General features: G+C 43.7%; 5 pseudogenes; all 5 read right to left on the minus strand.

Moving 5' to 3' along the window:
* Positions 1-16,011: 16,011 nt before the first annotated feature.
* Positions 16,012-18,312, minus strand: LOC139705487 (RNA exonuclease 5 pseudogene; annotated as a pseudogene).
* Positions 18,313-26,496: 8,184 nt separating this feature from the next.
* LOC139705488 (RNA exonuclease 5 pseudogene) lies at positions 26,497-28,797 on the minus strand (annotated as a pseudogene).
* Positions 28,798-36,984: 8,187 nt separating this feature from the next.
* On the minus strand, positions 36,985-39,285 carry LOC139705489 (RNA exonuclease 5 pseudogene; annotated as a pseudogene).
* An 8,170-nt stretch (positions 39,286-47,455) lies between these two features.
* Positions 47,456-49,756, minus strand: LOC139705490 (RNA exonuclease 5 pseudogene; annotated as a pseudogene).
* An 8,142-nt stretch (positions 49,757-57,898) lies between these two features.
* Positions 57,899-60,199, minus strand: LOC139705491 (RNA exonuclease 5 pseudogene; annotated as a pseudogene).
* Between the last annotated feature and the right edge of the window lie 7,830 nt (positions 60,200-68,029).

Genomic DNA, 68,029 nt, shown 5'->3' on the forward strand with positions numbered 1-68,029 from the left:
TGAGGATCAGCAGCAACAAATTGCATATGATCCTGGTGTATATGCACAAATTGCTGTAGATGCAATTAAGGCATGGAAGAATTTACAAGGACATGGAGGTTTACAAGGTCAATTATCTAAGGTAATACAAGGAGCTAATGAACCTTATGCTGAATTTGTAGATAGGCTTATTCAAACAGCTACCAGAGTTTTTGGGAATACAGAACAAGCAATGCCATTACTAAAACAACTGGCTAATGAGCAAGCGAATCGTTGGTGCAGAGATATCATTAGACCATGGAAACATGAAGATTTAAACACATATTTTAAATTATGTAGAGACATTAATGAACAAGAGCAAGTCATGGCAGCTGCAATAAAACAGGCTTTAGATGCCAGAGACATTAATGAACAAGGGCAAATTGTGGCAGCTGCAGTAAAACAGGCTTTAGATGCCAGGCCAAGAACATGCTACAATTGTGAACAAACAGGACATTGTAAAAGGAATTGCCCCATAGGAGGAGGGTTTCACAAAACTAGGTATCAAAGGAGTAGAATACCGGGTATTTGCCCACGATGCTGTAGAGGGAGACATTGGGCTAATGAATGCCGTTCTCAAACCACCATAGAGGGTACTCCATTATCAAAAAACGAACAAGTACCAGGTGTTTATCCACGATATCGTGGAGAAAGGCATCAGGCTCCGTTGCCAAAAAATGGACAGGGGGGCCCAATGCTCCGGGGCCCAAAACCACAAATATACGGAGCACTGGAGGAACCCAGCAACCCCATCAGTGTAGTGCCCAGGACACATTGTCCATCAGATCCCTCATCAGACAAACCAGAGGGAGGGCAGGGTTGGACATCTGCGCCTCCGCCAGAGCAGTACTAACTCCAGAGATGGGAGTTCAAATCATTCCCACAGGGGTGAAAGGACCTCTTCCCAAAGGAACAGTAGGCTTATTACTGGGACACAGCTCTTCTACTCTAAAGTGACTTATGATAAGTCCTGGGGTAATTGATCCCGATTATGAAGGTGAAATAAAAATTATAGCCAGTTCTCCAAAGGGTATATCAGTAATTTCACCAGGAGATAGAATAGCACAGTTACTAATAATACCCAGCCTACATAATAAATTTCCTAGTCATAGTGTAGAAAGAGGTTCCAGGGGATTAGGCTCCACAGGTGTAGATTGGGCTATGTTGTCTTTAAATTTAGATTCTCGCCCAATGCTAAAACTAAATATTCAAGGTCATGAGTTTAATGGGCTACTGGACACAGGAGCTGACCTTAGCATCATCTCGTCAAGAATGGCCAAAACATTGGCCATTACAACAAGCCACTCAAATGCTTCGAGGCCTAGGAGTGGCGACTAATCCCCATAGAAGTTCTATGATATTAGATTGGAAGGATCCTGAAGGATGTGAAGGAACTATACAGCCATATGTATTGGATCATCTTCCTATAAATTTATGGGGACGAGATGTCCTAGATCAATTAGGTTTGACATTAACAAATAACATCAACCAAAATTCACCCACTATTATGACTAGACAAGGTTTTAGGAAAGGAAAAAGATTAGAAAAACAAGAACAAGGTATAGCAGCACCAATACAAATAGATCAAGGAACAGACAGACATGGGTTGGATTTTCAGAAAGGGCCACTGAGACAATCAAAATTACTTGGAAATCAGAAAGACCAGTATGGGTTCCTCAGTGGCCCCTGACTAAAGAAAAGATACAAGTAGCCCATGACCTGTTCAAACAACAATTAGCAGAAGGACATATACAACATTCTGTATCTCCCCATAATACTCCCATTTTTGTCATTAAAAAGAAATCTGGTAAATGGAGATTATTGCAAGATTTAAGAGCCATTAATAATGAGATGGTTATTATGGGACCTGCTCAATCAGGGATTCCTCAGTTGTCTGCTTTTCCAAAAACCTGGTATGTTTTAGTTATAGATATTAAAGATTGTTTTTTTTTTCAATTCCAATTCATCCTGAGGATAGTCCACGTTTTGCATTTACTATCCCTGCACTGAATCATGAAGGTCCTGATCAGAGATATGAATGGAAAGTACTCCCTCAAGGGATGGCTAACAGCCCAACTATGTGTCAAATTTATGTTAACAAAGTAATCCAGCCACTTAGAAATCAAAATCCTGAACTACAAATATTTCACTATATGGATGATGTATTATTAGCACACAAAGATAAAAACACATTGCTAGAATGTTATGCCACACTTACAAACTTATTAAAAAATTATAATCTAGAGATAGCAATAGATAAAGTACAATTAAATTTTCCAATTAATTATTTAGGAGTTCTATTATCCTCAACCATGGTCCGTCCACCAAAAATTCAAATACGAGTAGATCAACTCAAATCACTTAACAACTTTCAAAAGTTATTAGGAGACATAAATTGGATAAGGCCTTATTTAGGTATACCAACAGGAGAGTTGGGACCTTTATTTGATATCCTAAAAGGTCCATCAGACCAAATTCACCCCGAATGTTAACGCCTGAAGCAAGAAAGGCATTAAAAATCATTGAAACATATACGGAAAATATGCATTTGGATAGAATTGATATAAGTTTGCCTTTATTATTTATTGTACTACCAACAAAAAATATTCCTACAGGAGTATTTTGGCAAGAAGGTCCATTATTATGGATACATTTATCTTATTCTCCTAACACTATTCTTACTAGGTATCCTGAGGCTGTAGGACAATTAATACTCAAAGGAATAAAAGCAGCAAAGGGAGTGTTTGGAATTTCTCCCAATAAAATTATTACTCCATATACTATGAATCAAATTGATGAGTTAGCTAATGAGTTAAATACTTGGGCAATAATCATGTGCAAATCTAATGTTTCATTTGATAACCACTTACCATCTAATCCTTTATTGTCTTTTTGGTCATCACATCCTGTAATTTTTCCAAAAATTACAAGAAAAACACCTATCATGAATGCTCCAAATATATTCACTGATGGATCAAATAATGGTACAGCAGCAATAGTTACACCTGATCAAACTTTTACATTTTTAGTACCCAAACAATCAGCTCAAAAGGTAGAGCTTAATGCAGTATTACAAGCTTTTGTGATGTTTAAAGATTCTGTATTTAATTTATTTTCCGATAGTCAGTATATAGTTAACGCTATAGTATCCCTTGAAGATGCTGGTAGGATTTCCCCTTCCTCTACTGTTTTCTCTTTGCTTTCCACTATACAAAGTCTAACCTGGGACAGAAAAGATCCATTCTTTATAGGACATATCAGGGCACTTACAGGATTGCCTGGAGCCCTTAGTTTGGGCAATGATTTAGTAGATAAAACTACACATGACATACATATTTTCTCTACACTAGAAGAAGCTATAAATTTTCATAAAAGGTTCCATGTCAATGCTGATACTTTACAAAAGTGTTTTAAAATAACTAAGGAACAAGCTAGACAAATAATAAAACAATGTCAAAATTGTGTGACCTTTTTACCACAAGTTAATCTTGGAGTCAATCCTAGAGGATTTATACCTAACCATATTTGGCAGATGGATGTCACACACTTGCCAGAATTTGGAAAATTAAAATATTTGCATGTTACAGTTGATACTTCTTCTGGATTTTTGATGGGCTCCCTTCATGCCGGAGAAAAAACTAAAGATGTTATAGCTCATTGCTTACAAAATTTTGCCACTGTGGGCATTCCAAAACAGTTAAAAACAGATAATGCCCCTGGTTATACTTCTACCTCTTTTAAATAATTTTGCTCATCATTTGGCATTACTCATATAACAGGAATCCCATACAATCCACAGGGACAAGGCATAGTTGAAAGAGTTCATCAAACTATTAAAACATACTTATTAAAGCAAAAAGAAGGAATTGGGAAGGGGTATATATTCCCCAAAGATAAACTTAAAATAACCCTTTTTACTCTAAACTTTTTAAATTTGGATTCATCAGGACTTAGTGCTGTGGAAAGGCATATGTGTCCAAAAAATGTGCATAAGCCCAAGGTACTTTGGAAGGATATTCTAACAGGACAATGGAAAGGTCCTGACCCAGTGATTGTCTGGAGTCGGGGTTCTGTTTGTGTGTTTCCACAGGGAGAACAGCAGCCGATTTGGATTCCAGAGAGATTAACTAAAGCGATTTCTACAGACCAAAAAGAAGATGATTTGACTCAAGTCCATAACAGCTGATATCCAAAACTCCAGTTTGGCTATCCTTACATCTGCCATAGAACCAGGCTGCTTTTTTCAATATCAATTTTATTATTGCCCTTTCCCACATTCTATTTTGTTTTCTGAGCTCATACAGACCTAGGTTAATGTTTTGCTGATCAGTTCTATTTTTTGACTATAGAGTTTTTAAACATTGCAATGGAGATTTTACCTGTAAAAAGTTATAAGGCCTTTACTATTAGGTTATGTGTTGTATGTATTATATTATGTGTGCACACTTGTGTTTTGTGATATATGTTTGAATGTACATATGTCCATATATCATATATGATGAACGTTCATTAAAAAATGGATCCAAATATATATATTTTTTATTCACGTGATTTAAATGGTTTAATTTAAATTGGGTAAACAACTGTTGAGGATTGTTTTAATATGTAAATAAAAAAGGAGGTTAAGAGATCTGTTTGTTTACTTTCACCTTTCCTTTTCATTATATTTAATAATTCTCTTAAAGATAATGTAAATTGTTAAGAAAATTGTTTTCTTTTAGTGCCTTCTGGAATGTTACATAATTTTTTCTTTAGCCATTATTGCCAGAATTCCTATCTTCATCCCAGTGCCGGTGAAGACAATGTAAATTGTTAAGAAAATTGTTTTCTTTTAGTGCCTTCTGTAATGTTACATAATTTTTTCTTTAGCCATTATTGCCAGAATTCCTATCTTCATCCCAGTGCTGGTGAAGACAATGTAAATTGTTAAGAAAATTGTTTTCTTTTAGTGCCTTCTATAATGTTACATAATTTTTTCTTTAGCCATTATTGCCAGAATTCCTATCTTCATCCCAGTGCTGGTGAAGTCAAAGATAAAACCAATCTACAGCTTCTGCAATAGCCATCACTGAACTGCTTGCAGAACTTGCCTGGACACATTGTGAACTCACCTGTATGCATTGTGAACTATCTGTTGGTGCAGCGACTTGTGGTAGTGTTGGGGTATTTTTGCTGATGATGTCATCGGTGGTACAATTTTTCCAAAAGGAGCCGTCAATTGGCTTGGTGTATCTTCCTCCCTTCTGCTTGTCATGATCGTCCAGCTAAAATTTGGGGGCCAACAGAGGTGAGGCAAAGAACCTCACCCCCCCGCTGGTACAAAGACCTCTCCACAGGTGTGGCTGTATACTGGACCGGTAGTCAGTGACGGGTAAGATCAAATTGCAATGGTACCAACCTAACAGGTAAGGACCATATGTACTATTGGACAACCTAAGGCAGGCACGGTCCCTAAGCCACATACTTGTTGTTTAAACAGAGAGGGGGAGATGTTGAGAGCCACAGCAGAAGGGGCCCCAGCAAACTTCCAGCTGCCAGCAAACTTCCAGCTGCCGGCTGATGATTGGCTCACAGCGGCCCCAGCAACATCTAGCTGATTGGCTCCTCTGTGGTGATGCTCATTGGGCTGTTTCCCTGCCCTTTCAGACCACAGAGTTGCTCATTGGGGGACTTTTTTGGCTCTGCCCACGTGACCCAGCCAATCGGCCTCAAGAGCAGGAGGATTGTGGGAGGTGGAGAGAGGCTTGTGTGGGAGAGAGAGGCTTGTGGAAAGCCAGTGGTGGCAGTTGGGGCTCTGAGGGTTTTTCCTGAGAGGCTGTTTTGTTTGGCGTGTGTGGTTCTAAAAATAAAGTTAGTTTCTTTTGACAAGTGGCTCCTGATTGTGCCCAGCCAGACTGCGGCAAAGAGCTGCTTAATAAAACTCAATTTGATGAGCTGGAACAGAGTTGGACCTAGGAAAGAGAAGGCTGGGTGGGAGGGCTCACTGTGCATGGTTTATTCCTGGGCTAGGTATATAGCAGTTACAGGATAAAAGTGGCTGCATGAGGAAAGTTTTTTTTTTTTTTTACAGTGTGGAAAGCTGGTTTCCAGGAGTAGACAAAGATGTTTTACTTCCCCATTTCCTACCAATGGAGAGATGGTGGTTGTGCTTGTCTCTCCCTTTTCTTCTTTTTCCATAGTTTTCTGATCTTTATGTAGTGTTCATCAATCTCTTCCTTATATTTTGTTCCACTAAAATAAGCACAGAAAGAAACACAGCTTGGGACAATGTCTTGATGTACAGCCAAGTTCATTCTGGCTTTAGTAAAAAAAACAGTATCAGGAATTGTTGGCCTCTGTTTCCTTGTTTCTCATCACCACCTGGGTGATCATAGGTATCCTTTCACCATTAACTTCCCTCCAGTGGTTAAAAAAAAAAGAAAGAAAGAAAAGAAAAACACTGTGGTTCTTTCATTCCAGGATGGTGGCACTACCAGTTCTTTGTGATATATGAGCTTCTAGAGAGCTAGTGTACTTGGTAGGCTTAAAATTCTCTGTGAGCAGGAAGCTCAGAGCAAGTTTCCTATGGATCACCAGAGAATCAGAAGTGCTAATCTACATAATTGTGAGGTATGGGTTAGAAGGCTATGAATGAATGAATGAATGAATGAATGAATATGAGACTTGTAAAAGTCTTTAGTCCGACCCTTTCATAAGAAGTGACCTGAGCAGAGCTGGCAAAGATTCAGTTTGGAGGAATGGGGTAAGCAACCCTAAAACTTGGATTCCAGTCTTAGAACTGGCTGGGTTCTAGGTTTCAAATGGGAGGTTGGCACTGGATCACACTGGGATGATGTAGCTGGTACTTATGTCCAGTACTTGTTAGGAAGTTGCAATGACTCTCAGAATTGGATTCTCAAGGTTGACGTCTTACTCATTTAAATTCTTTTTTTTTTCATTCTAGAAACACTGATTGATATGATATTTGCTGAGAATGCAATTATAAACATAAGTCATAAAACCTGCTCTTTGGAAACTTCCATTCCAATAAACAAAACTGACAAAAAATAAAAGAAAATGACCAATGTAAGTGTGATAAAGTTTTATAGAGGAAACAAAGATGGTGCTGAAGTAGACACTCAAAGTGTTCAATATGAAAATCTTCATTAATGTGTGTAGAAAAGACACTCTTTGTAGGTTGCTCATTTAAATTTTAACTCTCCTACTTACTGATGAAATCTTGATGAAATAACTCAATTTTTTGATGCTTCATTCTTTCTTTCTAAAATGGAGTATTTGAGAATTAATTAGTATAATTATATGAAGTGATTAGCCCAATAAAATAAATACTCAATAGGTCTTAACTATAGATTATTGAAGTAAAACATGACTTTCAATATTATTAGTTCATTATCCAGAAAAAAATTGAAAAATGTGGGGCAAAGGGAAGAGTTGTTGTATATCATTAAATTATTATTTTGCATGGGCTCACAGTCCACTCAGTGTGTGTCAAAACACAATTAAAACATGTGATTGGTGCTAAGGGTAGCACTTTTATGCCTGAATACTGGGGTGAGAGAATTGGAGAGAAAGGCAGCTCATGATTTAAACTCATCCCAGGTTGTGTTTGCTTTGGCCATCCAAAATATTTCTGGACTTTGTTGCTGGAAATATTTTGGCCTGTCCACATAGATTACTTCTGACCCATTAACTTCACACAATGCAAGCAATATTGAAAATGGAACAACCAAACTTTACAACCTCACCCAATTCTGTCCACTCAGTTGGAAAATGAACTCCGTGTTAATGGCAGCAATTGTGGATCGGTTTGTTGCAAAAGGACATTCAACCCAAACACCAGTTAAAGGCACACTTAATTCAGCAAGGCCTACTTTGCTGAGTTCCTCTGAGTCTGGACATCTGACTGCTGACTTTGTGTTGGAGTAGTTGTTTTTTATTTTACTTCTTTAAAAATTTTAGCAGGGAAATAAATTGATATTCTCACTGTTCTGTGAACTTTCTACATTCCTGTGTAACTGTGGCCAGGATGAAACTTTAAAAATGATTTTATCATATTAGGGTGTGCTCTCTGTATCAGACAAAGTCAGTAATTATTCTAGGTTGTATAGAAAAGCAGAGAGTCAGAAAGATTTCAGCTCAAGTCTAACCTCTGGCAGATCTGGGCATATAATTTCTGAACCTTGGTTTTCTCATCTGTAAATGGGGAATTTTCATGCTAGTCTTCAGGAGTGCTATGAGATGGATATTTCCTATAAAGGCCTGCTGCACCACTGAGTACACCAGTATTTCCTACATGTGGTTTTCCTTCATAGGGTAAGAGTGGTATCTAGAAGCAAACTCACAATTAGGGATCTTTTCCTGCTTCCAAGCAATGGCCCTTGGCCAGTCTACTTCAACCTCTGTACCTCTAGTGCAGAGCAAGTTTCCCTCACTGGAAATGCTTAGAAATAAGGATACTAATAATATCTGCCTCATTCTTATTTTCTTTCTTTTTTTAACTTATTCCAGTCATTACCTATTTCATTTCATCTGTTGATTTTACTAGTTGTCTTGTTTTTCTGAAGACAACATAAACTCCATGGTGGTAGCAACTTTGTTTGACTCAGGCCTTTGTATATTTCAAGTACAGTGCACAGCAAAAATATAAGCAAAAAGGAGGTAATTAGAGGAAAATTAATTAAATTAATCTGATAAGTGAAATTTGACAAAGTAGACACAAAGGCACAGAATCAAGGACACAAACTGAAAGGAGATGGAAGGAAAAAGGACATAGTGCAGCTCCAACTTGATTGTGCATATGATTCTCCTAGGGATGTTGTTCAATATGCATATTCTAATCCAGTAGGGCTGAGGAGAGACTGAGTTTGACATTTTCCCAGGTGATGCCAAAGCTATGTTACAGGAATCATTTTTTAGTTGCACGATCTGGAGAAATCACTGTAAGAATGGGACTTGGGAACTATTTTTAACAGATGTACCAGGTGATGCATTTCAGAGTACTTATTAGGAGTTCTGGGATCCCCTACATAAGCTCTTAACAGGATTTTATTTACCTCAAGGAAAAATGATGCCTAATTTATTACTGATGACAACACTGCTAAACTTTGTATTGTTTAAATGAAAAATTATGTATCTCATTTAATTTAACACCTATGCATTCTGGCCACCTTAACCTGAGTTCTTCTGAATTAACTGGCAAACACTGCACACAAGTTGAAGATTTTTCTAGTACCTCATACTGCTTTTGGAAGGATCCAACTATGTCTGATAAGTGAAATTTGACAAAGTAATAGATCTCTTATTAAAGATAATGAGAAAGCCATAGCCAGCATGTATTTAGGCTTCAATAAAATGTTAAATCTTTTTAATATTTGTGAATTCAGTTTCTTTGCAAGGTTATATAGAAATTGTAATATCAGTGGCTTAATAGTAACTGGTGAAGAATGGGAAGAGAGTAAATAGGTAGAATTTGTAGGACTTTGACCTTAGGCTACTGCAGTATACTATTTTTACATGATTTAATGAACAATCATTAAACCTGCAAAGTTGTCAGTGATGGTATCTCATGGGTAGAATCCAAATTCAAATTGTACTTAAGGGGATGTAGAAGTGGTTTATTTATATATGCAATAACTGATTTTGATTATATATTCATCATATCAAAAATAAATTCAACAAATATTTGAATGTCTGCTATATGAAAGCTGCTTTGCTTGGCACTGGGTAGAATATGGAACAGAAGCCTCACATGCTGTTTTCAAGGTGTTTATAACTCTGGGAGGAAGGCAGGACAGGCACCTGAATAACTAATATTAAAAACATAAAGGTATGTATTCTGCCAGGAGTATCAATCGAAGGCCATGAAATTCCAAGGAGCTAGGGTTTCCATTAACCTGGATTACAGACTTGATTTTGAAATTCAGTGCAAGTGAGGGACTCTTTTATGTTTGAGATTCATTAGCTTTATTGTAAAATCATCTCTGATTAGAGCTAAAATGTATTTTAGCATCACTTTAGTAGCAAAAAAGATTGCACTAATCAAATTGTTAGTAGTACACTGGTTAAATTATGATACATTTTAATACAGAGAAAACCCCACATAATTACAGTTATTTTATATTAGACATAGGTGCCAAAAACATATATTGTAGAAAAGATAGCCTCCTTAAAAATTGATGCTGGCAAACCTGGAAATCCATATGCAACAAAATGAAATTAAGCCCCTATCTCTCACTATGCAAAAACCTCAACTCCAGGGAGTGGAGACAGCCATGGGGTGAGGCAGAGAGGATGGACGAGTGGAGGGGCCCGGAGGAACGGGGTGGGGGCAGAAAAGATTCCCCAGATGGCCAGCACGGCCTAAGACAAAAAACACCCCACACTCATATCTTTGGTCTGGCCCCTGGAAGTTAACCGAGGGAACGGAGAAGGCAAACTTGCAGTCCTGGGGATCAAGGGGAATAGAAAAGAAGCAATCATTGATATCAATCACAATGAGAGTCAAATCCCAAGGGATGGAGGGTATCATCTGCTCATTAATCTTTCTTAGGTCCAGTAACATTCTCCTTTTCCCAGTGGCTTTTTTTTTTTTTTTTTTTTTTTAATTTTTTATTGTGGGTTGTTCAAAACATTACAAATTTCTTGACATATCATATTCCACACTTTGATTCAAGTGGGTTATGAACTCCCACCTTAGAACCCAGTGGCTTTTTGTATGACAAATATAGGACTATTCCAAGGGCTCAGGGAGCGCCTAATAGGGGAAGCAGCCACTGTTCAACCCACAAGGAATCTCAGGTGGAGTTTGACCTTTAGTCTGGCCTGAGGGATGTCCCTGTGGGACATCCGATCTTTGGAGGCACTTTTCCACCCTCTCCATGAAGATGGCAAGATCCTCAGTAGCCCTCTGAGTAATTCCTGCTACCAGGGACTCTGAGGGGCCTTCCTCCAACTTTTTCCATGCTGCCAGCCCCAAAGCCCTTACCTGCTCCAGGTAGGGGGAAGGGATAGCAGCCTGCATAAAGCCTGTGGAAAATTGATCACTGACCACAGACAGCATCCCATAAATTACAGGAACCGGGGGATTAAAAGCCTGATTCTTCTAAGCCTGAGTGTGGCACTCCTCATTAAAAAAGGCACACCAATTTAGGTACAGGGGACCAGGAAGGACAGCCTTGGTTAAGTTTTTCCAGTCTTGGGTGGTACACTGTTGGTGGGCTAGACCCCAGAGGATGGTTTTGGCCTAGGCCAAATTAGGTCCATCCTTGGAAATGGCCTTTTTGAGTTCTTTCAAATCTTGGGCCTCCCAGGAATACCCTAAGGCCAGTCTTTAGTACCCAGGGTTAGCAATACAGGAAAGCCATACACAATGGGGATGAGTCATCCCTGGTCTTACAAGAAGGTAGCTTAACCAGCTTTTCCAGGTTTGCACAAGAGGGTGGAGAATTTCTTCCAGGGAAGGGGTAACAGTAAGGCTGAGGATGCTCCCCATCCCAACTATCTAAGACGGTTCCAGGAAATGAAAACTTGGTGCAAAACCCAGAGGACCAGGCCAGGCATCAAAAGGGTCTAGGAGGCCACTGTCAGAGTGAGGCTTTAAGATTTCGCCTCCTGAGCAGTGAGAGAACTGACTCCCTGTGACCCAGGTCGCTCCTCAACAATGGCCTCCCAATACTGGTCCTCATACTTTTTGTGAGATTGCCCCATCTTTTCGGGGAGACCCCTACCTTGAAATTCTCTTGGCTTGGATTAGCAATAAGAGTATCACTTTTTTTCTTGATATGCAGAGGGACATGGAGGTAGGAAAGATGGTGGAAAGAGACAGACATCCTTACCCTAAGTACATGTATGAAAACACAAATGGTGTGACTCTACTTTGCATACAACCAGAGACATGAAAAATGGTGCTCTATTTGTGTAATATGAATTGAATTGCATCCTGCTGTCATATATAACAAATCAGAATAAATAAAAATTTAAAAATGCATCATAAAGTAAGTGAAATATTGAAAAAATTATGACACATTTTATAACGGAATATTGTGTGACTGCTAAGAAGAATGAGAAAAACTATATGTCCACTGAGGTAAGACAATCTCTAAGATATCAGGTGACAAGAACCAAGGGCAGAAGGGTGTACACAGTGCTATTAATTGAAAATGAGGGGATGTATGTATGCAGAGATGTACTTATAGATGCAATGAACATTTCTGGAACTGGTACCATCGTTATGGCTTCTGTGAAACTGAGGAAGTGATGGAAGGAGACCTTTTTTTTTTTTTTTTTTTTTGTTAACCTTATATGCATCCCGTTTAAATATTTATCATGTACACTTATAACATTAAAACGTAAGGATGAAAAGCAGTAAAACCAAAACAGAGAAGCGCATTTGAATCAGGCTTTACAAGAAAAATAGCATAGATCTCTTTTTGGCTCATGCTTCCAGTCCAGCTAGGTCCAGAGATGCAGGAAGCTCCTTGATGGAGTAAGCCACTGAGCAGATGACTCGCCTGAAAGTGGCTGTGTTTTGCAAATACTTATCTGCCAGCACTGCTTTCTTGCAAGGGAGTCCTTGGGCTGGTTCTGAGCCTCTAACTGGACCTTCAGGACAGACACGGGCAGGATCTGGGCAGTGTCATGGAAGCAAGGGGCATAGGAGGAGTCATGAATGTGGATACTGCCCAGAGCCAGGGACCTCGCTAGATATGGAGGCAAGCTAGGCAGAAAGCGGGTGGCAGGAAGCTCTGAAAAAATTAGTTGAGGTAGGCGCAGTGTTCTAAGTGATTTTTCCTCTGGTGTTTGGAGACATGTTAAAGTGCCTTAGAAAAGTCTACTCATTTGAAAGAGGACATCCTTGTTCCAGTTTTTAGAGGGAATGCTTTCAATTTTTCTCTGTTTAGGATGATGCTGACCTTGGGGTTTGCATAGATAGCTTCCATGAGGTTGAGGTGTGTTCCTTCTATTCCTAGTTTTTCTAGTGTTTTGAACATGAAGGGTGCTGTATTTGTCAAATGCTTTTTCTGCCTCTATTGAGATGATCATATTATACTTGTTATTAAGTATATTGATGTGATGAATTATGTTTATTGATTCCTGTATGTGAACCCCACTTGATTGTGGCACACTATCTTTTTAATATGTTTTTGTATGCCATTTGCCGGAATTGTATTGAGAATTTTCGTATCGATGTTCATCGTGGATATTGGTATGAAGTTTTCTTTCCTTGATGTGTGCTTGTGTGGTTTCGGCGTCAGGGTGATATCAGCTTCACAGAATGAGATTGGAAGGGTTCTCTCCTTTTCGTATTCCACGAAACGTTTTGAGCAGTATTGGTGTTAATTCTCCTTGGAAGGTCTTATAGAACTCGGCTGAGAATCCATCTGGTCCTGGACTTTCCTTGATTGGTAGACCTTAGGTATTCCCACCACAAAAATCTAACAAAGAAAAGAAAATGTTAACTATTCTGAAGTGATAGATATGTTAGATGATTTGAGCTATCATTTCACAGCATTTACATATAGCAAAATATCATGTTATGCAACTTAAGTGTAACTGACCACATGTATTTTGTCAATAAATTTTGTCCAAAAAAAAAAAAAAGGGCAGTGACTATGGATTTCTTTCTTGAATGAGTAGAATTGTCTTTTTTAAAAAAAAAATCGTTAAAATCTGTTTTAATTAGTTATACATGACAGTAGGATGCATTTTGATATATCATAAATAAATAGGGTATAATTTCTCATTTTTCTTCTTGTACACGTTGTCAGATCACATCGGTCATGCAGTCATATGTGTACGTGAGGTAATAATGTCTGTTTCATTCTACTATTCTTCCTATCTCCATATCCCTCCCCTCCCTTCACTCTCTTCTACCTAATCTAAAGTAACTTTATTCTTCCCTAGCACCTTGGCCCTGATTGTGAATTAACATCCATATCAGAGAAGGCATTCGGCCTTTGGTTCTAAGGGATTTGACTTATTTCACTTAGCATGATATTCTCCAACTCCGTCCATTTACCCGGAAATACCATAATTCCCTTCTTCTTTAAAACTGAGTGATATTCCATCAAATATTATATACCACATTTTCTTTATCCAACCTAGGTTGGTTCCATAGTTTAGCTATGGTGAATTGAGCTTCTATAAATAAATCTTGGGCCTCCCAGGAATATCATAAGGCTGGTCAATTGCCCCCAGGCTTAGCATTTACCAAGAACTGGATACACAATGGGGATGAGTCATCTCATCGCTGGTCTTAACAAGACAGGGCCATACACAATGGGGGCGAGTCATCACTGGTGTTGCAAGAAGGCAGCTTAACCAGCTTTTCCAGGTTCGCACAAGAGGGTGGAGAATTTCCTTGGGGGGAGGGGTGACAACATGGCATAGGCCGCTCCCCTTCCCGACTTTTTCTACCGCGTGTTCCAGGACAGGAGCACTTGGTGTGGGACCCAGAGGACCAGGCCAGGCATCAAAAGGGTCTAGGAGGCCATTGTCAGAGTGAGGCTTTAAGCCTTTCTCCTCCTGGGCAGTGAGAGGACTGACTCACTGTGACCCAAGTCGCTCCTCAACAATGGCTTCCCAATACTGGTCCTCATACATAGTGTGAGATTGCCCCATCTTTTCGGGGAGACCCCTACCTCGAAACTCTCTTGGCTTGGCTTGGCGATACTCTCACTTTTGGTGAACCGACTTCTTAATGCCCCACGTTGGGTGCCAGATGTGTGTGTGTGGGGGTTAGCCCCACCCCACCCCACCACACCACACCCGCTTCCCTCCTGACCTGCGGGAGAGATTGGGAGAGCAGGCCCGGACCATGAGGAACCAAGAAACGAAGGGCCGACTGACGCCCCCCCCCCCAGCACCCAGCCCTCCCCCACGGGAGGACAATCAGACAAGCCAGGGAGACCAGTCAAAGCAGGATCTCAGTTTATTGAGAAAACACACACACAGCTAATACAAGGCACAGGAGCCAATCAGGATAATGGTCAGCAGGGTGGGGAGAGTTCACGTGTTCACCCATTTCACGGTCCCTAATGGGAGACCCGAGCTGTCCAGAGGGTGGAAGGGTTCTGAGCCTGTCCTAGAGGTCATCTGGTTTTTCCTCACAACCCAGGCAATGCCTTCTGGCCCGTCCCCAGGCGCTTTCTTAGCCACAGGTGGCCCCAGAACCCGGAAGCGGGCAGCAAGTTCGGTTTCCTCCTTTCTGATGCAACATGCCCCACATGTTACATAGTGCCCTAAGTCTGTGTTTCCTTTTCCTTGCCATCATTGTCAGAAATTCAGGGAGGTCGATTTTACCATTACCACCAGCAGCTAGTCCCTTAATCGCGTCCTGAAACTCGACTTCTGTGGGATTCCACCCAAGAGACCATCTCATTACACTTCCCGATCCCTTTGTTAGTATAGTATAGTTCCATCCCCTTTCCTGTCAAATAGTGGGAAAGCTCCTTTGAATTCTGCAATCTGCCCTTCAGTCAGTTGGTCAGCCACGCTGCAAGCCTTACCAGTTTCTGAGACTCAACCACATAACCACTGGGCTCATTCGCTCCACTCAGATCCCATCACATTTCTAAAGTGTCACATAGCATGAATGGAATTTTAAACGTCTGAAGATATCAAACACGTGTACATTTATTTTGGTTTAATAATAAGTTGTATTTATTTTGTTTCCATTTTACTTTATTTTTAATCATATATATATATATATTTTACTCAATTGGCACATAGTAATTGTACAGACTCATGGGGCACAGTGTGGCGTCTTTTTTTGTTTTAGTTTCCCGCTCCCCCACCCACCCTGTCTTAAGATGAGGAAGGCTTGCATTTTAGGCATTCATTGAAAACTTGTGCATGCCATGTCAATGGATTAGACCCGTTAGCCGGCACACCAACTTCCCACACAAAGCCGTCCACTGAACCAAGAGGCCCAGCAGTCTCTGGAGAAGCTGCAGCCTGACCGTCTTCTCCACCATCGCCCAGGAAGGATGAGACTCACAAACCCGTGCTTGGGCCGGTGCTTTCCTCTTCTTCATCTTTTATTCCCATGAGTCCCAGGCCAGAGAGAGATCCATGAGGGCTAGCGGTTCCTGGCAGGAGGATGACGCAAAGGGTACCCGGGCTCAGGCTTCGGTAGAGCCTTCCAATCTTGCGGCTCCAACGCCGGGCTGCACTCTTTGCGTTTTCCGCCTTTAAGTTCTGCAGGGTCTCCCGCTCTGAGGGAGGAGGTCTAACTGTCAGACCTGCGGGCCTTCTTGATTCAGGTGGTGAGCTCCTAAGCCACGCGTGGAGGTGCCTGGGCGTTAGGGCCTGCCTGCCTTTCAGCTTCCAGTCCTTGCCTGTGAGGACATGGAGGGCCCTCTGGGCATTGCCAAAAGTTTTGAATTGCAGGAAACAGTATTTTTCCTGTCTTCCGCTTTTAGCATCTGGAGGCACGATCACAGCTTCCAGGCCACCAAAGAGGTTCGGTAGTTCCTGAGTATGTCCTAAGAAATCTTTACTAACTCCAGACAGATAAATAGTGGCTCGGTTCTCAGAATCTCGTTCCAGCTCCTTAACAAGTGTGTCACAATCCAGAGTGAGTTCTGTCACAGGTCTCTGTACCTTTATGTACACACCTTCCACCAGAACGCCATTCAAGGACTCGATGGCCAGCTGGGCAGCTTCCAGGACTTCATACTCTATAGAGAGATGAGGCTGATGCGTTTCCAGAACAGCGGTCATTGCACGAACTGGGCCAAAGCTCCTAAACAGCCTCTTCAGAGCACTTAGTTTACAATCTTTGCTCAAGGGCCCAGCATAGATAGTTGACATCTCTGTCCACTTGATCCGCATCCTTTTGTTCACTTCCTCAGTGAGGAGAGGTGAAAAGGGCTCAAAAGAGAACCGAATAATGCTGAAGGGGTACAGGCGGACTTGCCTTCGGGCCTGCTCAAAGACCTCTCTGTTGGAAAGGCACTTAATAGTTTCACAATCTTCAGGAGAAGGCAGTTCAATATCATCTGTCTCTCGGGTTACAAAAAGGAGCTTCTGATGCGCCGAATCGAAACAAGTTAAAGCACCTCTGTAGGGGTACTGGAACTTTTCTCTGACATTTCTTGGGTCTTGGGCTCTCCATAGCGCCTCCAGATTGAGTTCTGCAATCTTCCTTGGGCCATACTTGAGGAAATATTGAGCCAATTCAAGGGTCGCGGTAGCGTCCTCTGTGGGATCATGACCGTCCCTTTCCGAACGTTGAATGTCCCTGCCCAAAATAGCTTTGGCTAAGAACTTTAGCTTGAATCTTCTGCCCCGCTCCCTGGCGTAAAGCAATGAGGTGTCGATAACATACGGATGGATCATGTTCAGTGCTCGGAGATCGACGTCTAAGGAATGACCTACCAACACCGCATCAGGAGGAAGCAGTGCTTTCAACCGCCTCTGAACGTCTTTCAGTTTCGTCGTCACCGGCTTAAGCATCTCCTCCGTGATCCCTGAATAGCAGGTGGCGTAGTCTACAATCTCCTCATCGGGTTTCACCAACTCATCCATAAGACAGGAGCCCCCTTCGGCAACCAGTGAGATGCGTGTTAGTTCTCTCCCCTTGGACGTGATGCACATTTCTCCGTCCAGCCCAAAGAGAGGGCTCTTCTCTGTGACAGACGCATTACATCCGGTAGTTACAAAGTCCTCACAGTCGGGAGAACCTTGTAACGGAAAGTCAAATGTTCTCATCTCCTCCTCTGTCAGAAGGCATCGCAGCACGCCCACCTTCTGAGAGCCATACTTCTGAATGACGGGGTCATTCTGCAGGTCGACCTCGGGCTTTGTACTGGCGGACGGTAAAGATCCTCCCATGGTCTTAGGCAGATATCCAGCCCTTTGATTTGGTAGCCCGATAACATCAGCTAGAAAAGTAGATGATGGAGGAGGCAAGCGGAATTTGTGTCTGAAGGCTTTTCGGAGAAATCCAAACTCCAAATAGAACCTGTAGAAGTGGAGTTGACTCATCCCTTGAAGGGTGACAACCACTGTTCTGCTCAGGTGCTTTCCGTACAGAAGCTGGCACCACCTGGGTCTCTCAATAACCGGTTGAGCCAGAACTGCATACTTGAGCAGCTCACATAGCTGCTCGTGGGTTATTTCACAGTTTTCAACCATTACGATGCCAGACAACCGGGCTCTCTTGGGCTCGGGCTGCCTGTCCACGAGATCCGAACCGGGGGGTATCCTTACCTCGGGCGTCCCCATCAGCCAGTCGGGGACCCGTCTCCTCTGGCTGTTGAGCCTCCCGGTCTTCTCCTTCTCTGGCTCCATGATCCTGTACTAGAGTCCTTGTTGCGGAACGCTGTCCTTGGTGTAGAAAGCTGTCCCTGGCGTAGAAAGCTGTCCTTGCCTTGATGCCAATCCAGCAAGAGAAAACGGTCTCGAGAAGGAAAAGGGGTGGTTTCTTGCTTGGCTAGCAAAGGAGAAACAATGATTCTCACGTCAGCAGGAGTAGGGGGTTTTTATACAGGGGGTTTTCATAAGCGATTCAGAGAAAGTGAGATTAGGGAGGAGAGAGCAGGTAGGAAAAGATTAGGGAAAAGAAGAGCCCAGAGGAGGAGATCAGGGAGGGGGGAAAAGAACAGGGAGGAGAAGTTTAGGGAAAAGAAAATCAGAAGATCAGGGAGGAGAAGGGTAGGGGAAAGAAAATCAGGAGGAGAAGGTTAGGGCAAAGAAGATCAGGGAGGAGAAGTTTGGGGAAAAGAGAAACAAACATGTAAGTTTCAAAGCGACAAGGGATGTAGTCAAAGCATCCAGTGAACCCCTGTTGCAACTTCAGTAAAATCTTCCCTTTGTATTCCAGCGTATTGCCTCTGGGGGACCTTTACAGTGGATTACCTTCCAGTAGTTTCATTACCCAGATTCGTTAAGTTCCAGGGGACAGGACCGTGCCCTGTGTTTCATATTTTCTCAGAATTGTGCTGTATACGTAGCAAAGACTTGAAAAGGGGGGGGGGGGAAGTGTAAAGACAAAAATAGCTAAAGGTCTTCAGTGTTTCTGTACCCCTACAATCATGAGTTCCCCAACATTACTGTAAAATACAGGGAGCAGATAAAATTAAGCTAAGTTTGCTAATATGTGCTTGAGGCCTATGTAGGTAAAATGACTACTAAAATAAAAAAGAGGATGACAGCCCAGCGGCTCTGGAGGCTGAGACAGGAGGATCGTGAGTTCAAAGCCTGCCTCAGCAACTTAGAGAGGCACTAAGCAACTCTGTGAGACCCTGTCTCAAAATAAAATATATATATATATATATATATATATATATATATATATATATATATATATATACATAAAATACAAAATATGGCTGGGGATGTGACTTAGTGGTTGAGTGCCCCTGTGTTCAATTCCGTGTACAAAAAACAAAACAAACAAACAAACAAAAGCATCACCGTACAAGAACCCAGGTCTTTCCTCCCAAAGTCTAGTTTAGTTTCTCTTTCATCAGAACACATTAAGGGGTACTTGGCCATTTGCCCCGTAGTGTGAATGGGTTCATTGATCTTATTGGGTTGTTTTCAGTGTGGCATCTTAATACTTGTGTTCCAAGCGTAATGATCAGATCAGGGTAATTGGCATATATGTCACTCACACATGTATCACTCCTTTGTATTGGGAACGTTCAAAACCCTATCAGGTTTCCCCCTTCCAGTACTGAGGATTGCATCCAGGGCCTTGTACATACTCAGCAATTATTCTACCACTGAGATACACCCCCAATCAGGTATTTTGAAATATTTAATATTGTTGTCAATCACAGCTATCCTACCATGCTGTGGAATACTAATAGTAAGTCATTTCTCTTATCCAAGGGCAACCCCCATACCGATTAACCATCCTCTTGCCGTGTTCCCTCCCCTACGCCCATTCCGGGCTCTGGTAACCACTATTCTCTGTATTCTATCAATTTTATTTTATTTCAATTATTAAATTTTTTTAATATATGACAGCAGAAGGCATTAGGATTCATATTATACGTACGGAGCACAGTTTCACATCTCTGGTGGTAGATAAAGTATATTCACACCAACTCATGTTTTCATACGTGTACTTTGGATAACGATGGCCATCACATTCCACCATCATTTCTAACCCCCTGCCCCCTCCCTTCCCTTCTCACTCCTCTCTCCCCTATCTAGAGTTCATCTCTTCCTCCCATGCTCCCCATCCCAGAGAAAACTCTTGGCATTCGTTTGTTTGGGATGGGCTGACTTCACTTAGCACCATCTCCTCCATCTCGGTCCATTTACCTGCAAAAGCCATGACGGTATTCTCTTTTATTGCTGAGTAACATTCCCTTGTGTATATAAACAGACTGGTAGACCAATGGTACAGAATAGAGGTCACGGAGACTAACCCACTAAATTACCATTATCTTCTATCAGACAAAGGTGCCCAAAACATACTTTGGAGAAAAGATAGCCTCTTCAACAAACGGTGCTGGGAAAACTGGAAATCCATAGGCAACAAAATGAAATTAAAACCCCAGTCTCTCACCATGCACAAAACTCAATCCAGAGTGGAACTAGGACCTAGGAATTAAACCAGAGACCTTGGGTCTAACAGAAGAAAAAGTAGGCCCTAATCTTCATCATGTGAGATTAGGCCCCAACTTCCTTAAAAGACTGCTATAGTGCAAGAAATAAAATCAAGAATCAATAAATCAGATGGATTCCAACTAAAAAGCTTCTTTGCAGCAAAAGAAACAATAAGTGAGGTGAACAGAGAGCCTACAGAATAGGAGGAAATTTTTACCACACACAAATCAGATAGAGCACTCATCTATATAAATATATGTGTATACATACATATATAAAGGACTCAAAACTCTTAATACCGAAGAAACAAATAACCCAGTGGATAAAGGGGCCAAAGAACTGAACAGACGTTTCTCAGAAAACGATACACAATCAATCCACAAATATATGAAAAAATGTTCAGCATCTCTGGCAATTAGAGAAATGCAAATAAAAAATCACTCTAAGATTTCATCTCACTCCAGTAAAAATGGCAGCTGTTAAGGATACAAACCACAATAAGTTTTCACAAGGAAGTGGGGGGGAAAGGCACCTTCACGCATTGCTGGTGGGACTGAAAATTGGTGCAGCCAATATGGAAAGCAGTATGGAGATTCCTTGGAAAACTCATAATGGAACCACCGTTGGATCCAGGTATCCCACTCCTCGGTTTATACCCAAAGGACTCAGAAGTAGCATACTACAACGATGCAGCCACATCAATGTTTACAGCAGCACAATTCACAATAGCTAAATTGTGGAACCAACCAAGATATACCCTTCATTAGATGAATGGATGAAGAAAATGTGGCATATATACACAATGGAATATCACTCAGCATTAAAGGAGAAGAAAAAATCATGGCATTTGCAAGTAAATGGATGAAGTTGGAGAATAAAATGCTGGGTGAAGTAAGCCGACCCTAAAAATCCAAATGCCGAATGTATTGTCTGATACAGGGATGATGATTTATAATGGGGACGGGGTGGGGGGAGCATGGGAAAAATACATGACCTTTCGCTAGGGAAAAGGGGAGAGAGGAGAAGGGAGGTTTTATGCTCGAATTCTGGACCCCCAAAAGGCCACCAGAGACCAAGATCCATGTAAGCAGCAAAGAGGTGTCTATTGCGAGCTAGCTGGGTCCTCTGCGCGCACACAGCAACTGGTGACGCTGAGAGGCCCCGAGCCCAGGGTTTGCAGCAGTTTTATACATTCTTTGGAGAAGGCAGGGACCCCCACAAACATCATAGCATCTCTTGGCAAATCATCACACATTGCGGGAAAATCAAAGAACAACTCTAAAACATGATTAGCACATTCACTGGCGGGAACAAGTTGGGTAGTGATGATTGGTTACTACAAGAGGGGGATTCATTTGAACTGGTTGGTTTACGCCAAGAGGGGTGTTCTTGATGAACTACATGGTTTCCCAACACCATAAACTACTGGGAGGGTCATCTGGCATCCCAGGTATTTCCCTGTCTCATGCTGATTGGTGGCTGCTAGCGGGTTGCTATGGGTCCCCACCTAGCCTGACTGAGTCAGGGACACCTGGCCCAGCAGATCTCTCCTGTTATTTGTAGATAAACCACTTAGCAGGGTGGGAATGTGCCCAGGAGTGCTCTGTGGGTCTTTCCAAGGACAAAGGTCATGTCCCTTCCTTGGGCGGGCTTTGCTCTGAGGTAGAAGCTGGTTTTTCAGAGGGGCATGGAGGTAGGAAAGATGGTGGAAAGAGACAGACATCCTTACCCTAAGTACATGTATGAAAACACAAATGGTGTGACTCTACTTTGCATACAACCAGAGACATGAAAAATGGTGCTCTATTTGTGTAATATGAATTGAATTGCATCCTGCTGTCATATATAACAAATCAGAATAAATAAAAATTTAAAAATGCATCATAAAGTAAGTGAAATATTGAAAAAATTATGACACATTTTATAACGGAATATTGTGTGACTGCTAAGAAGAATGAGAAAAACTATATGTCCACTGAGGTAAGACAATCTCTAAGATATCAGGTGACAAGAACCAAGGGCAGAAGGGTGTACACAGTGCTATTAATTGAAAATGAGGGGATGTATGTATGCAGAGATGTACTTATAGATGCAATGAACATTTCTGGAACTGGTACCATCGTTATGGCTTCTGTGAAACTGAGGAAGTGATGGAAGGAGACCTTTTTTTTTTTTGTTAACCTTATATGCATCCCGTTTAAATATTTATCATGTACACTTATAACATTAAAACGTAAGGATGAAAAGCAGTAAAACCAAAACAGAGAAGCGCATTTGAATCAGGCTTTACAAGAAAAATAGCATAGATCTCTTTTTGGCTCATGCTTCCAGTCCAGCTAGGTCCAGAGATGCAGGAAGCTCCTTGATGGAGTAAGCCACTGAGCAGATGACTCGCCTGAAAGTGGCTGTGTTTTGCAAATACTTATCTGCCAGCACTGCTTTCTTGCAAGGGAGTCCTTGGGCTGGTTCTGAGCCTCTAACTGGACCTTCAGGACAGACACGGGCAGGATCTGGGCAGTGTCATGGAAGCAAGGGGCATAGGAGGAGTCATGAATGTGGATACCGCCCAGAGCCAGGGACCTCGCTAGATATGGAGGCAAGCTAGGCAGAAAGCGGGTGGCAGGAAGCTCTGAAAAAATTAGTTGAGGTAGGCGCAGTGTTCTAAGTGATTTTTCCTCTGGTGTTTGGAGACATGTTAAAGTGCCTTAGAAAAGTCTACTCATTTGAAAGAGGACATCCTTGTTCCAGTTTTTAGAGGGAATGCTTTCAATTTTTCTCTGTTTAGGATGATGCTGACCTTGGGGTTTGCATAGATAGCTTCCATGAGGTTGAGGTGTGTTCCTTCTATTCCTAGTTTTTCTAGTGTTTTGAACATGAAGGGTGCTGTATTTGTCAAATGCTTTTTCTGCCTCTATTGAGATGATCATATTATACTTGTTATTAAGTATATTGATGTGATGAATTATGTTTATTGATTCCTGTATGTGAACCCCACTTGATTGTGGCACACTATCTTTTTAATATGTTTTTGTATGCCATTTGCCGGAATTGTATTGAGAATTTTCGTATCGATGTTCATCGTGGATATTGGTATGAAGTTTTCTTTCCTTGATGTGTGCTTGTGTGGTTTCGGCGTCAGGGTGATATCAGCTTCACAGAATGAGATTGGAAGGGTTCTCTCCTTTTCGTATTCCACGAAACGTTTTGAGCAGTATTGGTGTTAATTCTCCTTGGAAGGTCTTATAGAACTCGGCTGAGAATCCATCTGGTCCTGGACTTTCCTTGATTGGTAGACCTTAGGTATTCCCACCACAAAAATCTAACAAAGAAAAGAAAATGTTAACTATTCTGAAGTGATAGATATGTTAGATGATTTGAGCTATCATTTCACAGCATTTACATATAGCAAAATATCATGTTATGCAACTTAAGTGTAACTGACCACATGTATTTTGTCAATAAATTTTGTCCAAAAAAAAAGGGCAGTGACTATGGATTTCTATCTTGAATGAGTAGAATTGTCTTTTTTAAAAAAAATCGTTAAAATCTGTTTTAATTAGTTATACATGACAGTAGGATGCATTTTGATATATCATAAATAAATAGGGTATAATTTCTCATTTTTCTTCTTGTACACGTTGTCAGATCACATCGGTCATGCAGTCATATGTGTACGTGAGGTAATAATGTCTGTTTCATTCTACTATTCTTCCTATCTCCATATCCCTCCCCTCCCTTCACTCTCTTCTACCTAATCTAAAGTAACTTTATTCTTCCCTAGCACCTTGGCCCTGATTGTGAATTAACATCCACATATCAGAGAAGGCATTCGGCCTTTGGTTCTATGGGATTGGTTTATTTCGCTTAGCATGAAAGTCTCCAACTCCGTCCATTTGCCCGGAAATACCATAATTCCCTTCTTCTTTAAAACTAAGTGATATTCCATCAAATATTATATACCACATTTTCTTTATCCAACCTAGGTTGGTTCCATAAGTTTAGCTATGGTGAATTGAGCTTCTATAAATAAATCTTGGGCCTCCCAGGAATACCATAAGGCCGGTCTATTGCCCCCAGGGTTAGCATTTACCAAGAACTGGATACACAATGGGGATGAGTTATCTCATCTCTGGTCTTAACAAGAGAGGGCCATACACAATGGGGGTTAGTCATCACTGGTGTTGCAAGAAGGCAGCTTGACCAGCTTTTCCAGGTTCGCACAAGAGGGTGGAGAATTTCCTTGGGGGGAGGGGTGACAGTATGGCATAGACCGCTCCCCTTCCCGACTTTTTCTACCGCGTGTTCCAGGACAGGAGCACTTGGTGTGGGACCCAGAGGACCAGGCCAGGCATCAAAAGGGTCTAGGAGGCCATTGTCAGAGTGAGGCTTTAAGCCTTTCTCCTCCTGGGCAGTGAGAGGACTGACTCACTGTGACCCAAGTCGCTCCTCAACAATGGCTTCCCAATACTGGTCCTCATACATAGTGTGAGATTGCCCCATCTTTTCGGGGAGACCCCTACCTCGAAACTCTCTTGGCTTGGCTTGGCGATACTCTCACTTTTGGTGAACCGACTTCTTAATGCCCCACGTTGGGTGCCAGATGTGTGTGTGGGGGGGTTAGCCCCACCCCACCCCACCACACCACACCCGCTTCCCTCCTGACCTGCGGGAGAGATTGGGAGAGCAGGCCCGGACCATGAGGAACCAAGAAACGAAGGGCCGACTGACGCCCCCCCCCCAGCACCCAGCCCTCCCCCACGGGAGGACAATCAGACAAGCCAGGGAGACCAGTCAAAGCAGGATCTCAGTTTATTGAGAAAACACACACACAGCTAATACAAGGCACAGGAGCCAATCAGGATAATGGTCAGCAGGGTGGGGAGAGTTCACGTGTTCACCCATTTCACGGTCCCTAATGGGAGACCCGAGCTGTCCAGAGGGTGGAAGGGTTCTGAGCCTGTCCTAGAGGTCATCTGGTTTTTCCTCACAACCCAGGCAATGCCTTCTGGCCCGTCCCCAGGCGCTTTCTTAGCCACAGGTGGCCCCAGAACCCGGAAGCGGGCAGCAAGTTCGGTTTCCTCCTTTCTGATGCAACATGCCCCACATGTTACATAGTGCCCTAAGTCTGTGTTTCCTTTTCCTTGCCATCATTGTCAGAAATTCAGGGAGGTCGATTTTACCATTACCACCAGCAGCTAGTCCCTTAATCGCGTCCTGAAACTCGACTTCTGTGGGATTCCACCCAAGAGACCATCTCATTACACTTCCCGATCCCTTTGTTAGTATAGTATAGTTCCATCCCCTTTCCTGTCAAATAGTGGGAAAGCTCCTTTGAATTCTGCAATCTGCCCTTCAGTCAGTTGGTCAGCCACGCTGCAAGCCTTACCAGTTTCTGAGACTCAACCACATAACCACTGGGCTCATTCGCTCCACTCAGATCCCATCACATTTCTAAAGTGTCACATAGCATGAATGGAATTTTAAACGTCTGAAGATATCAAACACGTGTACATTTATTTTGGTTTAATAATAAGTTGTATTTATTTTGTTTCCATTTTACTTTATTTTTAATCATATATATATATATATATATATATATATATATATATATATATATATATATATATATTTTACTCAATTGGCACATAGTAATTGTACAGACTCATGGGGCACAGTGTGGCGTCTTTTTTTGTTTTAGTTTCCCGCTCCCCCACCCACCCTGTCTTAAGATGAGGAAGGCTTGCATTTTAGGCATTCATTGAAAACTTGTGCATGCCATGTCAATGGATTAGACCCGTTAGCCGGCACACCAACTTCCCACACAAAGCCGTCCACTGAACCAAGAGGCCCAGCAGTCTCTGGAGAAGCTGCAGCCTGACCGTCTTCTCCACCATCGCCCAGGAAGGATGAGACTCACAAACCCGTGCTTGGGCCGGTGCTTTCCTCTTCTTCATCTTTTATTCCCATGAGTCCCAGGCCAGAGAGAGATCCATGAGGGCTAGCGGTTCCTGGCAGGAGGATGACGCAAAGGGTACCCGGGCTCAGGCTTCGGTAGAGCCTTCCAATCTTGCGGCTCCAACGCCGGGCTGCACTCTTTGCGTTTTCCGCCTTTAAGTTCTGCAGGGTCTCCCGCTCTGAGGGAGGAGGTCTAACTGTCAGACCTGCGGGCCTTCTTGATTCAGGTGGTGAGCTCCTAAGCCACGCGTGGAGGTGCCTGGGCGTTAGGGCCTGCCTGCCTTTCAGCTTCCAGTCCTTGCCTGTGAGGACATGGAGGGCCCTCTGGGCATTGCCAAAAGTTTTGAATTGCAGGAAACAGTATTTTTCCTGTCTTCCGCTTTTAGCATCTGGAGGCACGATCACAGCTTCCAGGCCACCAAAGAGGTTCGGTAGTTCCTGAGTATGTCCTAAGAAATCTTTACTAACTCCAGACAGATAAATAGTGGCTCGGTTCTCAGAATCTCGTTCCAGCTCCTTAACAAGTGTGTCACAATCCAGAGTGAGTTCTGTCACAGGTCTCTGTACCTTTATGTACACACCTTCCACCAGAACGCCATTCAAGGACTCGATGGCCAGCTGGGCAGCTTCCAGGACTTCATACTCTATAGAGAGATGAGGCTGATGCGTTTCCAGAACAGCGGTCATTGCACGAACTGGGCCAAAGCTCCTAAACAGCCTCTTCAGAGCACTTAGTTTACAATCTTTGCTCAAGGGCCCAGCATAGATAGTTGACATCTCTGTCCACTTGATCCGCATCCTTTTGTTCACTTCCTCAGTGAGGAGAGGTGAAAAGGGCTCAAAAGAGAACCGAATAATGCTGAAGGGGTACAGGCGGACTTGCCTTCGGGCCTGCTCAAAGACCTCTCTGTTGGAAAGGCACTTAATAGTTTCACAATCTTCAGGAGAAGGCAGTTCAATATCATCTGTCTCTCGGGTTACAAAAAGGAGCTTCTGATGCGCCGAATCGAAACAAGTTAAAGCACCTCTGTAGGGGTACTGGAACTTTTCTCTGACATTTCTTGGGTCTTGGGCTCTCCATAGCGCCTCCAGATTGAGTTCTGCAATCTTCCTTGGGCCATACTTGAGGAAATATTGAGCCAATTCAAGGGTCGCGGTAGCGTCCTCTGTGGGATCATGACCGTCCCTTTCCGAACGTTGAATGTCCCTGCCCAAAATAGCTTTGGCTAAGAACTTTAGCTTGAATCTTCTGCCCCGCTCCCTGGCGTAAAGCAATGAGGTGTCGATAACATACGGATGGATCATGTTCAGTGCTCGGAGATCGACGTCTAAGGAATGACCTACCAACACCGCATCAGGAGGAAGCAGTGCTTTCAACCGCCTCTGAACGTCTTTCAGTTTCGTCGTCACCGGCTTAAGCATCTCCTCCGTGATCCCTGAATAGCAGGTGGCGTAGTCTACAATCTCCTCATCGGGTTTCACCAACTCATCCATAAGACAGGAGCCCCCTTCGGCAACCAGTGAGATGCGTGTTAGTTCTCTCCCCTTGGACGTGATGCACATTTCTCCGTCCAGCCCAAAGAGAGGGCTCTTCTCTGTGACAGACGCATTACATCCGGTAGTTACAAAGTCCTCACAGTCGGGAGAACCTTGTAACGGAAAGTCAAATGTTCTCATCTCCTCCTCTGTCAGAAGGCATCGCAGCACGCCCACCTTCTGAGAGCCATACTTCTGAATGACGGGGTCATTCTGCAGGTCGACCTCGGGCTTTGTACTGGCGGACGGTAAAGATCCTCCCATGGTCTTAGGCAGATATCCAGCCCTTTGATTTGGTAGCCCGATAACATCAGCTAGAAAAGTAGATGATGGAGGAGGCAAGCGGAATTTGTGTCTGAAGGCTTTTCGGAGAAATCCAAACTCCAAATAGAACCTGTAGAAGTGGAGTTGACTCATCCCTTGAAGGGTGACAACCACTGTTCTGCTCAGGTGCTTTCCGTACAGAAGCTGGCACCACCTGGGTCTCTCAATAACCGGTTGAGCCAGAACTGCATACTTGAGCAGCTCACATAGCTGCTCGTGGGTTATTTCACAGTTTTCAACCATTACGATGCCAGACAACCGGGCTCTCTTGGGCTCGGGCTGCCTGTCCACGAGATCCGAACCGGGGGGTATCCTTACCTCGGGCGTCCCCATCAGCCAGTCGGGGACCCGTCTCCTCTGGCTGTTGAGCCTCCCGGTCTTCTCCTTCTCTGGCTCCATGATCCTGTACTAGAGTCCTTGTTGCGGAACGCTGTCCTTGGTGTAGAAAGCTGTCCCTGGCGTAGAAAGCTGTCCTTGCCTTGATGCCAATCCAGCAAGAGAAAACGGTCTCGAGAAGGAAAAGGGGTGGTTTCTTGCTTGGCTAGCAAAGGAGAAACAATGATTCTCACGTCAGCAGGAGTAGGGGGTTTTTATACAGGGGGTTTTCATAAGCGATTCAGAGAAAGTGAGATTAGGGAGGAGAGAGCAGGTAGGAAAAGATTAGGGAAAAGAAGAGCCCAGAGGAGGAGATCAGGGAGGGGGGAAAAGAACAGGGAGGAGAAGTTTAGGGAAAAGAAAATCAGAAGATCAGGGAGGAGAAGGGTAGGGGAAAGAAAATCAGGAGGAGAAGGTTAGGGCAAAGAAGATCAGGGAGGAGAAGTTTGGGGAAAAGAGAAACAAACATGTAAGTTTCAAAGCGACAAGGGATGTAGTCAAAGCATCCAGTGAACCCCTGTTGCAACTTCAGTAAAATCTTCCCTTTGTATTCCAGCGTATTGCCTCTGGGGGACCTTTACAGTGGATTACCTTCCAGTAGTTTCATTACCCAGATTCGTTAAGTTCCAGGGGACAGGACCGTGCCCTGTGTTTCATATTTTCTCAGAATTGTGCTGTATACGTAGCAAAGACTTGAAAAGGGGGGGGGGGAGTGTAAAGACAAAAATAGCTAAAGGTCTTCAGTGTTTCTGTACCCCTACAATCATGAGTTCCCCAACATTACTGTAAAATACAGGGAGCAGATAAAATTAAGCTAAGTTTGCTAATATGTGCTTGAGGCCTATGTAGGTAAAATGACTACTAAAATAAAAAAGAGGATGACAGCCCAGCGGCTCTGGAGGCTGAGACAGGAGGATCGTGAGTTCAAAGCCTGCCTCAGCAACTTAGAGAGGCACTAAGCAACTCTGTGAGACCCTGTCTCAAAATAAAAAAAAAAAAAAAAAAAATATATATATATATATATATATATATATATATATATATATATATATATATATACATAAAATACAAAATATGGCTGGGGATGTGACTTAGTGGTTGAGTGCCCCTGTGTTCAATTCCGTGTACAAAAAACAAAACAAACAAACAAACAAAAGCATCACCGTACAAGAACCCAGGTCTTTCCTCCCAAAGTCTAGTTTAGTTTCTCTTTCATCAGAACACATTAAGGGGTACTTGGCCATTTGCCCCGTAGTGTGAATGGGTTCATTGATCTTATTGGGTTGTTTTCAGTGTGGCATCTTAATACTTGTGTTCCAAGCGTAATGATCAGATCAGGGTAATTGGCATATATGTCACTCACACATGTATCACTCCTTTGTATTGGGAACGTTCAAAACCCTATCAGGTTTCCCCCTTCCAGTACTGAGGATTGCATCCAGGGCCTTGTACATACTCAGCAATTATTCTACCACTGAGATACACCCCCAATCAGGTATTTTGAAATATTTAATATTGTTGTCAATCACAGCTATCCTACCATGCTGTGGAATACTAATAGTAAGTCATTTCTCTTATCCAAGGGCAACCCCCATACCGATTAACCATCCTCTTGCCGTGTTCCCTCCCCTACGCCCATTCCGGGCTCTGGTAACCACTATTCTCTGTATTCTATCAATTTTATTTTATTTCAATTATTAAATTTTTTTAATATATGACAGCAGAAGGCATTAGGATTCATATTATACGTACGGAGCACAGTTTCACATCTCTGGTGGTAGATAAAGTATATTCACACCAACTCATGTTTTCATACGTGTACTTTGGATAACGATGGCCATCACATTCCACCATCATTTCTAACCCCCTGCCCCCTCCCTTCCCTTCTCACTCCTCTCTCCCCTATCTAGAGTTCATCTCTTCCTCCCATGCTCCCCATCCCAGAGAAAACTCTTGGCATTCGTTTGTTTGGGATGGGCTGACTTCACTTAGCACCATCTCCTCCATCTCGGTCCATTTACCTGCAAAAGCCATGACGGTATTCTCTTTTATTGCTGAGTAACATTCCCTTGTGTGTATAAACAGACTGGTAGACCAATGGTACAGAATAGAGGTCACGGAGACTAACCCACTAAATTACCATTATCTTCTATCAGACAAAGGTGCCCAAAACATACTTTGGAGAAAAGATAGCCTCTTCAACAAACGGTGCTGGGAAAACTGGAAATCCATAGGCAACAAAATGAAATTAAAACCCCAGTCTCTCACCATGCACAAAACTCAATCCAGAGTGGAACTAGGACCTAGGAATTAAACCAGAGACCTTGGGTCTAACAGAAGAAAAAGTAGGCCCTAATCTTCATCATGTGAGATTAGGCCCCAACTTCCTTAAAAGACTGCTATAGTGCAAGAAATAAAATCAAGAATCAATAAATCAGATGGATTCCAACTAAAAAGCTTCTTTGCAGCAAAAGAAACAATAAGTGAGGTGAACAGAGAGCCTACAGAATAGGAGGAAATTTTTACCACACACAAATCAGATAGAGCACTCATCTATATAAATATATGTGTATACATACATATATAAAGGACTCAAAACTCTTAATACCGAAGAAACAAATAACCCAGTGGATAAAGGGGCCAAAGAACTGAACAGACGTTTCTCAGAAAACGATACACAATCAATCCACAAATATATGAAAAAATGTTCAGCATCTCTGGCAATTAGAGAAATGCAAATAAAAAATCACTCTAAGATTTCATCTCACTCCAGTAAAAATGGCAGCTGTTAAGGATACAAACCACAATAAGTTTTCACAAGGAAGTGGGGGGGAAAGGCACCTTCACGCATTGCTGGTGGGACTGAAAATTGGTGCAGCCAATATGGAAAGCAGTATGGAGATTCCTTGGAAAACTCATAATGGAACCACCGTTGGATCCAGGTATCCCACTCCTCGGTTTATACCCAAAGGACTCAGAAGTAGCATACTACAACGATGCAGCCACATCAATGTTTACAGCAGCACAATTCACAATAGCTAAATTGTGGAACCAACCAAGATATACCCTTCATTAGATGAATGGATGAAGAAAATGTGGCATATATACACAATGGAATATCACTCAGCATTAAAGGAGAAGAAAAAATCATGGCATTTGCAAGTAAATGGATGAAGTTGGAGAATAAAATGCTGGGTGAAGTAAGCCGACCCTAAAAATCCAAATGCCGAATGTATTGTCTGATACAGGGATGATGATTTATAATGGGGACGGGGTGGGGGGAGCATGGGAAAAATACATGACCTTTCGCTAGGGAAAAGGGGAGAGAGGAGAAGGGAGGTTTTATGCTCGAATTCTGGACCCCCAAAAGGCCACCAGAGACCAAGATCCATGTAAGCAGCAAAGAGGTGTCTATTGCGAGCTAGCTGGGTCCTCTGCGCGCACACAGCAACTGGTGACGCTGAGAGGCCCCGAGCCCAGGGTTTGCAGCAGTTTTATACATTCTTTGGAGAAGGCAGGGACCCCCACAAACATCATAGCATCTCTTGGCAAATCATCACACATTGCGGGAAAATCAAAGAACAACTCTAAAACATGATTAGCACATTCACTGGCGGGAACAAGTTGGGTAGTGATGATTGGTTACTACAAGAGGGGGATTCATTTGAACTGATTGGTTTACGCCAAGAGGGGTGTTCTTGATGAACTACATGGTTTCCCAACACCATAAACTACTGGGAGGGTCATCTGGCATCCCAGGTATTTCCCTGTCTCATGCTGATTGGTGGCTGCTAGCGGGTTGCTATGGGTCCCCACCTAGCCTGACTGAGTCAGGGACACCTGGCCCAGCAGATCTCTCCTGTTATTTGTAGATAAACCACTTAGCAGGGTGGGAATGTGCCCAGGAGTGCTCTGTGGGTCTTTCCAAGGACAAAGGTCATGTCCCTTCCTTGGGCGGGCTTTGCTCTGAGGTAGAAGCTGGTTTTTCAGAGGGGCATGGAGGTAGGAAAGATGGTGGAAAGAGACAGACATCCTTACCCTAAGTACATGTATGAAAACACAAATGGTGTGACTCTACTTTGCATACAACCAGAGACATGAAAAATGGTGCTCTATTTGTGTAATATGAATTGAATTGCATCCTGCTGTCATATATAACAAATCAGAATAAATAAAAATTTAAAAATGCATCATAAAGTAAGTGAAATATTGAAAAAATTATGACACATTTTATAACGGAATATTGTGTGACTGCTAAGAAGAATGAGAAAAACTATATGTCCACTGAGGTAAGACAATCTCTAAGATATCAGGTGACAAGAACCAAGGGCAGAAGGGTGTACACAGTGCTATTAATTGAAAATGAGGGGATGTATGTATGCAGAGATGTACTTATAGATGCAATGAACATTTCTGGAACTGGTACCATCGTTATGGCTTCTGTGAAACTGAGGAAGTGATGGAAGGAGACCTTTTTTTTTTTTTTTGTTAACCTTATATGCATCCCGTTTAAATATTTATCATGTACACTTATAACATTAAAACGTAAGGATGAAAAGCAGTAAAACCAAAACAGAGAAGCGCATTTGAATCAGGCTTTACAAGAAAAATAGCATAGATCTCTTTTTGGCTCATGCTTCCAGTCCAGCTAGGTCCAGAGATGCAGGAAGCTCCTTGATGGAGTAAGCCACTGAGCAGATGACTCGCCTGAAAGTGGCTGTGTTTTGCAAATACTTATCTGCCAGCACTGCTTTCTTGCAAGGGAGTCCTTGGGCTGGTTCTGAGCCTCTAACTGGACCTTCAGGACAGACACGGGCAGGATCTGGGCAGTGTCATGGAAGCAAGGGGCATAGGAGGAGTCATGAATGTGGATACCGCCCAGAGCCAGGGACCTCGCTAGATATGGAGGCAAGCTAGGCAGAAAGCGGGTGGCAGGAAGCTCTGAAAAAATTAGTTGAGGTAGGCGCAGTGTTCTAAGTGATTTTTCCTCTGGTGTTTGGAGACATGTTAAAGTGCCTTAGAAAAGTCTACTCATTTGAAAGAGGACATCCTTGTTCCAGTTTTTAGAGGGAATGCTTTCAATTTTTCTCTGTTTAGGATGATGCTGACCTTGGGGTTTGCATAGATAGCTTCCATGAGGTTGAGGTGTGTTCCTTCTATTCCTAGTTTTTCTAGTGTTTTGAACATGAAGGGTGCTGTATTTGTCAAATGCTTTTTCTGCCTCTATTGAGATGATCATATTATACTTGTTATTAAGTATATTGATGTGATGAATTATGTTTATTGATTCCTGTATGTGAACCCCACTTGATTGTGGCACACTATCTTTTTAATATGTTTTTGTATGCCATTTGCCGGAATTGTATTGAGAATTTTCGTATCGATGTTCATCGTGGATATTGGTATGAAGTTTTCTTTCCTTGATGTGTGCTTGTGTGGTTTCGGCGTCAGGGTGATATCAGCTTCACAGAATGAGATTGGAAGGGTTCTCTCCTTTTCGTATTCCACGAAACGTTTTGAGCAGTATTGGTGTTAATTCTCCTTGGAAGGTCTTATAGAACTCGGCTGAGAATCCATCTGGTCCTGGACTTCCCTTGATTGGTAGACCTTAGGTATTCCCACCACAAAAATCTAACAAAGAAAAGAAAATGTTAACTATTCTGAAGTGATAGATATGTTAGATGATTTGAGCTATCATTTCACAGCATTTACATATAGCAAAATATCATGTTATGCAACTTAAGTGTAACTGACCACATGTATTTTGTCAATAAATTTTGTCCAAAAAAAAAAAAAAGGGCAGTGACTATGGATTTCTTTCTTGAATGAGTAGAATTGTCTTTTTAAAAAAAAAAATCGTTAAAATCTGTTTTAATTAGTTATACATGACAGTAGGATGCATTTTGATATATCATAAATAAATAGGGTATAATTTCTCATTTTTCTTCTTGTACACGTTGTCAGATCACATCGGTCATGCAGTCATATGTGTACGTGAGGTAATAATGTCTGTTTCATTCTACTATTCTTCCTATCTCCATATCCCTCCCCTCCCTTCACTCTCTTCTACCTAATCTAAAGTAACTTTATTCTTCCCTAGCACCTTGGCCCTGATTGTGAATTAACATCCATATCAGAGAAGGCATTCGGCCTTTGGTTCTAAGGGATTTGACTTATTTCACTTAGCATGATATTCTCCAACTCCGTCCATTTACCCGGAAATACCATAATTCCCTTCTTCTTTAAAACTGAGTGATATTCCATCAAATATTATATACCACATTTTCTTTATCCAACCTAGGTTGGTTCCATAGTTTAGCTATGGTGAATTGAGCTTCTATAAATAAATCTTGGGCCTCCCAGGAATATCATAAGGCTGGTCAATTGCCCCCAGGCTTAGCATTTACCAAGAACTGGATACACAATGGGGATGAGTCATCTCATCGCTGGTCTTAACAAGACAGGGCCATACACAATGGGGGCGAGTCATCACTGGTGTTGCAAGAAGGCAGCTTAACCAGCTTTTCCAGGTTCGCACAAGAGGGTGGAGAATTTCCTTGGGGGGAGGGGTGACAACATGGCATAGGCCGCTCCCCTTCCCGACTTTTTCTACCGCGTGTTCCAGGACAGGAGCACTTGGTGTGGGACCCAGAGGACCAGGCCAGGCATCAAAAGGGTCTAGGAGGCCATTGTCAGAGTGAGGCTTTAAGCCTTTCTCCTCCTGGGCAGTGAGAGGACTGACTCACTGTGACCCAAGTCGCTCCTCAACAATGGCTTCCCAATACTGGTCCTCATACATAGTGTGAGATTGCCCCATCTTTTCGGGGAGACCCCTACCTCGAAACTCTCTTGGCTTGGCTTGGCGATACTCTCACTTTTGGTGAACCGACTTCTTAATGCCCCACGTTGGGTGCCAGATGTGTGTGTGTGGGGGTTAGCCCCACCCCACCCCACCACACCACACCCGCTTCCCTCCTGACCTGCGGGAGAGATTGGGAGAGCAGGCCCGGACCATGAGGAACCAAGAAACGAAGGGCCGACTGACGCCCCCCCCCCCAGCACCCAGCCCTCCCCCACGGGAGGACAATCAGACAAGCCAGGGAGACCAGTCAAAGCAGGATCTCAGTTTATTGAGAAAACACACACACAGCTAATACAAGGCACAGGAGCCAATCAGGATAATGGTCAGCAGGGTGGGGAGAGTTCACGTGTTCACCCATTTCACGGTCCCTAATGGGAGACCCGAGCTGTCCAGAGGGTGGAAGGGTTCTGAGCCTGTCCTAGAGGTCATCTGGTTTTTCCTCACAACCCAGGCAATGCCTTCTGGCCCGTCCCCAGGCGCTTTCTTAGCCACAGGTGGCCCCAGAACCCGGAAGCGGGCAGCAAGTTCGGTTTCCTCCTTTCTGATGCAACATGCCCCACATGTTACATAGTGCCCTAAGTCTGTGTTTCCTTTTCCTTGCCATCATTGTCAGAAATTCAGGGAGGTCGATTTTACCATTACCACCAGCAGCTAGTCCCTTAATCGCGTCCTGAAACTCGACTTCTGTGGGATTCCACCCAAGAGACCATCTCATTACACTTCCCGATCCCTTTGTTAGTATAGTATAGTTCCATCCCCTTTCCTGTCAAATAGTGGGAAAGCTCCTTTGAATTCTGCAATCTGCCCTTCAGTCAGTTGGTCAGCCACGCTGCAAGCCTTACCAGTTTCTGAGACTCAACCACATAACCACTGGGCTCATTCGCTCCACTCAGATCCCATCACATTTCTAAAGTGTCACATAGCATGAATGGAATTTTAAACGTCTGAAGATATCAAACACGTGTACATTTATTTTGGTTTAATAATAAGTTGTATTTATTTTGTTTCCATTTTACTTTATTTTTAATCATATATATATATATATATATATATATATATATATATTTTACTCAATTGGCACATAGTAATTGTACAGACTCATGGGGCACAGTGTGGCGTCTTTTTTTGTTTTAGTTTCCCGCTCCCCCACCCACCCTGTCTTAAGATGAGGAAGGCTTGCATTTTAGGCATTCATTGAAAACTTGTGCATGCCATGTCAATGGATTAGACCCGTTAGCCGGCACACCAACTTCCCACACAAAGCCGTCCACTGAACCAAGAGGCCCAGCAGTCTCTGGAGAAGCTGCAGCCTGACCGTCTTCTCCACCATCGCCCAGGAAGGATGAGACTCACAAACCCGTGCTTGGGCCGGTGCTTTCCTCTTCTTCATCTTTTATTCCCATGAGTCCCAGGCCAGAGAGAGATCCATGAGGGCTAGCGGTTCCTGGCAGGAGGATGACGCAAAGGGTACCCGGGCTCAGGCTTCGGTAGAGCCTTCCAATCTTGCGGCTCCAACGCCGGGCTGCACTCTTTGCGTTTTCCGCCTTTAAGTTCTGCAGGGTCTCCCGCTCTGAGGGAGGAGGTCTAACTGTCAGACCTGCGGGCCTTCTTGATTCAGGTGGTGAGCTCCTAAGCCACGCGTGGAGGTGCCTGGGCGTTAGGGCCTGCCTGCCTTTCAGCTTCCAGTCCTTGCCTGTGAGGACATGGAGGGCCCTCTGGGCATTGCCAAAAGTTTTGAATTGCAGGAAACAGTATTTTTCCTGTCTTCCGCTTTTAGCATCTGGAGGCAGGATCACAGCTTCCAGGCCACCAAAGAGGTTCGGTAGTTCCTGAGTATGTCCTAAGAAATCTTTACTAACTCCAGACAGATAAATAGTGGCTCGGTTCTCAGAATCTCGTTCCAGCTCCTTAACAAGTGTGTCACAATCCAGAGTGAGTTCTGTCACAGGTCTCTGTACCTTTATGTACACACCTTCCACCAGAACGCCATTCAAGGACTCGATGGCCAGCTGGGCAGCTTCCAGGACTTCATACTCTATAGAGAGATGAGGCTGATGCGTTTCCAGAACAGCGGTCATTGCACGAACTGGGCCAAAGCTCCTAAACAGCCTCTTCAGAGCACTTAGTTTACAATCTTTGCTCAAGGGCCCAGCATAGATAGTTGACATCTCTGTCCACTTGATCCGCATCCTTTTGTTCACTTCCTCAGTGAGGAGAGGTGAAAAGGGCTCAAAAGAGAACCGAATAATGCTGAAGGGGTACAGGCGGACTTGCCTTCGGGCCTGCTCAAAGACCTCTCTGTTGGAAAGGCACTTAATAGTTTCACAATCTTCAGGAGAAGGCAGTTCAATATCATCTGTCTCTCGGGTTACAAAAAGGAGCTTCTGATGCGCCGAATCGAAACAAGTTAAAGCACCTCTGTAGGGGTACTGGAACTTTTCTCTGACATTTCTTGGGTCTTGGGCTCTCCATAGTGCCTCCAGATTGAGTTCTGCAATCTTCCTTGGGCCATACTTGAGGAAATATTGAGCCAATTCAAGGGTCGCGGTAGCGTCCTCTGTGGGATCATGACCGTCCCTTTCCGAACGTTGAATGTCCCTGCCCAAAATAGCTTTGGCTAAGAACTTTAGCTTGAATCTTCTGCCCCGCTCCCTGGCGTAAAGCAATGAGGTGTCGATAACATACGGATGGATCATGTTCAGTGCTCGGAGATCGACGTCTAAGGAATGACCTACCAACACCGCATCAGGAGGAAGCAGTGCTTTCAACCGCCTCTGAACGTCTTTCAGTTTCGTCGTCACCGGCTTAAGCATCTCCTCCGTGATCCCTGAATAGCAGGTGGCGTAGTCTACAATCTCCTCATCGGGTTTCACCAACTCATCCATAAGACAGGAGCCCCCTTCGGCAACCAGTGAGATGCGTGTTAGTTCTCTCCCCTTGGACGTGATGCACATTTCTCCGTCCAGCCCAAAGAGAGGGCTCTTCTCTGTGACAGACGCATTACATCCGGTAGTTACAAAGTCCTCACAGTCGGGAGAACCTTGTAACGGAAAGTCAAATGTTCTCATCTCCTCCTCTGTCAGAAGGCATCGCAGCACGCCCACCTTCTGAGAGCCATACTTCTGAATGACGGGGTCATTCTGCAGGTCGACCTCGGGCTTTGTACTGGCGGACGGTAAAGATCCTCCCATGGTCTTAGGCAGATATCCAGCCCTTTGATTTGGTAGCCCGATAACATCAGCTAGAAAAGTAGATGATGGAGGAGGCAAGCGGAATTTGTGTCTGAAGGCTTTTCGGAGAAATCCAAACTCCAAATAGAACCTGTAGAAGTGGAGTTGACTCATCCCTTGAAGGGTGACAACCACTGTTCTGCTCAGGTGCTTTCCGTACAGAAGCTGGCACCACCTGGGTCTCTCAATAACCGGTTGAGCCAGAACTGCATACTTGAGCAGCTCACATAGCTGCTCGTGGGTTATTTCACAGTTTTCAACCATTACGATGCCAGACAACCGGGCTCTCTTGGGCTCGGGCTGCCTGTCCACGAGATCCGAACCGGGGGGTATCCTTACCTCGGGCGTCCCCATCAGCCAGTCGGGGACCCGTCTCCTCTGGCTGTTGAGCCTCCCGGTCTTCTCCTTCTCTGGCTCCATGATCCTGTACTAGAGTCCTTGTTGCGGAACGCTGTCCTTGGTGTAGAAAGCTGTCCCTGGCGTAGAAAGCTGTCCTTGCCTTGATGCCAATCCAGCAAGAGAAAACGGTCTCGAGAAGGAAAAGGGGTGGTTTCTTGCTTGGCTAGCAAAGGAGAAACAATGATTCTCACGTCAGCAGGAGTAGGGGGTTTTTATACAGGGGGTTTTCATAAGCGATTCAGAGAAAGTGAGATTAGGGAGGAGAGAGCAGGTAGGAAAAGATTAGGGAAAAGAAGAGCCCAGAGGAGGAGATCAGGGAGGGGGGAAAAGAACAGGGAGGAGAAGTTTAGGGAAAAGAAAATCAGAAGATCAGGGAGGAGAAGGGTAGGGGAAAGAAAATCAGGAGGAGAAGGTTAGGGCAAAGAAGATCAGGGAGGAGAAGTTTGGGGAAAAGAGAAACAAACATGTAAGTTTCAAAGCGACAAGGGATGTAGTCAAAGCATCCAGTGAACCCCTGTTGCAACTTCAGTAAAATCTTCCCTTTGTATTCCAGCGTATTGCCTCTGGGGGACCTTTACAGTGGATTACCTTCCAGTAGTTTCATTACCCAGATTCGTTAAGTTCCAGGGGACAGGACCGTGCCCTGTGTTTCATATTTTCTCAGAATTGTGCTGTATACGTAGCAAAGACTTGAAAAGGGGGGGGGGGGAAGTGTAAAGACAAAAATAGCTAAAGGTCTTCAGTGTTTCTGTACCCCTACAATCATGAGTTCCCCAACATTACTGTAAAATACAGGGAGCAGATAAAATTAAGCTAAGTTTGCTAATATGTGCTTGAGGCCTATGTAGGTAAAATGACTACTAAAATAAAAAAGAGGATGACAGCCCAGCGGCTCTGGAGGCTGAGACAGGAGGATCGTGAGTTCAAAGCCTGCCTCAGCAACTTAGAGAGGCACTAAGCAACTCTGTGAGACCCTGTCTCAAAATAAAATATATATATATATATATATATATATATATATATATATATATATATATATATATATATAAAATACAAAATATGGCTGGGGATGTGACTTAGTGGTTGAGTGCCCCTGTGTTCAATTCCGTGTACAAAAAACAAAACAAACAAACAAACAAAAGCATCACCGTACAAGAACCCAGGTCTTTCCTCCCAAAGTCTAGTTTAGTTTCTCTTTCATCAGAACACATTAAGGGGTACTTGGCCATTTGCCCCGTAGTGTGAATGGGTTCATTGATCTTATTGGGTTGTTTTCAGTGTGGCATCTTAATACTTGTGTTCCAAGCGTAATGATCAGATCAGGGTAATTGGCATATATGTCACTCACACATGTATCACTCCTTTGTATTGGGAACGTTCAAAACCCTATCAGGTTTCCCCCTTCCAGTACTGAGGATTGCATCCAGGGCCTTGTACATACTCAGCAATTATTCTACCACTGAGATACACCCCCAATCAGGTATTTTGAAATATTTAATATTGTTGTCAATCACAGCTATCCTACCATGCTGTGGAATACTAATAGTAAGTCATTTCTCTTATCCAAGGGCAACCCCCATACCGATTAACCATCCTCTTGCCGTGTTCCCTCCCCTACGCCCATTCCGGGCTCTGGTAACCACTATTCTCTGTATTCTATCAATTTTATTTTATTTCAATTATTAAATTTTTTTAATATATGACAGCAGAAGGCATTAGGATTCATATTATACGTACGGAGCACAGTTTCACATCTCTGGTGGTAGATAAAGTATATTCACACCAACTCATGTTTTCATACGTGTACTTTGGATAACGATGGCCATCACATTCCACCATCATTTCTAACCCCCTGCCCCCTCCCTTCCCTTCTCACTCCTCTCTCCCCTATCTAGAGTTCATCTCTTCCTCCCATGCTCCCCATCCCAGAGAAAACTCTTGGCATTCGTTTGTTTGGGATGGGCTGACTTCACTTAGCACCATCTCCTCCATCTCGGTCCATTTACCTGCAAAAGCCATGACGGTATTCTCTTTTATTGCTGAGTAACATTCCCTTGTGTGTATAAACAGACTGGTAGACCAATGGTACAGAATAGAGGTCACGGAGACTAACCCACTAAATTACCATTATCTTCTATCAGACAAAGGTGCCCAAAACATACTTTGGAGAAAAGATAGCCTCTTCAACAAACGGTGCTGGGAAAACTGGAAATCCATAGGCAACAAAATGAAATTAAAACCCCAGTCTCTCACCATGCACAAAACTCAATCCAGAGTGGAACTAGGACCTAGGAATTAAACCAGAGACCTTGGGTCTAACAGAAGAAAAAGTAGGCCCTAATCTTCATCATGTGAGATTAGGCCCCAACTTCCTTAAAAGACTGCTATAGTGCAAGAAATAAAATCAAGAATCAATAAATCAGATGGATTCCAACTAAAAAGCTTCTTTGCAGCAAAAGAAACAATAAGTGAGGTGAACAGAGAGCCTACAGAATAGGAGGAAATTTTTACCACACACAAATCAGATAGAGCACTCATCTATATAAATATATGTGTATACATACATATATAAAGGACTCAAAACTCTTAATACCGAAGAAACAAATAACCCAGTGGATAAAGGGGCCAAAGAACTGAACAGACGTTTCTCAGAAAACGATACACAATCAATCCACAAATATATGAAAAAATGTTCAGCATCTCTGGCAATTAGAGAAATGCAAATAAAAAATCACTCTAAGATTTCATCTCACTCCAGTAAAAATGGCAGCTGTTAAGGATACAAACCACAATAAGTTTTCACAAGGAAGTGGGGGGGAAAGGCACCTTCACGCATTGCTGGTGGGACTGAAAATTGGTGCAGCCAATATGGAAAGCAGTATGGAGATTCCTTGGAAAACTCATAATGGAACCACCGTTGGATCCAGGTATCCCACTCCTCGGTTTATACCCAAAGGACTCAGAAGTAGCATACTACAACGATGCAGCCACATCAATGTTTACAGCAGCACAATTCACAATAGCTAAATTGTGGAACCAACCAAGATATACCCTTCATTAGATGAATGGATGAAGAAAATGTGGCATATATACACAATGGAATATCACTCAGCATTAAAGGAGAAGAAAAAATCATGGCATTTGCAAGTAAATGGATGAAGTTGGAGAATAAAATGCTGGGTGAAGTAAGCCGACCCTAAAAATCCAAATGCCGAATGTATTGTCTGATACAGGGATGATGATTTATAATGGGGACGGGGTGGGGGGAGCATGGGAAAAATACATGACCTTTCGCTAGGGAAAAGGGGAGAGAGGAGAAGGGAGGTTTTATGCTCGAATTCTGGACCCCCAAAAGGCCACCAGAGACCAAGATCCATGTAAGCAGCAAAGAGGTGTCTATTGCGAGCTAGCTGGGTCCTCTGCGCGCACACAGCAACTGGTGACGCTGAGAGGCCCCGAGCCCAGGGTTTGCAGCAGTTTTATACATTCTTTGGAGAAGGCAGGGACCCCCACAAACATCATAGCATCTCTTGGCAAATCATCACACATTGCGGGAAAATCAAAGAACAACTCTAAAACATGATTAGCACATTCACTGGCGGGAACAAGTTGGGTAGTGATGATTGGTTACTACAAGAGGGGGATTCATTTGAACTGATTGGTTTACGCCAAGAGGGGTGTTCTTGATGAACTACATGGTTTCCCAACACCATAAACTACTGGGAGGGTCATCTGGCATCCCAGGTATTTCCCTGTCTCATGCTGATTGGTGGCTGCTAGCGGGTTGCTATGGGTCCCCACCTAGCCTGACTGAGTCAGGGACACCTGGCCCAGCAGATCTCTCCTGTTATTTGTAGATAAACCACTTAGCAGGGTGGGAATGTGCCCAGGAGTGCTCTGTGGGTCTTTCCAAGGACAAAGGTCATGTCCCTTCCTTGGGCGGGCTTTGCTCTGAGGTAGAAGCTGGTTTTTCAGAGGGGCATGGAGGTAGGAAAGATGGTGGAAAGAGACAGACATCCTTACCCTAAGTACATGTATGAAAACACAAATGGTGTGACTCTACTTTGCATACAACCAGAGACATGAAAAATGGTGCTCTATTTGTGTAATATGAATTGAATTGCATCCTGCTGTCATATATAACAAATCAGAATAAATAAAAATTTAAAAATGCATCATAAAGTAAGTGAAATATTGAAAAAATTATGACACATTTTATAACGGAATATTGTGTGACTGCTAAGAAGAATGAGAAAAACTATATGTCCACTGAGGTAAGACAATCTCTAAGATATCAGGTGACAAGAACCAAGGGCAGAAGGGTGTACACAGTGCTATTAATTGAAAATGAGGGGATGTATGTATGCAGAGATGTACTTATAGATGCAATGAACATTTCTGGAACTGGTACCATCGTTATGGCTTCTGTGAAACTGAGGAAGTGATGGAAGGAGACCTTTTTTTTTTTTTTTGTTAACCTTATATGCATCCCGTTTAAATATTTATCATGTACACTTATAACATTAAAACGTAAGGATGAAAAGCAGTAAAACCAAAACAGAGAAGCGCATTTGAATCAGGCTTTACAAGAAAAATAGCATAGATCTCTTTTTGGCTCATGCTTCCAGTCCAGCTAGGTCCAGAGATGCAGGAAGCTCCTTGATGGAGTAAGCCACTGAGCAGATGACTCGCCTGAAAGTGGCTGTGTTTTGCAAATACTTATCTGCCAGCACTGCTTTCTTGCAAGGGAGTCCTTGGGCTGGTTCTGAGCCTCTAACTGGACCTTCAGGACAGACACGGGCAGGATCTGGGCAGTGTCATGGAAGCAAGGGGCATAGGAGGAGTCATGAATGTGGATACCGCCCAGAGCCAGGGACCTCGCTAGATATGGAGGCAAGCTAGGCAGAAAGCGGGTGGCAGGAAGCTCTGAAAAAATTAGTTGAGGTAGGCGCAGTGTTCTAAGTGATTTTTCCTCTGGTGTTTGGAGACATGTTAAAGTGCCTTAGAAAAGTCTACTCATTTGAAAGAGGACATCCTTGTTCCAGTTTTTAGAGGGAATGCTTTCAATTTTTCTCTGTTTAGGATGATGCTGACCTTGGGGTTTGCATAGATAGCTTCCATGAGGTTGAGGTGTGTTCCTTCTATTCCTAGTTTTTCTAGTGTTTTGAACATGAAGGGTGCTGTATTTGTCAAATGCTTTTTCTGCCTCTATTGAGATGATCATATTATACTTGTTATTAAGTATATTGATGTGATGAATTATGTTTATTGATTCCTGTATGTGAACCCCACTTGATTGTGGCACACTATCTTTTTAATATGTTTTTGTATGCCATTTGCCGGAATTGTATTGAGAATTTTCGTATCGATGTTCATCGTGGATATTGGTATGAAGTTTTCTTTCCTTGATGTGTGCTTGTGTGGTTTCGGCGTCAGGGTGATATCAGCTTCACAGAATGAGATTGGAAGGGTTCTCTCCTTTTCGTATTCCACGAAACGTTTTGAGCAGTATTGGTGTTAATTCTCCTTGGAAGGTCTTATAGAACTCGGCTGAGAATCCATCTGGTCCTGGACTTTCCTTGATTGGTAGACCTTAGGTATTCCCACCACAAAAATCTAACAAAGAAAAGAAAATGTTAACTATTCTGAAGTGATAGATATGTTAGATGATTTGAGCTATCATTTCACAGCATTTACATATAGCAAAATATCATGTTATGCAACTTAAGTGTAACTGACCACATGTATTTTGTCAATAAATTTTGTCCAAAAAAAAAAAAAAGGGCAGTGACTATGGATTTCTTTCTTGAATGAGTAGAATTGTCTTTTTTAAAAAAAAAATCGTTAAAATCTGTTTTAATTAGTTATACATGACAGTAGGATGCATTTTGATATATCATAAATAAATAGGGTATAATTTCTCATTTTTCTTCTTGTACACGTTGTCAGATCACATCGGTCATGCAGTCATATGTGTACGTGAGGTAATAATGTCTGTTTCATTCTACTATTCTTCCTATCTCCATATCCCTCCCCTCCCTTCACTCTCTTCTACCTAATCTAAAGTAACTTTATTCTTCCCTAGCACCTTGGCCCTGATTGTGAATTAACATCCATATCAGAGAAGGCATTCGGCCTTTGGTTCTATGGGATTGGTTTATTTCGCTTAGCATGAAAGTCTCCAACTCCGTCCATTTGCCCGGAAATACCATAATTCCCTTCTTCTTTAAAACTGAGTGATATTCCATCAAATATTATATACCACATTTTCTTTATCCAACCTAGGTTGGTTCCATAGTTTAGCTATGGTGAATTGAGCTTCTATAAATAAATCTTGGGCCTCCCAGGAATATCATAAGGCTGGTCAATTGCCCCCAGGCTTAGCATTTACCAAGAACTGGATACACAATGGGGATGAGTCATCTCATCGCTGGTCTTAACAAGACAGGGCCATACACAATGGGGGCGAGTCATCACTGGTGTTGCAAGAAGGCAGCTTAACCAGCTTTTCCAGGTTCGCACAAGAGGGTGGAGAATTTCCTTGGGGGGAGGGGTGACAACATGGCATAGGCCGCTCCCCTTCCCGACTTTTTCTACCGCGTGTTCCAGGACAGGAGCACTTGGTGTGGGACCCAGAGGACCAGGCCAGGCATCAAAAGGGTCTAGGAGGCCATTGTCAGAGTGAGGCTTTAAGCCTTTCTCCTCCTGGGCAGTGAGAGGACTGACTCACTGTGACCCAAGTCAAGTCGCTCCTCAACAATGGCTTCCCAATACTGGTCCTCATACATAGTGTGAGATTGCCCCCATCTTTTCGGGGAGACCCCTACCTCGAAACTCTCTTGGCTTGGCTTGGCGATACTCTCACTTTTGGTGAACCGACTTCTTAATGCCCCACGTTGGGTGCCAGATGTGTGTGTGTGGGGGTTAGCCCCACCCCACCCCCCACACCACACCCGCTTCCCTCCTGACCTGCGGGAGAGATTGGGAGAGCAGGCCCGGACCATGAGGAACCAAGAAACGAAGGGCCGACTGACGCCCCCCCCCCCAGCACCCAGCCCTCCTCCCACGGGAGGACAATCAGACAAGCAGGGAGACCAGTCAAAGCAGGATCTCAGTTTATTGAGAAAACACACACACAGCTAATACAAGGCACAGGAGCCAATCAGGATAATGGTCAGCAGGGTGGGAGAGTTCACGTGTTCACCCATTTCACGGTCCCTAATGGGAGACCCGAGCTGTCAGAGGGTGGAAGGGTTCTGAGCCTGTCCTAGAGGTCATCTGGTTTTTCCTCACAACCCAGGCAATGCCTTCTGGCCCGTCCCCAGGCGCTTTCTTAGCCACAGGTGGCCCCAGAACCCGGAAGCGGGCAGCAAGTTCGGTTTCCTCCTTTCTGATGCAACATGCCCCACATGTTACATAGTGCCCTAAGTCTGTGTTTCCTTTTCCTTGCCATCATTGTCAGAAATTCAGGGAGGTCGATTTTACCATTACCACCAGCAGCTAGTCCCTTATCGCGTCCTGAAACTCGACTTCTGTGGGATTCCACCCAAGAGACCATCTCATTACACTTCCCGATCCCTTTGTTAGTATAGTATAGTTCCATCCCCTTTCCTGTCAAATAGTGGGAAAGCTCCTTTGAATTCTGCAATCTGCCCTTCAGTCAGTTGGTCAGCCACGCTGCAAGCCTTACCAGTTTCTGAGACTCAACCACATAACCACTGGGCTCATTCGCTCCACTCAGATCCCATCACATTTCTAAAGTGTCACATAGCATGAATGGAATTTTAAACGTCTGAAGATATCAAACACGTGTACATTTATTTTGGTTTAATAATAAGTTGTATTTATTTTGTTTCCATTTTACTTTATTTTTAATCATATATATATATATATATATATATATATATATTTTACTCAATTGGCACATAGTAATTGTACAGACTCATGGGGCACAGTGTGGCGTCTTTTTTTGTTTAGTTTCCCGCTCCCCACCCACCCTGTCTTAAGATGAGGAAGGCTTGCATTTTAGGCATTCATTGAAAACTTGTGCATGCCATGTCAATGGATTAGACCCGTTAGCCGGCACACCAACTTCCCACACAAAGCCGTCCACTGAACCAAGAGGCCCAGCAGTCTCTGGAGAAGCTGCAGCCTGACCGTCTTCTCCACCATCGCCCAGGAAGGATGAGACTCACAAACCCGTTCTTGGGCCGGTGCTTTCCTCTTCTTCATCTTTTATTCCCATGAGTCCCAGGCCAGAGAGAGATCCATGAGGGCTAGCGGTTCCTGGCAGGAGGATGACGCAAAGGGTACCCGGGCTCAGGCTTCGGTAGAGCCTTCCAATCTTGCGGCTCCAACGCCGGGCTGCACTCTTTGCGTTTTCCGCCTTTAAGTTCTGCAGGGTCTCCCGCTCTGAGGGAGGAGGTCTAACTGTCAGACCTGCGGGCCTTCTTGATTCAGGTGGTGAGCTCCTAAGCCACGCGTGGAGGTGCCTGGGCGTTAGGGCCTGCCTGCCTTTCAGCTTCCAGTCCTTGCCTGTGAGGACATGGAGGGCCCTCTGGGCATTGCCAAAAGTTTTGAATTGCAGGAAACAGTATTTTTCCTGTCTTCCGCTTTTAGCATCTGGAGGCACGATCACAGCTTCCAGGCCACCAAAGAGGTTCGGTAGTTCCTGAGTATGTCCTAAGAAATCTTTACTAACTCCAGACAGATAAATAGTGGCTCGGTTCTCAGAATCTCGTTCCAGCTCCTTAACAAGTGTGTCACAATCCAGAGTGAGTTCTGTCACAGGTCTCTGTACCTTTATGTACACACCTTCCACCAGAACGCCATTCAAGGACTCGATGGCCAGCTGGGCAGCTTCCAGGACTTCATACTCTATAGAGAGATGAGGCTGATGCGTTTCCAGAACAGCGGTCATTGCACGAACTGGGCCAAAGCTCCTAAACAGCCTCTTCAGAGCACTTAGTTTACAATCTTTGCTCAAGGGCCCAGCATAGATAGTTGACATCTCTGTCCACTTGATCCGCATCCTTTTGTTCACTTCCTCAGTGAGGAGAGGTGAAAAGGGCTCAAAAGAGAACCGAATAATGCTGAAGGGGTACAGGCGGACTTGCCTTCGGGCCTGCTCAAAGACCTCTCTGTTGGAAAGGCACTTAATAGTTTCACAATCTTCAGGAGAAGGCAGTTCAATATCATCTGTCTCTCGGGTTACAAAAAGGAGCTTCTGATGCGCCGAATCGAAACAAGTTAAAGCACCTCTGTAGGGGTACTGGAACTTTTCTCTGACATTTCTTGGGTCTTGGGCTCTCCATAGCGCCTCCAGATTGAGTTCTGCAATCTTCCTTGGGCCATACTTGAGGAAATATTGAGCCAATTCAAGGGTCGCGGTAGCGTCCTCTGTGGGATCATGACCGTCCCTTTCCGAACGTTGAATGTCCCTGCCCAAAATAGCTTTGGCTAAGAACTTTAGCTTGAATCTTCTGCCCCGCTCCCTGGCGTAAAGCAATGAGGTGTCGATAACATACGGATGGATCATGTTCAGTGCTCGGAGATCGACGTCTAAGGAATGACCTACCAACACCGCATCAGGAGGAAGCAGTGCTTTCAACCGCCTCTGAACGTCTTTCAGTTTCGTCGTCACCGGCTTAAGCATCTCCTCCGTGATCCCTGAATAGCAGGTGGCGTAGTCTACAATCTCCTCATCGGGTTTCACCAACTCATCCATAAGACAGGAGCCCCCTTCGGCAACCAGTGAGATGCGTGTTAGTTCTCTCCCCTTGGACGTGATGCACATTTCTCCGTCCAGCCCAAAGAGAGGGCTCTTCTCTGTGACAGACGCATTACATCCGGTAGTTACAAAGTCCTCACAGTCGGGAGAACCTTGTAACGGAAAGTCAAATGTTCTCATCTCCTCCTCTGTCAGAAGGCATCGCAGCACGCCCACCTTCTGAGAGCCATACTTCTGAATGACGGGGTCATTCTGCAGGTCGACCTCGGGCTTTGTACTGGCGGACGGTAAAGATCCTCCCATGGTCTTAGGCAGATATCCAGCCCTTTGATTTGGTAGCCCGATAACATCAGCTAGAAAAGTAGATGATGGAGGAGGCAAGCGGAATTTGTGTCTGAAGGCTTTTCGGAGAAATCCAAACTCCAAATAGAACCTGTAGAAGTGGAGTTGACTCATCCCTTGAAGGGTGACAACCACTGTTCTGCTCAGGTGCTTTCCGTACAGAAGCTGGCACCACCTGGGTCTCTCAATAACCGGTTGAGCCAGAACTGCATACTTGAGCAGCTCACATAGCTGCTCGTGGGTTATTTCACAGTTTTCAACCATTACGATGCCAGACAACCGGGCTCTCTTGGGCTCGGGCTGCCTGTCCACGAGATCCGAACCGGGGGGTATCCTTACCTCGGGCGTCCCCATCAGCCAGTCGGGGACCCGTCTCCTCTGGCTGTTGAGCCTCCCGGTCTTCTCCTTCTCTGGCTCCATGATCCTGTACTAGAGTCCTTGTTGCGGAACGCTGTCCTTGGTGTAGAAAGCTGTCCCTGGCGTAGAAAGCTGTCCTTGCCTTGATGCCAATCCAGCAAGAGAAAACGGTCTCGAGAAGGAAAAGGGGTGGTTTCTTGCTTGGCTAGCAAAGGAGAAACAATGATTCTCACGTCAGCAGGAGTAGGGGGTTTTTATACAGGGGGTTTTCATAAGCGATTCAGAGAAAGTGAGATTAGGGAGGAGAGAGCAGGTAGGAAAAGATTAGGGAAAAGAAGAGCCCAGAGGAGGAGATCAGGGAGGGGGGAAAAGAACAGGGAGGAGAAGTTTAGGGAAAAGAAAATCAGAAGATCAGGGAGGAGAAGGGTAGGGGAAAGAAAATCAGGAGGAGAAGGTTAGGGCAAAGAAGATCAGGGAGGAGAAGTTTGGGGAAAAGAGAAACAAACATGTAAGTTTCAAAGCGACAAGGGATGTAGTCAAAGCATCCAGTGAACCCCTGTTGCAACTTCAGTAAAATCTTCCCTTTGTATTCCAGCGTATTGCCTCTGGGGGACCTTTACAGTGGATTACCTTCCAGTAGTTTCATTACCCAGATTCGTTAAGTTCCAGGGGACAGGACCGTGCCCTGTGTTTCATATTTTCTCAGAATTGTGCTGTATACGTAGGAAAGACTTGAAAAGGGGGGGGGGGGGAAGTGTAAAGACAAAAATAGCTAAAGGTCTTCAGTGTTTCTGTACCCCTACAATCATGAGTTCCCCAACATTACTGTAAAATACAGGGAGCAGATAAAATTAAGCTAAGTTTGCTAATATGTGCTTGAGGCCTATGTAGGTAAAATGACTACTAAAATAAAAAAGAGGATGACTGCCCAGCGGCTCTGGAGGCTGAGACAGGAGGATCGTGAGTTCAAAGCCTGCCTCAGCAACTTAGAGAGGCACTAAGCAACTCTGTGAGACCCTGTCTCAAAATAAAATATATATATATATATATATATATATATATATATATATATATATATATATATAAAATACAAAATATGGCTGGGGATGTGACTTAGTGGTTGAGTGCCCCTGTGTTCAATTCCGTGTACAAAAAACAAAACAAACAAAAGCATCACCGTACAAGAACCCAGGTCTTTCCTCCCAAAGTCTAGTTTAGTTTCTCTTTCATCAGAACACATTAAGGGGTACTTGGCCATTTGCCCCGTAGTGTGAATGGGTTCATTGATCTTATTGGGTTGTTTTCAGTGTGGCATCTTAATACTTGTGTTCCAAGCGTAATGATCAGATCAGGGTAATTGGCATATATGTCACTCACACATGTATCACTCCTTTGTATTGGGAACGTTCAAAACCCTATCAGGTTTCCCCCTTCCAGTACTGAGGATTGCATCCAGGGCCTTGTACATACTCAGCAATTATTCTACCACTGAGATACACCCCCAATCAGGTATTTTGAAATATTTAATATTGTTGTCAATCACAGCTATCCTACCATGCTGTGGAATACTAATAGTAAGTCATTTCTCTTATCCAAGGGCAACCCCCATACCGATTAACCATCCTCTTGCCGTGTTCCCTCCCCTACGCCCATTCCGGGCTCTGGTAACCACTATTCTCTGTATTCTATCAATTTTATTTTATTTCAATTATTAAATTTTTTTAATATATGACAGCAGAAGGCATTAGGATTCATATTATACGTACGGAGCACAGTTTCACATCTCTGGTGGTAGATAAAGTATATTCACACCAACTCATGTTTTCATACGTGTACTTTGGATAACGATGGCCATCACATTCCACCATCATTTCTAACCCCCTGCCCCCTCCCTTCCCTTCTCACTCCTCTCTCCCCTATCTAGAGTTCATCTCTTCCTCCCATGCTCCCCATCCCAGAGAAAACTCTTGGCATTCGTTTGTTTGGGATGGGCTGACTTCACTTAGCACCATCTCCTCCATCTCGGTCCATTTACCTGCAAAAGCCATGACGGTATTCTCTTTTATTGCTGAGTAACATTCCCTTGTGTGTATAAACAGACTGGTAGACCAATGGTACAGAATAGAGGTCACGGAGACTAACCCACTAAATTACCATTATCTTCTATCAGACAAAGGTGCCCAAAACATACTTTGGAGAAAAGATAGCCTCTTCAACAAACGGTGCTGGGAAAACTGGAAATCCATAGGCAACAAAATGAAATTAAAACCCCAGTCTCTCACCATGCACAAAACTCAATCCAGAGTGGAACTAGGACCTAGGAATTAAACCAGAGACCTTGGGTCTAACAGAAGAAAAAGTAGGCCCTAATCTTCATCATGTGAGATTAGGCCCCAACTTCCTTAAAAGACTGCTATAGTGCAAGAAATAAAATCAAGAATCAATAAATCAGATGGATTCCAACTAAAAAGCTTCTTTGCAGCAAAAGAAACAATAAGTGAGGTGAACAGAGAGCCTACAGAATAGGAGGAAATTTTTACCACACACAAATCAGATAGAGCACTCATCTATATAAATATATGTGTATACATACATATATAAAGGACTCAAAACTCTTAATACCGAAGAAACAAATAACCCAGTGGATAAAGGGGCCAAAGAACTGAACAGACGTTTCTCAGAAAACGATACACAATCAATCCACAAATATATGAAAAAATGTTCAGCATCTCTGGCAATTAGAGAAATGCAAATAAAAAATCACTCTAAGATTTCATCTCACTCCAGTAAAAATGGCAGCTGTTAAGGATACAAACCACAATAAGTTTTCACAAGGAAGTGGGGGGGAAAGGCACCTTCACGCATTGCTGGTGGGACTGAAAATTGGTGCAGCCAATATGGAAAGCAGTATGGAGATTCCTTGGAAAACTCATAATGGAACCACCGTTGGATCCAGGTATCCCACTCCTCGGTTTATACCCAAAGGACTCAGAAGTAGCATACTACAACGATGCAGCCACATCAATGTTTACAGCAGCACAATTCACAATAGCTAAATTGTGGAACCAACCAAGATATACCCTTCATTAGATGAATGGATGAAGAAAATGTGGCATATATACACAATGGAATATCACTCAGCATTAAAGGAGAAGAAAAAATCATGGCATTTGCAAGTAAATGGATGAAGTTGGAGAATAAAATGCTGGGTGAAGTAAGCCGACCCTAAAAATCCAAATGCCGAATGTATTGTCTGATACAGGGATGATGATTTATAATGGGGACGGGGTGGGGGGAGCATGGGAAAAATACATGACCTTTCGCTAGGGAAAAGGGGAGAGAGGAGAAGGGAGGTTTTATGCTCGAATTCTGGACCCCCAAAAGGCCACCAGAGACCAAGATCCATGTAAGCAGCAAAGAGGTGTCTATTGCGAGCTAGCTGGGTCCTCTGCGCGCACACAGCAACTGGTGACGCTGAGAGGCCCCGAGCCCAGGGTTTGCAGCAGTTTTATACATTCTTTGGAGAAGGCAGGGACCCCCACAAACATCATAGCATCTCTTGGCAAATCATCACACATTGCGGGAAAATCAAAGAACAACTCTAAAACATGATTAGCACATTCACTGGCGGGAACAAGTTGGGTAGTGATGATTGGTTACTACAAGAGGGGGATTCATTTGAACTGATTGGTTTACGCCAAGAGGGGTGTTCTTGATGAACTACATGGTTTCCCAACACCATAAACTACTGGGAGGGTCATCTGGCATCCCAGGTATTTCCCTGTCTCATGCTGATTGGTGGCTGCTAGCGGGTTGCTATGGGTCCCCACCTAGCCTGACTGAGTCAGGGACACCTGGCCCAGCAGATCTCTCCTGTTATTTGTAGATAAACCACTTAGCAGGGTGGGAATGTGCCCAGGAGTGCTCTGTGGGTCTTTCCAAGGACAAAGGTCATGTCCCTTCCTTGGGCGGGCTTTGCTCTGAGGTAGAAGCTGGTTTTTCAGAGGGGCATGGAGGTAGGAAAGATGGTGGAAAGAGACAGACATCCTTACCCTAAGTACATGTATGAAAACACAAATGGTGTGACTCTACTTTGCATACAACCAGAGACATGAAAAATGGTGCTCTATTTGTGTAATATGAATTGAATTGCATCCTGCTGTCATATATAACAAATCAGAATAAATAAAAATTTAAAAATGCATCATAAAGTAAGTGAAATATTGAAAAAATTATGACACATTTTATAACGGAATATTGTGTGACTGCTAAGAAGAATGAGAAAAACTATATGTCCACTGAGGTAAGACAATCTCTAAGATATCAGGTGACAAGAACCAAGGGCAGAAGGGTGTACACAGTGCTATTAATTGAAAATGAGGGGATGTATGTATGCAGAGATGTACTTATAGATGCAATGAACATTTCTGGAACTGGTACCATCGTTATGGCTTCTGTGAAACTGAGGAAGTGATGGAAGGAGACCTTTTTTTTTTTTTTTGTTAACCTTATATGCATCCCGTTTAAATATTTATCATGTACACTTATAACATTAAAACGTAAGGATGAAAAGCAGTAAAACCAAAACAGAGAAGCGCATTTGAATCAGGCTTTACAAGAAAAATAGCATAGATCTCTTTTTGGCTCATGCTTCCAGTCCAGCTAGGTCCAGAGATGCAGGAAGCTCCTTGATGGAGTAAGCCACTGAGCAGATGACTCGCCTGAAAGTGGCTGTGTTTTGCAAATACTTATCTGCCAGCACTGCTTTCTTGCAAGGGAGTCCTTGGGCTGGTTCTGAGCCTCTAACTGGACCTTCAGGACAGACACGGGCAGGATCTGGGCAGTGTCATGGAAGCAAGGGGCATAGGAGGAGTCATGAATGTGGATACCGCCCAGAGCCAGGGACCTCGCTAGATATGGAGGCAAGCTAGGCAGAAAGCGGGTGGCAGGAAGCTCTGAAAAAATTAGTTGAGGTAGGCGCAGTGTTCTAAGTGATTTTTCCTCTGGTGTTTGGAGACATGTTAAAGTGCCTTAGAAAAGTCTACTCATTTGAAAGAGGACATCCTTGTTCCAGTTTTTAGAGGGAATGCTTTCAATTTTTCTCTGTTTAGGATGATGCTGACCTTGGGGTTTGCATAGATAGCTTCCATGAGGTTGAGGTGTGTTCCTTCTATTCCTAGTTTTTCTAGTGTTTTGAACATGAAGGGTGCTGTATTTGTCAAATGCTTTTTCTGCCTCTATTGAGATGATCATATTATACTTGTTATTAAGTATATTGATGTGATGAATTATGTTTATTGATTCCTGTATGTGAACCCCACTTGATTGTGGCACACTATCTTTTTAATATGTTTTTGTATGCCATTTGCCGGAATTGTATTGAGAATTTTCGTATCGATGTTCATCGTGGATATTGGTATGAAGTTTTCTTTCCTTGATGTGTGCTTGTGTGGTTTCGGCGTCAGGGTGATATCAGCTTCACAGAATGAGATTGGAAGGGTTCTCTCCTTTTCGTATTCCACGAAACGTTTTGAGCAGTATTGGTGTTAATTCTCCTTGGAAGGTCTTATAGAACTCGGCTGAGAATCCATCTGGTCCTGGACTTTCCTTGATTGGTAGACCTTAGGTATTCCCACCACAAAAATCTAACAAAGAAAAGAAAATGTTAACTATTCTGAAGTGATAGATATGTTAGATGATTTGAGCTATCATTTCACAGCATTTACATATAGCAAAATATCATGTTATGCAACTTAAGTGTAACTGACCACATGTATTTTGTCAATAAATTTTGTCCAAAAAAAAAAAAAAGGGCAGTGACTATGGATTTCTTTCTTGAATGAGTAGAATTGTCTTTTTTAAAAAAAAAATCGTTAAAATCTGTTTTAATTAGTTATACATGACAGTAGGATGCATTTTGATATATCATAAATAAATAGGGTATAATTTCTCATTTTTCTTCTTGTACACGTTGTCAGATCACATCGGTCATGCAGTCATATGTGTACGTGAGGTAATAATGTCTGTTTCATTCTACTATTCTTCCTATCTCCATATCCCTCCCCTCCCTTCACTCTCTTCTACCTAATCTAAAGTAACTTTATTCTTCCCTAGCACCTTGGCCCTGATTGTGAATTAACATCCATATCAGAGAAGGCATTCGGCCTTTGGTTCTATGGGATTGGTTTATTTCGCTTAGCATGAAAGTCTCCAACTCCGTCCATTTGCCCGGAAATACCATAATTCCCTTCTTCTTTAAAACTGAGTGATATTCCATCAAATATTATATACCACATTTTCTTTATCCAACCTAGGTTGGTTCCATAGTTTAGCTATGGTGAATTGAGCTTCTATAAATAAATCTTGGGCCTCCCAGGAATATCATAAGGCTGGTCAATTGCCCCCAGGCTTAGCATTTACCAAGAACTGGATACACAATGGGGATGAGTCATCTCATCGCTGGTCTTAACAAGACAGGGCCATACACAATGGGGGCGAGTCATCACTGGTGTTGCAAGAAGGCAGCTTAACCAGCTTTTCCAGGTTCGCACAAGAGGGTGGAGAATTTCCTTGGGGGGAGGGGTGACAACATGGCATAGGCCGCTCCCCTTCCCGACTTTTTCTACCGCGTGTTCCAGGACAGGAGCACTTGGTGTGGGACCCAGAGGACCAGGCCAGGCATCAAAAGGGTCTAGGAGGCCATTGTCAGAGTGAGGCTTTAAGCCTTTCTCCTCCTGGGCAGTGAGAGGACTGACTCACTGTGACCCAAGTTGCTCCTCAACAATGGCTTCCCAATACTGGTCCTCATACATAGTGTGAGATTGCCCCATCTTTTCGGGGAGACCCCTACCTCGAAACTCTCTTGGCTTGGCTTGGCGATACTCTCACTTTTGGTGAACCGACTTCTTAATGCCCCACGTTGGGTGCCAGATGTGTGTGTGTGGGGGTTAGCCCCACCCCACCCCACCACACCACACCTGCTTCCCTCCTGACCTGCGGGAGAGATTGGGAGAGCAGGCCCGGACCATGAGGAACCAAGAAACGAAGGGCCGACTGACGCCCCCCCCCCCCAGCACCCAGCCCTCCCCCACGGGAGGACAATCAGACAAGCCAGGGAGACCAGTCAAAGCAGGATCTCAGTTTATTGAGAAAACACACACACAGCTAATACAAGGCACAGGAGCCAATCAGGATAATGGTCAGCAGGGTGGGGAGAGTTCACGTGTTCACCCATTTCACGGTCCCTAATGGGAGACCCGAGCTGTCCAGAGGGTGGAAGGGTTCTGAGCCTGTCCTAGAGGTCATCTGGTTTTTCCTCACAACCCAGGCAATGCCTTCTGGCCCGTCCCCAGGCGCTTTCTTAGCCACAGGTGGCCCCAGAACCCGGAAGCGGGCAGCAAGTTCGGTTTCCTCCTTTCTGATGCAACATGCCCCACATGTTACATAGTGCCCTAAGTCTGTGTTTCCTTTTCCTTGCCATCATTGTCAGAAATTCAGGGAGGTCGATTTTACCATTACCACCAGCAGCTAGTCCCTTAATCGCGTCCTGAAACTCGACTTCTGTGGGATTCCACCCAAGAGACCATCTCATTACACTTCCCGATCCCTTTGTTAGTATAGTATAGTTCCATCCCCTTTCCTGTCAAATAGTGGGAAAGCTCCTTTGAATTCTGCAATCTGCCCTTCAGTCAGTTGGTCAGCCACGCTGCAAGCCTTACCAGTTTCTGAGACTCAACCACATAACCACTGGGCTCATTCGCTCCACTCAGATCCCATCACATTTCTAAAGTGTCACATAGCATGAATGGAATTTTAAACGTCTGAAGATATCAAACACGTGTACATTTATTTTGGTTTAATAATAAGTTGTATTTATTTTGTTTCCATTTTACTTTATTTTTAATCATATATATATATATATTTTACTCAATTGGCACATAGTAATTGTACAGACTCATGGGGCACAGTGTGGCGTCTTTTTTTGTTTTAGTTTCCCGCTCCCCCACCCACCCTGTCTTAAGATGAGGAAGGCTTGCATTTTAGGCATTCATTGAAAACTTGTGCATGCCATGTCAATGGATTAGACCCGTTAGCCGGCACACCAACTTCCCACACAAAGCCGTCCACTGAACCAAGAGGCCCAGCAGTCTCTGGAGAAGCTGCAGCCTGACCGTCTTCTCCACCATCGCCCAGGAAGGATGAGACTCACAAACCCGTGCTTGGGCCGGTGCTTTCCTCTTCTTCATCTTTTATTCCCATGAGTCCCAGGCCAGAGAGAGATCCATGAGGGCTAGCGGTTCCTGGCAGGAGGATGACGCAAAGGGTACCCGGGCTCAGGCTTCGGTAGAGCCTTCCAATCTTGCGGCTCCAACGCCGGGCTGCACTCTTTGCGTTTTCCGCCTTTAAGTTCTGCAGGGTCTCCCGCTCTGAGGGAGGAGGTCTAACTGTCAGACCTGCGGGCCTTCTTGATTCAGGTGGTGAGCTCCTAAGCCACGCGTGGAGGTGCCTGGGCGTTAGGGCCTGCCTGCCTTTCAGCTTCCAGTCCTTGCCTGTGAGGACATGGAGGGCCCTCTGGGCATTGCCAAAAGTTTTGAATTGCAGGAAACAGTATTTTTCCTGTCTTCCGCTTTTAGCATCTGGAGGCACGATCACAGCTTCCAGGCCACCAAAGAGGTTCGGTAGTTCCTGAGTATGTCCTAAGAAATCTTTACTAACTCCAGACAGATAAATAGTGGCTCGGTTCTCAGAATCTCGTTCCAGCTCCTTAACAAGTGTGTCACAATCCAGAGTGAGTTCTGTCACAGGTCTCTGTACCTTTATGTACACACCTTCCACCAGAACGCCATTCAAGGACTCGATGGCCAGCTGGGCAGCTTCCAGGACTTCATACTCTATAGAGAGATGAGGCTGATGCGTTTCCAGAACAGCGGTCATTGCACGAACTGGGCCAAAGCTCCTAAACAGCCTCTTCAGAGCACTTAGTTTACAATCTTTGCTCAAGGGCCCAGCATAGATAGTTGACATCTCTGTCCACTTGATCCGCATCCTTTTGTTCACTTCCTCAGTGAGGAGAGGTGAAAAGGGCTCAAAAGAGAACCGAATAATGCTGAAGGGGTACAGGCGGACTTGCCTTCGGGCCTGCTCAAAGACCTCTCTGTTGGAAAGGCACTTAATAGTTTCACAATCTTCAGGAGAAGGCAGTTCAATATCATCTGTCTCTCGGGTTACAAAAAGGAGCTTCTGATGCGCCGAATCGAAACAAGTTAAAGCACCTCTGTAGGGGTACTGGAACTTTTCTCTGACATTTCTTGGGTCTTGGGCTCTCCATAGCGCCTCCAGATTGAGTTCTGCAATCTTCCTTGGGCCATACTTGAGGAAATATTGAGCCAATTCAAGGGTCGCGGTAGCGTCCTCTGTGGGATCATGACCGTCCCTTTCCGAACGTTGAATGTCCCTGCCCAAAATAGCTTTGGCTAAGAACTTTAGCTTGAATCTTCTGCCCCGCTCCCTGGCGTAAAGCAATGAGGTGTCGATAACATACGGATGGATCATGTTCAGTGCTCGGAGATCGACGTCTAAGGAATGACCTACCAACACCGCATCAGGAGGAAGCAGTGCTTTCAACCGCCTCTGAACGTCTTTCAGTTTCGTCGTCACCGGCTTAAGCATCTCCTCCGTGATCCCTGAATAGCAGGTGGCGTAGTCTACAATCTCCTCATCGGGTTTCACCAACTCATCCATAAGACAGGAGCCCCCTTCGGCAACCAGTGAGATGCGTGTTAGTTCTCTCCCCTTGGACGTGATGCACATTTCTCCGTCCAGCCCAAAGAGAGGGCTCTTCTCTGTGACAGACGCATTACATCCGGTAGTTACAAAGTCCTCACAGTCGGGAGAACCTTGTAACGGAAAGTCAAATGTTCTCATCTCCTCCTCTGTCAGAAGGCATCGCAGCACGCCCACCTTCTGAGAGCCATACTTCTGAATGACGGGGTCATTCTGCAGGTCGACCTCGGGCTTTGTACTGGCGGACGGTAAAGATCCTCCCATGGTCTTAGGCAGATATCCAGCCCTTTGATTTGGTAGCCCGATAACATCAGCTAGAAAAGTAGATGATGGAGGAGGCAAGCGGAATTTGTGTCTGAAGGCTTTTCGGAGAAATCCAAACTCCAAATAGAACCTGTAGAAGTGGAGTTGACTCATCCCTTGAAGGGTGACAACCACTGTTCTGCTCAGGTGCTTTCCGTACAGAAGCTGGCACCACCTGGGTCTCTCAATAACCGGTTGAGCCAGAACTGCATACTTGAGCAGCTCACATAGCTGCTCGTGGGTTATTTCACAGTTTTCAACCATTACGATGCCAGACAACCGGGCTCTCTTGGGCTCGGGCTGCCTGTCCACGAGATCCGAACCGGGGGGTATCCTTACCTCGGGCGTCCCCATCAGCCAGTCGGGGACCCGTCTCCTCTGGCTGTTGAGCCTCCCGGTCTTCTCCTTCTCTGGCTCCATGATCCTGTACTAGAGTCCTTGTTGCGGAACGCTGTCCTTGGTGTAGAAAGCTGTCCCTGGCGTAGAAAGCTGTCCTTGCCTTGATGCCAATCCAGCAAGAGAAAACGGTCTCGAGAAGGAAAAGGGGTGGTTTCTTGCTTGGCTAGCAAAGGAGAAACAATGATTCTCACGTCAGCAGGAGTAGGGGGTTTTTATACAGGGGGTTTTCATAAGCGATTCAGAGAAAGTGAGATTAGGGAGGAGAGAGCAGGTAGGAAAAGATTAGGGAAAAGAAGAGCCCAGAGGAGGAGATCAGGGAGGGGGGAAAAGAACAGGGAGGAGAAGTTTAGGGAAAAGAAAATCAGAAGATCAGGGAGGAGAAGGGTAGGGGAAAGAAAATCAGGAGGAGAAGGTTAGGGCAAAGAAGATCAGGGAGGAGAAGTTTGGGGAAAAGAGAAACAAACATGTAAGTTTCAAAGCGACAAGGGATGTAGTCAAAGCATCCAGTGAACCCCTGTTGCAACTTCAGTAAAATCTTCCCTTTGTATTCCAGCGTATTGCCTCTGGGGGACCTTTACAGTGGATTACCTTCCAGTAGTTTCATTACCCAGATTCGTTAAGTTCCAGGGGACAGGACCGTGCCCTGTGTTTCATATTTTCTCAGAATTGTGCTGTATACGTAGGAAAGACTTGAAAAGGGGGGGGGGGGGGAAGTGTAAAGACAAAAATAGCTAAAGGTCTTCAGTGTTTCTGTACCCCTACAATCATGAGTTCCCCAACATTACTGTAAAATACAGGGAGCAGATAAAATTAAGCTAAGTTTGCTAATATGTGCTTGAGGCCTATGTAGGTAAAATGACTACTAAAATAAAAAAGAGGATGACTGCCCAGCGGCTCTGGAGGCTGAGACAGGAGGATCGTGAGTTCAAAGCCTGCCTCAGCAACTTAGAGAGGCACTAAGCAACTCTGTGAGACCCTGTCTCAAAATAAAATATATATATATATATATATATATATATATATATATATATATATATATATATATATATAAAATACAAAATATGGCTGGGGATGTGACTTAGTGGTTGAGTGCCCCTGTGTTCAATTCCGTGTACAAAAAACAAAACAAACAAAAGCATCACCGTACAAGAACCCAGGTCTTTCCTCCCAAAGTCTAGTTTAGTTTCTCTTTCATCAGAACACATTAAGGGGTACTTGGCCATTTGCCCCGTAGTGTGAATGGGTTCATTGATCTTATTGGGTTGTTTTCAGTGTGGCATCTTAATACTTGTGTTCCAAGCGTAATGATCAGATCAGGGTAATTGGCATATATGTCACTCACACATGTATCACTCCTTTGTATTGGGAACGTTCAAAACCCTATCAGGTTTCCCCCTTCCAGTACTGAGGATTGCATCCAGGGCCTTGTACATACTCAGCAATTATTCTACCACTGAGATACACCCCCAATCAGGTATTTTGAAATATTTAATATTGTTGTCAATCACAGCTATCCTACCATGCTGTGGAATACTAATAGTAAGTCATTTCTCTTATCCAAGGGCAACCCCCATACCGATTAACCATCCTCTTGCCGTGTTCCCTCCCCTACGCCCATTCCGGGCTCTGGTAACCACTATTCTCTGTATTCTATCAATTTTATTTTATTTCAATTATTAAATTTTTTTAATATATGACAGCAGAAGGCATTAGGATTCATATTATACGTACGGAGCACAGTTTCACATCTCTGGTGGTAGATAAAGTATATTCACACCAACTCATGTTTTCATACGTGTACTTTGGATAACGATGGCCATCACATTCCACCATCATTTCTAACCCCCTGCCCCCTCCCTTCCCTTCTCACTCCTCTCTCCCCTATCTAGAGTTCATCTCTTCCTCCCATGCTCCCCATCCCAGAGAAAACTCTTGGCATTCGTTTGTTTGGGATGGGCTGACTTCACTTAGCACCATCTCCTCCATCTCGGTCCATTTACCTGCAAAAGCCATGACGGTATTCTCTTTTATTGCTGAGTAACATTCCCTTGTGTGTATAAACAGACTGGTAGACCAATGGTACAGAATAGAGGTCACGGAGACTAACCCACTAAATTACCATTATCTTCTATCAGACAAAGGTGCCCAAAACATACTTTGGAGAAAAGATAGCCTCTTCAACAAACGGTGCTGGGAAAACTGGAAATCCATAGGCAACAAAATGAAATTAAAACCCCAGTCTCTCACCATGCACAAAACTCAATCCAGAGTGGAACTAGGACCTAGGAATTAAACCAGAGACCTTGGGTCTAACAGAAGAAAAAGTAGGCCCTAATCTTCATCATGTGAGATTAGGCCCCAACTTCCTTAAAAGACTGCTATAGTGCAAGAAATAAAATCAAGAATCAATAAATCAGATGGATTCCAACTAAAAAGCTTCTTTGCAGCAAAAGAAACAATAAGTGAGGTGAACAGAGAGCCTACAGAATAGGAGGAAATTTTTACCACACACAAATCAGATAGAGCACTCATCTATATAAATATATGTGTATACATACATATATAAAGGACTCAAAACTCTTAATACCGAAGAAACAAATAACCCAGTGGATAAAGGGGCCAAAGAACTGAACAGACGTTTCTCAGAAAACGATACACAATCAATCCACAAATATATGAAAAAATGTTCAGCATCTCTGGCAATTAGAGAAATGCAAATAAAAAATCACTCTAAGATTTCATCTCACTCCAGTAAAAATGGCAGCTGTTAAGGATACAAACCACAATAAGTTTTCACAAGGAAGTGGGGGGGAAAGGCACCTTCACGCATTGCTGGTGGGACTGAAAATTGGTGCAGCCAATATGGAAAGCAGTATGGAGATTCCTTGGAAAACTCATAATGGAACCACCGTTGGATCCAGGTATCCCACTCCTCGGTTTATACCCAAAGGACTCAGAAGTAGCATACTACAACGATGCAGCCACATCAATGTTTACAGCAGCACAATTCACAATAGCTAAATTGTGGAACCAACCAAGATATACCCTTCATTAGATGAATGGATGAAGAAAATGTGGCATATATACACAATGGAATATCACTCAGCATTAAAGGAGAAGAAAAAATCATGGCATTTGCAAGTAAATGGATGAAGTTGGAGAATAAAATGCTGGGTGAAGTAAGCCGACCCTAAAAATCCAAATGCCGAATGTATTGTCTGATACAGGGATGATGATTTATAATGGGGACGGGGTGGGGGGAGCATGGGAAAAATACATGACCTTTCGCTAGGGAAAAGGGGAGAGAGGAGAAGGGAGGTTTTATGCTCGAATTCTGGACCCCCAAAAGGCCACCAGAGACCAAGATCCATGTAAGCAGCAAAGAGGTGTCTATTGCGAGCTAGCTGGGTCCTCTGCGCGCACACAGCAACTGGTGACGCTGAGAGGCCCCGAGCCCAGGGTTTGCAGCAGTTTTATACATTCTTTGGAGAAGGCAGGGACCCCCACAAACATCATAGCATCTCTTGGCAAATCATCACACATTGCGGGAAAATCAAAGAACAACTCTAAAACATGATTAGCACATTCACTGGCGGGAACAAGTTGGGTAGTGATGATTGGTTACTACAAGAGGGGGATTCATTTGAACTGATTGGTTTACGCCAAGAGGGGTGTTCTTGATGAACTACATGGTTTCCCAACACCATAAACTACTGGGAGGGTCATCTGGCATCCCAGGTATTTCCCTGTCTCATGCTGATTGGTGGCTGCTAGCGGGTTGCTATGGGTCCCCACCTAGCCTGACTGAGTCAGGGACACCTGGCCCAGCAGATCTCTCCTGTTATTTGTAGATAAACCACTTAGCAGGGTGGGAATGTGCCCAGGAGTGCTCTGTGGGTCTTTCCAAGGACAAAGGTCATGTCCCTTCCTTGGGCGGGCTTTGCTCTGAGGTAGAAGCTGGTTTTTCAGAGGGGCATGGAGGTAGGAAAGATGGTGGAAAGAGACAGACATCCTTACCCTAAGTACATGTATGAAAACACAAATGGTGTGACTCTACTTTGCATACAACCAGAGACATGAAAAATGGTGCTCTATTTGTGTAATATGAATTGAATTGCATCCTGCTGTCATATATAACAAATCAGAATAAATAAAAATTTAAAAATGCATCATAAAGTAAGTGAAATATTGAAAAAATTATGACACATTTTATAACGGAATATTGTGTGACTGCTAAGAAGAATGAGAAAAACTATATGTCCACTGAGGTAAGACAATCTCTAAGATATCAGGTGACAAGAACCAAGGGCAGAAGGGTGTACACAGTGCTATTAATTGAAAATGAGGGGATGTATGTATGCAGAGATGTACTTATAGATGCAATGAACATTTCTGGAACTGGTACCATCGTTATGGCTTCTGTGAAACTGAGGAAGTGATGGAAGGAGACCTTTTTTTTTTTTTTTGTTAACCTTATATGCATCCCGTTTAAATATTTATCATGTACACTTATAACATTAAAACGTAAGGATGAAAAGCAGTAAAACCAAAACAGAGAAGCGCATTTGAATCAGGCTTTACAAGAAAAATAGCATAGATCTCTTTTTGGCTCATGCTTCCAGTCCAGCTAGGTCCAGAGATGCAGGAAGCTCCTTGATGGAGTAAGCCACTGAGCAGATGACTCGCCTGAAAGTGGCTGTGTTTTGCAAATACTTATCTGCCAGCACTGCTTTCTTGCAAGGGAGTCCTTGGGCTGGTTCTGAGCCTCTAACTGGACCTTCAGGACAGACACGGGCAGGATCTGGGCAGTGTCATGGAAGCAAGGGGCATAGGAGGAGTCATGAATGTGGATACCGCCCAGAGCCAGGGACCTCGCTAGATATGGAGGCAAGCTAGGCAGAAAGCGGGTGGCAGGAAGCTCTGAAAAAATTAGTTGAGGTAGGCGCAGTGTTCTAAGTGATTTTTCCTCTGGTGTTTGGAGACATGTTAAAGTGCCTTAGAAAAGTCTACTCATTTGAAAGAGGACATCCTTGTTCCAGTTTTTAGAGGGAATGCTTTCAATTTTTCTCTGTTTAGGATGATGCTGACCTTGGGGTTTGCATAGATAGCTTCCATGAGGTTGAGGTGTGTTCCTTCTATTCCTAGTTTTTCTAGTGTTTTGAACATGAAGGGTGCTGTATTTGTCAAATGCTTTTTCTGCCTCTATTGAGATGATCATATTATACTTGTTATTAAGTATATTGATGTGATGAATTATGTTTATTGATTCCTGTATGTGAACCCCACTTGATTGTGGCACACTATCTTTTTAATATGTTTTTGTATGCCATTTGCCGGAATTGTATTGAGAATTTTCGTATCGATGTTCATCGTGGATATTGGTATGAAGTTTTCTTTCCTTGATGTGTGCTTGTGTGGTTTCGGCGTCAGGGTGATATCAGCTTCACAGAATGAGATTGGAAGGGTTCTCTCCTTTTCGTATTCCACGAAACGTTTTGAGCAGTATTGGTGTTAATTCTCCTTGGAAGGTCTTATAGAACTCGGCTGAGAATCCATCTGGTCCTGGACTTTCCTTGATTGGTAGACCTTAGGTATTCCCACCACAAAAATCTAACAAAGAAAAGAAAATGTTAACTATTCTGAAGTGATAGATATGTTAGATGATTTGAGCTATCATTTCACAGCATTTACATATAGCAAAATATCATGTTATGCAACTTAAGTGTAACTGACCACATGTATTTTGTCAATAAATTTTGTCCAAAAAAAAAAAAAAGGGCAGTGACTATGGATTTCTTTCTTGAATGAGTAGAATTGTCTTTTTTAAAAAAAAAATCGTTAAAATCTGTTTTAATTAGTTATACATGACAGTAGGATGCATTTTGATATATCATAAATAAATAGGGTATAATTTCTCATTTTTCTTCTTGTACACGTTGTCAGATCACATCGGTCATGCAGTCATATGTGTACGTGAGGTAATAATGTCTGTTTCATTCTACTATTCTTCCTATCTCCATATCCCTCCCCTCCCTTCACTCTCTTCTACCTAATCTAAAGTAACTTTATTCTTCCCTAGCACCTTGGCCCTGATTGTGAATTAACATCCATATCAGAGAAGGCATTCGGCCTTTGGTTCTAAGGGATTTGACTTATTTCGCTTAGCATGAAAGTCTCCAACTCCGTCATTTGCCCGGAAATACCATAATTCCCTTCTTCTTTAAAACTGAGTGATATTCCATCAAATATTATATACCACATTTTCTTTATCCAACCTAGGTTGGTTCCATAGTTTAGCTATGGTGAATTGAGCTTCTATAAATAAATCTTGGGCCTCCCAGGAATATCATAAGGCTGGTCAATTGCCCCCAGGCTTAGCATTTACCAAGAACTGGATACACAATGGGGATGAGTCATCTCATCGCTGGTCTTAACAAGACAGGGCCATACACAATGGGGGCGAGTCATCACTGTGTTGCAAGAAGGCAGCTTAACCAGCTTTTCCAGGTTCGCACAAGAGGGTGGAGAATTTCATGGGGGAGGGGTGACAACATGGCATAGGCCGCTCCCCTTCCCGACTTTTTCTACCGCGTGTTCCAGGACAGGAGCACTTGGTGTGGGACCCAGAGGACCAGGCCAGGCATCAAAAGGGTCTAGGAGGCCATTGTCAGAGTGAGGCTTTAAGCCTTTCTCCTCCTGGGCAGTGAGAGGACTGACTCACTGTGACCCAAGTCGCTCCTCAACAATGGCTTCCCAATACTGGTCCTCATACATAGTGTGAGATTGCCCCATCTTTTTCGGGAGACCCCTACCTCGAAACTCTCTTGGCTTGGCTTGGCGATACTCTCACTTTTGGTGAACCGACTTCTTAATGCCCCACGTTGGGTGCCAGATTGTGTGTGTGGGGGTTAGCCCCACCCCCACCCCACCACACCACACCCGCTTCCCTCCTGACCTGCGGAGAGATTGGGAGAGCAGGCCCGGACCATGAGGAAACCAAGAAACGAAGGGCCGACTGACGCCCCCCCCCCCAGCACCCAGCCCTCCCCACGGGAGGACAATCAGACAAGCCAGGGAGACCAGTCAAAGCAGGATCTCAGTTTATTGAGAAAACACACACACAGCTAATACAAGGCACAGGAGCCAATCAGGATAATGGTCAGCAGGGTGGGGAGAGTTCACGTGTTCACCCATTTCACGGTCCCTAATGGGAGACCCGAGCTGTCCAGAGGGTGGAAGGGTTCTGAGCCTGTCCTAGAGGTCATCTGGTTTTTCCTCACAACCCAGGCAATGCCTTCTGGCCCGTCCCCAGGGCGCTTTCTTAGCCACAGGTGGCCCCAGAACCCGGAAGCGGGCAGCAAGTTCGGTTTCCTCCTTTCTGATGCAACATGCCCCACATGTTACATAGTGCCCTAAGTCTGTGTTTCCTTTTCCTTGCCATCATTGTCAGAAATTCAGGGAGTTCGATTTTACCATTACCACCAGCAGCTAGTCCCTTAATCGCGTCTGAAACTCGGACTTCTGTGGGATTCCACCCAAGAGACCATCTCATTACACTTCCCGATCCCTTTGTTATTATAGTATAGTTCCATCCCCTTTCCTGTCAAATAGTGGGAAAGCTCCTTTGAATTCTGCAATCTGCCCTTCAGTCAGTTGGTCAGCCACGCTGCAAGCCTTACCAGTTTCTGAGACTCTACCACATAACCACTGGGCTCATTCGCTCCACTCAGATCCCATCACATTTCTAAAGTGTCACATAGCATGAATGGAATTTTAAACGTCTGAAGATATCAAACACGTGTACATTTATTTTGGTTTAATAATAAGTTGTATTTTTTTGTTTCCATTTTA

Source organism: Marmota flaviventris, chromosome 4 (assembly GCF_047511675.1).
Source record: "Marmota flaviventris isolate mMarFla1 chromosome 4, mMarFla1.hap1, whole genome shotgun sequence".
Taxonomy (NCBI): Eukaryota; Metazoa; Chordata; class Mammalia; order Rodentia; family Sciuridae; genus Marmota; species Marmota flaviventris.